This window comes from Leptidea sinapis, chromosome 4, assembly GCF_905404315.1.
Source record: "Leptidea sinapis chromosome 4, ilLepSina1.1, whole genome shotgun sequence".
Taxonomy (NCBI): Eukaryota; Metazoa; Arthropoda; class Insecta; order Lepidoptera; family Pieridae; genus Leptidea; species Leptidea sinapis.
Window position 1 is genome coordinate 4,532,594 of NC_066268.1, and position 72,089 is coordinate 4,604,682.

At 34.6% G+C, this 72,089-nt stretch overlaps 2 protein-coding genes across 5 annotated transcripts; one reads left to right on the plus strand and one right to left on the minus strand.

Moving 5' to 3' along the window:
* The first annotated feature begins 2,794 nt into the window (after positions 1–2,794).
* Positions 2,795–33,454, plus strand: LOC126979740 (serine/threonine-protein kinase pelle). 4 transcript variants are annotated; one of them, XM_050829245.1, is made up of 10 exons: positions 2,795–2,999; positions 8,274–8,499; positions 13,037–13,119; positions 15,229–15,306; positions 16,472–16,631; positions 21,852–21,989; positions 22,234–22,360; positions 23,920–24,084; positions 25,165–25,358; positions 28,970–33,454. In XM_050829245.1, exons 1-10 carry the CDS (start codon positions 2,880–2,882, stop codon positions 29,143–29,145), a joined length of 1,467 nt encoding a protein of 488 aa, XP_050685202.1. In that variant the 5' UTR covers positions 2,795–2,879; the 3' UTR covers positions 29,146–33,454. The 4 variants fall into 4 exon arrangements, with proteins under 4 accessions (XP_050685202.1, XP_050685203.1, XP_050685205.1 ...); XM_050829246.1 differs by having other exon boundaries at positions 13,040–13,119; XM_050829247.1 differs by lacking the exon at positions 8,274–8,499 and having other exon boundaries at positions 2,907–2,999; positions 13,040–13,119.
* A 2,158-nt stretch (positions 33,455–35,612) lies between these two features.
* Positions 35,613–54,631, minus strand: LOC126979743 (myrosinase 1-like). Its single transcript, XM_050829252.1, has 7 exons — positions 54,504–54,631; positions 44,515–44,609; positions 41,500–42,072; positions 39,774–40,016; positions 38,658–38,815; positions 37,097–37,338; positions 35,613–35,875 (listed from the first exon to the last, which is right to left on the minus strand). The coding sequence occupies exons 2-7, from the start codon at positions 44,597–44,599 to the stop codon at positions 35,728–35,730; spliced, it is 1,449 nt and encodes a 482-aa protein (XP_050685209.1). The 5' UTR covers positions 44,600–44,609; positions 54,504–54,631; the 3' UTR covers positions 35,613–35,727.
* Positions 54,632–72,089: the final 17,458 nt, after the last annotated feature.

Here is a 72,089-nt window from a genome sequence, read left to right on the forward strand (position 1 = left end):
ATAGAGCTATAGAAACTGCATCTTCAAATGTAGAAGGTTTTTGAGATTTTAATAAAATGTGTAATTGTGGTAATAAGCCACTGATAAAAATATTTAAAGATTGGCTCTTTAATAACTCTACGTTTGCCTCTCGAGCTTCCATAGTTAACTTAGGATTTAAAGATTTAATTAATTTTATATAACAATTTTCAACTCTACTTGAATATTTTAATACAGGTTCATTGTGATTTTGTTTACAAGAATTTAACTCTAATTGCCATTGCGCAAAAGTTCTTTTTTCTGAGTAATTTTCTAACAGATGTTCCTTTAAAGATTCCCATGACGCGAAAGACCGATTTAATAAAGTTGACCTTATATTTCCTTCTATTTTTGATAATACTACTGACACAAATGCTAATTTATAAATGGGGTTTAAAAGTACAAACGCGTTATTGCAATTATCGATGAACACATGTTAATTAGATTTATCACCATCGTATTTATTTATCATTCTTTCTGCAAGATTAATATCAATAAACCCGCCAGAAACCATACTATCCTCTGATTTTGACATTTTTTCTGAGATATAAATTATTCTATAATGTTTCTTTAACTAATAAATTGTCTGTTACATACACGTGAGCGAGAAGAAAAAAAAATTATACACAGTAAAACAACAATTATACGACTCACTTGGACGTAATTGAATTACTGCGGAGTTCCTCTTGTCAACTGCCTCGCTGCTTAACTCGTCGAACGCCACCGGAGAATTGACTCGGCGATTGTGGCTGCCTTCCTTATTCTTGAATCGTCACACGTCGGCTTCGTAATGCGAACACTACCGAAGATCAACCGTCTTCTATCTGGGTACTAGCGAATGCGAAATCGCCAGTGAATGACCACGGTCGCCCAGCACCTTGGTGAACTTGATTACTTGCTGTCAGACTCCCTCCAGAGTATCCCAGTACGAATTAATCGTTAAGAACTGGAGATCTTACCCGTCCAAAAACTTATCAGGAACGTTGTCAAGGTCTATAATATTTCAATAGTCTTTTTGACAGAGAATCCCACTTCTGACACCAAAAATGTAATGTTCGGGTGGTCAGAGGGATCTTGAAATGACAACAGCAGAGTTACGACGGAATAAAGAGTTTATTAAATAAGATTAAAATGCACTTACACTAACTCTCAATAACTTATTGAATTAACTTCAGTTATCAGAGCGTATCAAGCGCTACTCGAGGAACCATGAGCTATGGAGGACTGAGAGGAACTGACGATACGGCCGGGCGGAGGACCTTATATCTCAAAATAATCTAAACATGATTTAGCTGGAATGTTAATCTAAATAAACCATAACTTATAACTTAATATAAACATCATTTAGCTATAAGAGTAATCTAAATAAACCATAACTTATAATTTAATATAAACATTATTTAGCTATGAGAGTAATCGAAATAAATATTAACATGGACTTCGCTTTGGTGACCAATTTACTAGGAATGTCAATCTAAACAATGATTTCCCATAGTCGTCATCAAATGGCTCTATGGTGAATATATTTCAATATCAAAAGTTAATAATATGCAAATATTACATATTTACCAAGTTTCAACAGTATAGTTCTTATAGTTTCGGAAAAAAGTGATGTGGCTATGGAACCCTAAAACGCACGATTTTTTTCTTTTATCTAAAACTTACATAATAGATACCTAATACCACAGGGTAGGAATGAATACTTACGTTTTCTATTACGAAATGATCCACCCCTACTCTGTTCTAAAACTCTTATTTCATAGGCCTTTCAGCCAGGGACCACATAGGTAATGAATGAACGAAATAGTATGTGTATCAAGGTGAGAGAAAGAGAAGAAAAAAAACCTTATTCTGGGTTTCTTTTGCTGTACTTTGTTTGTAGCTAAAGCTTGAGATACTGTTATTGAAGTACTTACTTCATTCTCGTACTCTTAATATTTCACAATAGGTAATTAGCTTCATAAGCTACTTCATTACCTATTACATTATAAACGATTGGCAATACGGTTTTCGTCCTAGTCTTGCTATTATTCAGGTTCAGTCTCTCTATGTCAACGTAAGCTATTTGAATTTCCTTTTTTTTTCGAATTTTTGTTTTATGTTATACATGTTTTATATACTGCTGAGAAAATTATGTCATTGCCATTTTGAAAGATATAGTTTTTGAACAGAAAACATATATTATGCTGACATAATCTGATGGATAAAAATTTTACTTTTCTCGTACAATTCGTTTAGTCCCACTACTTCGAAAATGTTCAATTAAATGCTCTCTCTCCTGTTTTTATATTATTGCTTCGAGTAGCTTATAGTCGATAATCGAATGCTTATCGACCTAGGTAGGTAGGGAGGTCCCTGTAAAAATATTCTTTGTTAGATACCCAATAATATAATATTACAAAGAGGATCGAATGTATATTAAGACTATTCTAAGCTATTTATTTTATTCAAGTTCAGTATTCACTATTCTTTGATTTGTTTGTTATATTTATTTAGAGCATTGATAACAAGAAATTCAGCTCCATCCAAAATACAATAAAAGGAATATAATATAAATCATATTTCAATATTCTCTAATCATATTAAATCTTTATGTACCTGTTAGATCTCCATTTTATCACTATTATTCATTGATCATTCATTAGACAACATTGAACATAGAGTAAATCTCGAGTAAATAGTACACACATTACACAATATTCTTTGACTTTGAAGTTTGTATTCATTGAATTTGGAGTTTGATTCGATAATTGATTCAGTCAGTCAAAGAGTATAAGTCACTAAGTCAGTCATCAATAAGTGTTCAGTGAGTGGTGTGTTATTTATGTTTTAGGGCAAAAGAAATTTAATGAAATCGCAAAATGTATATTTACGAATTACCTTTTGATATAAACAATGAATTGTGCAGATTATTGGATAATGACGATGATTGGAAGGAGTTAGCAGGAGTACACATGAAGTACTCTGCTTTTGATGTTATTGTAAGTAGCCACATAATATTATTTTAATAAGATATAGGTTTTCCCAAGTATATTGTAGTATTTACTGGTTTTTCCGCCAACCGTGAGCACTTCGTGGGTTTTTAATTCCACTTTTAGTGATTAATTCAGATTAAGGTTTGTCCATAAATAGTTATATTGATATTTATACATAAAGTTTATAATTATTAGACAATAGTTTATTTTTATCAATGCTTTAACTTAGTCCAAAATAATTTATTATTTACAATTTAGTCCACTATATGTGACTAATTATGATAACATTCTCATTAGGAAGTCTTTAATAATTATTCATTTATTTAAGACTTCTCTCAATGGATTTAGTGTAAAAAACCAAAATTATAAATAAATAAAAAACAACACATTCGGCCTTGTCATTCAAAGAATAATTTCTAGAATAATAATAATCTGAAAAAATAACCCATTAGAGAAACAAGATAAATCCGTCTTTACACAAGAACCTTAAAGCAAGTCTTTCAGGCTTTTTTCCGATTCTGTTGCAAAACTTTGAATATTACTGAGAGGCACACACATAATGATATTGTTTAAAGAAGATAGCTTCGATGACCCTTATACAATGGAGTTTGAAGAAGTAGCAATTTATGTGTGGATACTTGTACATTTAGCCTACTTAAACTGGAAAAAGGGGGGCAGAGAAAAAACATAAATATTGTGATAAGTGTTAAGCATTTAAGACTAAATATCTATTGGCTAGTCAATAATAAGCTCTGTAATTGATACTAAAGATCAAAAACTTTGAAATAATTTATGGTAAACACTATTAATACACATTCCAAGTCTGGTCTAAGTCTGGGTGCCTATATTGTTTTTGTGCATGCTATTTATAAGTTTTTTTGTGTATGATGCTCACAAACTAAAAGTTCCAGTGATTTTAATATTTGAGGAGCAGAGCAAAACAGCCTATTAATATCCATTGATAGGCTGTTTTGTAAGGAAAATAATAAAAAGAATAAGAATAATTTATTTAAATCGATCTTTTTACAAATACATTGTCATTAAATTACATTAAGTTTAAATATTTAACAAGCTTATATATAAGTATGACTAAATTATGATTGCCATTGAATCGCCACACTAGTCGGAGACTGTATTGTGGGATCAAATAGAGGTATGATTAACAGAAAACTATTATCTTGGTAGTCATCATTGGCATTACTATTACAAATTTTGAAGACTATTTAAAAAACTACAAATTTATCCATAAGTACTAAATTTAAAAGAAAGTAAAATAAAATTAAAGTAACAACATGTGTGTGTGTGTTTGTGTGTATGTGTGTGTTTGTTAAATTTATTCCTACTGAGCGTGACCTCTGATCTGTGTCTAGATATAATTGGGTCATTCCATCATTTCGGGTGTTACATGTGAACTCAATAAAATATGTTTTATTAGAAGTAGTATTAGCAACTAGATTTTATAACTATGGAATCACACACTTGTTGGGTAAAATTTTCTTTTCCTAAAATTGCTTTTTTAAAATATTTAAGCATTAAAGAGAAAATTACAAATAAGTCGCTGTTTCGGGTGTTACACGAAATTGCCTCTGCCTTCTGACCATCTGGCTTAATATGCATAATTCAGCGAATTTTCCCAGTAATCTCCATTTTAATATATAACAAGTCAAACTATATACATTAGCCCATCTAAACACGTAAAAAAGTTAGTTATCAATTTTCCATTAATTTTTATTAATAAAATTACCTGTTTCGGGTGTTACAGATGCTTCGTTTCGGGTGTTACGTGTACGATATGAATATACATATAAGGAATTTATGGGATTTATTGATGAAATATTATGCTTTCTTTTAAAATCATAACAAAAATTAATAAACAATAATTGTAGATTTATTATAAAACACTAATAAAGATTAACATTTAATAATGAAAACACCAATTTTTCATAGACATCAATTTCTTCTTGGAATTTGTAGTTCATACGATCACCTTTAGTTTAAAATTAGGAGTAGGCAACACGCGTATTATATTCTCGTATCGCAAATCATAGATATCTTCATCACGTCTAAATGTGGTTGCTTTATCTCCAACTACTTTCAAAAACGTGAAAATTTCTGGCTGAAATCTGACAAGAACGAATGTGCCAAGTTTAATTTTGTGCAGTGATCCCGGTTCATCCTCTTCTGAATTAGTGTAAACATCACTGTACTTAAGCTGTTTTTACTGTTTGGTCAGCCTGCAGTTTACCTGAGGTACCTAGTTGTACAGGTCCCAAGTAAGGATTGAAGTCACTTCTAACTTCTGCTTTTTAAAATGTATGTAAGCACTTCAAGATCCTACGGGGATATACGGGAAGTGAATGCAAAATACCACCCGTATTACGTTGACGTCTGGCAATCCACAACCGCGCGTTTTTCAAGAAACTTCTTGCCCCCCACTGCCACTTTGTGCAATCAATTACCGGCTGCTGTTTTCCGGAACCGAAACGACGTAGGTACCTTCGAGAAAAGAGCATACTCCCACCTAAAGGGCCGGCAACATATCATATGGGATAATAACAAAAAACTTAATTTTTTTCTTTGCCCTATGCGCTCTTACTTTGTGCACCCTTAAACGTTGTTCCAATTTAAGACGTTATGGACATTTTTCAATCTTCTCTTTCGTTCTCATAACGCCCCTTTCCCTCTCTTTGCACAAATGTTCAGCATACTTCTCAGGATCTTTCTTCCTGTTTTCTCTCAGCTTAGCTATTCGTTCTTTATTTATTGATGGCATGATAATATACCGAAAGGAAATACCAACACCAATTTAACACACCATACATTAATAATTAGACGCTGCGGCGAAGAGCAAGTACGTAAAAGCAGTATAAAATTGTCTTTGAAATTGTGTAACACCCGAAACGTTTCGGGTGTTACTTGGGAAAACCTATATATTGGGAAACGTTTCGGGTGTTACACAATTTCAAACGGTGAAGAAACGATTAAAACACATGCTTGCGCATTCATTGTTAGATATTCGATTAGATTAACGACATAACAATACTTTTGCAAAACGTGTTAGTTTAAAGATATTTAGGCGAGAAATTAAACAAAATATTATCTCTTTTTCGTTTCGGGTGTTACACTGCTACCACAGTTTAGAAAACTCTTCTTAAAAACAGTAAATACAATATTTTTATTATTTTTTAGCACGAATCAAATAAGTTCAAATAGTTGACAGCTTCATTCTTTTTTTTAGTGTTTCCAAATATTGTCATATAAATAAAATGTATGACCCGACCTCTCTAACATTACTTTCAAGTAGGTAAAATATGATAAATATTGTGAATTTTGAAAAAAAAAATACTAGACATGAAGGTTAGGAATGTTTTCTATGAATAAAGGTTATAGCTGACTTCTTACGCCGATTTTTTTTCTGAGGACTTGGTAACGTTTATTATGGAATGACCCAATTGTATTAATTGTATGTGAGAAAATTTCTACTGACCTTGAGACATCCATAGTATCATACACTGCCGTCCAGTCAGTATTTTGTAGATCGCGCGTGACTGCGTCATAGTCAGTTTCTGTCACAGTTCTACAGTGTTTGTGACCAACCGGGTATGTAGTTTTTAAACACGTAATCGTCATATCGTGATCAGTTAGATCCGCGCTGCAAATGAAACCCTCTGCTGACATGTTGTTCTTTATGAAAGTGTGGTCCAAACAAGTTTTGCCGTGAGTTGGTTTTAAAAATACAGGCAACAAACTAAACGCGGCCATCAGGCACAGGTATTCGTGACATCATGGGTCCACACTTGTAGAACATATATATATATATTCACGTCACCAGTAATTATTAGTGAGCTTTTTGATAATTCCTTCGTTAGGAGGCTTTCCAGGCCTTCTAAAAAATTCGTGGTGTCCTTTACTGATGGGGATCTGTAAATAGCTATGATTTTTGGACCTTTGTAAATATCAATTTGTAAACAAATTGCGTCATTCAGTTCAGGCTCACATACAGACACTGAAATTCCGTTTAGGACATAAACGACAACACCACTACACTGGTTTATAGCTACGAAACATATCCATCTAACTGCATGACTATTGAATAATCATCAAGCCAACATTCCGTCAGAATAATCACATCGTAAGTTATAACAAAACGTTGCAGATTTGCTCTGAATAGGTCAAAGTTTTTGTTTAAACTTCGAATATTAAATGTTAAAATTTTATAATTATACTTGCCCAACTGAAGCAGAGCGTTACACGATTCTATGTCTTCAACCTTATGGCACGTTATATTCAAGATGTCATCAATTTCACTTATCATGTTACTAGCCATTTGAGTTGTGGTAAATATAATATATTCTTTGGTATTTTGGGGTTGTTGGTTGAAGACAAGAGACAATTATATTTATTAAATTGCTGAAGTGATTCCAGGAGATACATAAGTTGTCGGACAACGAATAATTACGGGTTCTTTTAATTACGGTTTGAAATTTATAAGAGCTGTGTTGGATAGTGAATGATTGTGAATATGGGATGGAATGATACTGTCACACTGATGAAATAACATGAAAATAAATGTTCAGGCGCTTATCCACTACTTTGCAGTAGCTACACCGAATCCATTCAAATCAACATCTCTGATTCCTGTATCATCACTTACGGTGCTCAACTGCGTTGGATTGTGCCACAGGTAGACTGTGTAATCCATTGCGCCTTCTACAAACCCTATAAAGCCGAGAGATTTTAGCCATTGCTGATAGAGAAGACTAGCTGTGCTACGACTAATGCCCCCTGATGCTCCACAGCGTAGCACATTGCTTTTATGTATTAGTACTATGACGAGATAACTCTATGTGTATATCCCTATACATATTTTGCCCTGTGCTTCCCCGAGGAATAGCGACGTCCCCAGCCCAAGGGCGTCGTAAGAGGTGACTGAGCGCACTAACCAGTGGAGGCTCCTTTGCTCAGGATGCCGGCTAGGTTATGGTTACCACAACGGCGCCTATTTCTACCGTGAAGTAGTAATATGTAAGCTTTTTTGTGATTCGGTCTGAAGGGCGCCATAGCTAGTGAAATTACTGGGCAAATGTGACGAGCGCCAGTTTTTTAAGAATCAAAGGCACTGCATTGTAATGGGCAGGGCGTATAAATTACCATCAGCTGAACGTCCTGCTCGTCTCGTCCCTTCCTACATACTTGCTACACAATGGACACCCGCACGGTGAATATTTGGAATGATATATTCACCTCTCTTAACTAAAAACTTTGGTTAAACTTTTTCAGGAAATAGAACAGACCGCAAAGAGACACGCGTCATCTCCAACCAATCAACTTTTCATCAAATGGGGCCAACTGAACCACAGAGTAGAAGAGTTATTTATATTACTGTACAGAATGAAACACATACCAGCTTTAAGGTGCTTGGTTCCAGTAGTTGATAGCAGATTTCATAAGCTACTTCAAAAACACGACAGCAAGAGTCTTAGAGCAAAAACCAACTCAATTGATGGTGAGTGTTTTAAAAAAAAATATTCAAATGCTCCCATGTGCTCCAGTGCACAAGTGAACACGGCAAGCAAATGAGACTTAACATCTTATGTCTCAAGGTGACGAGGGCAGTTGTAGTGCCACTCAGAATTTTTGGGGGTTTTCAAGAATCCCGAGCGGCACTGCATTGTAATGGGCAGGGAGTAGCTGTCAATAAACTGCCAACATCTACTTATCCCTAGACAAAAACACCAGAGATAATTTTTTACCTGGTGTCCAAGAGCCATAAAACAAAACGCAACGCTTTTGAAGACAAAATATATTAGTATTTTTTTGGCTTTAGCTGGCGTTGGCCAGTTTGGTTGAGCATATAACGGGAACATAATTTTGTGCATTTTTTTATGAAAAAAAATTTTTTTAAAGAAATCATAGGATCATATAACGTGTCCACTATACTAAAAATAATACAAAGAAATCAATTGCAATAATTTTAAATTGAGGCGTTTAGCAAAATAGTCAATTTCTCGTAAGAGCGGCGTCATTCACAGCACGAATCTTTCATAAATCACGTTTTTTGTTTACAATAACCAAGATTGTTAATCAAGCAACCTGTCAGATAAACCGCATAATGGTGCCTCGAGTATTATATACACAAGTGGGTATTACGTTTCAAGTGGAACTTGTTGGCATATCGGAGGTTAAGACCATAAAGAGTTCAAGGTAAATCTTTCCAAATGTAACTTATAGGGGAGAAAGTGTCTTGGCGAATATAACGTAAGTATTTTTCTAGAAAAAAATGTCGTAAAATGTGCACGAGTCTCCGTGGACTGAATTATAATAAGTCTTTTCTTGATTTTTTGTTTAATATTCATTATTTAATTTTATAGCTGTGATTTTAAATTACTGTAATATTCACAAATACTACTCATTGCTAGTTTAAACATATAAATAAAATTGGAGTGTCTGTTTGTAATGTAGAAATAACCGTTTTTTAATACATATAAATGAATATATTTACGGTACACCAAAATGAATTTTTTTACAATTTTTGTCTGTCTGTCTGTTTGTTCCGGCTAATCTCTGAAATGGCTGAACCGATTTTGACGGGACTTTTACTGGCAGGTATCTGATGTAATAGGGAGTAACTTAGGCTACGTTTATTTTAGAAAAAAAACTTTTATTTTTGAAAAATAAAGTAATGTTGCAATATCCAAGAGTCGGTCTAACTTTAAAACTAATTTATATGGCAAAACAACGTTTCCCGGGTCAGCTAGTCTTCAATAAAACTAATAGAACAAGTTGTATGTTCGTCAGTTTCGTATTCACATTGTAAAAGTTAAACGCAGTAATGACGCAGTAACTATGATGACGTCACTTATTCTCTCCGAAGATCTGGGAATACTGAATAGAGTTTATTGCTCTCACAATAGAATAAACAGTTATTTTCCTCATACAAAATGGAATTTGGTTGAGGAAAATGTATCGAAAACTATTCATAATATTTTATTTTAATCAATGAATTGTTTTTCTGAGAAATGTTTATTGGGTTTATTTATTCATGAGTACACTATGGCTCTGCCTTGCGGTTTCCCCTACTAATAATAGCGAAAATGCAAAAAAATAATTTCAAAACACAATTTATAAACGATGCGGGACTCGAACCAGCGACCTTTCACGTTTCGTGCGAGTGCTCTTCCACTGAATCAACCGTTCTGTGACGTCTTTTTTCAACTCTAAGGTTGTGGCTTCATCTATTCTGCTCAACCCCAGTATTTGCATATTAAGAAATTGACTTGAGATGTCGCTCTATCTAATGAAAACAATTTTTTATGTTTTAAAGTGACAATTCTCACTTCTGGGATCAACTACACAAATTACAATAATATTTATATCACATATAAATTAAGTACCCCGCTCATCTAAGTTACGTTACGTTAAAAATGTTTTTTTTTTTAATGAAAATAAGGGACGAGACGAGCAGGACGTTCAGCTGATGGTAATTGATAAGACCTGCCCATTACAATGCAGTGCCGCTCAAGATTCTTGAAAAATTGAAAAATTCTGAGCAGCACTACAACTGCGCTCGTCACCTTGATACATAAGATATCAAGTATCATTTGCCCAGTAATTTCACTAACTACGGCGCCCTTCAGACGGCAACACAATAATGTTTACACATTACTGCTTCACGGCAGAAATAGGCGCCGTTGTGGTACCCATAATCAAGCCGGCATCCTGTGTAAAAGAGCCTCCCCACTGGTGAAATGAAACATGTGTAAAGGTTTTTCTAACACATTCAAAAATATTATACAAAAACCTTCGCCAAAACACGCTGCATCTGATGGTAGTAGTTTACACAGCTATTAACGAATAAACACATCTGCATTTATAAATGTATAATTACTTACAATTTACATCGCTATTCCTGTAATATTAAAAAAAACTCCATCAAAGTAACTCTTGCCTATGAAATTGTTAAAAAGCGGCCAAGTGCGAGTCGTACTCGTCCATGAAGGGTTCCGTAGCAGCAAGTAACGTAATATAAAAGTTCTTGTAGTTATTGTAACGATTTATGACGTATTAAAAAAAACTACTTACTAGATCTCGTTCAAACCAATTTTAAGTGAAAGTTTGCATGGTATCATATATTTTTATTATTTTCTTATTTTAGAAGTTACATGGGGACACATTTTACCACTTTGGAAGTGCCTCTCGCGCAAACTATACAGTTTAGAAAAAAATGAAGACCTATCCATAAATAAGTATGGGGAAAATGTTAATGCGGTTCACAGAATACATCTAATTACCAAGTTTCAACAGTATAGTTCTAATAGTTTCGGAAAAAAGTGGGCAGACATGACAAATCTATAAGGGTTCCGTTTCTCGCTATTTGTCTGCAGAACCCTAAAAACAGCCGACGAGGACACCTTTAAGGCCTTCTTTTTGGACGCACTTTGATGTACTGTGATGTCATTATTTATACAACATTGAGATCGATAAGTGGAGATTTTCGATTGATAATAAGGTGGTAATGAGGTAATACATATTTACCTCACATACGTTGTAACAAATGGTATGGCTTTCCAAACATTCGAATATCCGAGAACTTTCAAATGATAACACTAGAAATAAGGGATTGCTTGTATCTAATAGGCTTCATAAGATACATAATAGTTTTAAAGGTAGGTAAATGTACACATTTATAATAAAGTCCCAGCCACTGTTCAAGAACCATCTATACATAAATTTAAATGTAATGAAACATCTATAAATAAATTTAAATGTTTTATTAAAAATCGGTGATCGGACAGTCTGGGGCTAGATTATGATTATTTTTATAACCGACTTCAAAGAAGGAGGAGGTTCTCAATTTGTCGGTTTTTTTTTAATGTTTGTTACCTCTAAACTTTCGACTAGGTGAACCGATTTTGATAATTCTTTTTTTATTTGAAAGCTGGTGTTTCTCGAGTGGTCCCATTGTAATTTGGTCCAGATCTGACAGTGGAATCCATGAGAAAACCATAAAAGTCTTAAATTTTGCTATACATACGTATAGCAAAGTGAATGATAAATTTACGAATAATTTAATACTGTACCAACCGATGATTATTTTTTAATTGGAAAGGATATACTTCAAAGATAGTTCGGTGAGTTTGGTTAGGTTCTGATTACGGAATCCATGACAAAGTAACGGAACACTGTCTGTAATCAAATTGCAAAGTTAAGTACCTACTTTGCAATTCGTTCACTGCGGCATTGAAAAATTTTGTATATTTACACATATTTAGACAAATAGTTTATTTCAAATTGACTAAAAATAAATTAACAGAAAAACAACCGCCTCCAAAAACACCATTCCAAAACAATAGCTATATAATATGCACTAAAAGTATAAAAATAATTGCGTATTTTTATACAATCTAATAATTAATCTATTTCTAGTTACGATTATTGTAATTTTTGGTGTCGGTGTCAGCCAAGATAGGTTTGTAACTACATACATAGTTATAGGTGAGATGTGCTTGAGTCGTGAGGTGGCGAGAGGCGAGAGCGGGTTGCGGCGTAAGGACACCGATTCCATAAGTAACAATAATCGTAACCAGAATTGGATTAATTAATTAGATTGTATAAAAATACGCAATTATTTTGTACTTTTTAGTGCACATTATATCTATTGTTTTGGAATAGTGTTTTTGAAGGTGGTTATTTTTTAGCAATAACAATGACAGTACAATATTGTATATTTTATTAAAAAGAGTGCAAAAAAAGAATGTTGGGAGAGTTTCTTGCGCCGCATCTTCTCTCTCAGAGCGCCATTTTTTCGAAGCGGTAGTAGTATCTAGTATTTTAGAAATTATATCAAAAAGAATTCTAAAGAATGTTTAGCTTTTCCAAGAATTCTGAGCGGCACTGCATTGTAATGGGCAAGGCATATTACTTGAATATAATAATACAATATTTGATTTTTTTTCTTTTAAAAGGGCATTTATTTCCAGGTATTCCAGCGTCATCTAACTTCGTTAATTTTTTTTACTTTTAAGTCGGTTTGTGTGTTTCAGTAGATGCCAAAAAGCAGTTGATGACTCAGAAACTAGACAGCAGCGAGTCGTCATTACCGCTTCCCGTCATGCTCATGGAAAAGGTAATTTTTGAAGTGAAACTTCTTTAGAATCATAATGTTTTGAAACTTGATGAAACAAAAAAGCGAGACGATAGAGACATAAACAGGTAAATGTATAGGAATTAGCCGGCGAGAGAACGAAAAAGACACATAAATTCATAAGATTTAACGTGGGAGTAATTTGAGATAGGAAGCATTATACAGTGTTTTGGTACCAGGCGATCATAGTTTATGAAGAGAGTAGCTTATGTATGACGCGAGTATACCTTTATATATTCTGACGTTATGCGCACGACGTATTACTATACACCAGGAGAATATATATATATATATTACTGGTGATAAGTAATTTCTTTCATAGCGGTTGAAATCATGTGTCATCCTAACAACATGTACCAGGACTTCATATGCAGTTTAGAGGTTGACAGAGGATCTTAAAATTTTGATACAAATGCTGATCCGTTGTTGTTATTGGTTGTCTTTGTACTGTGCTTCGTCCCCCCTCCACTCTTGTTTACCAAGGCAAACTCCCACAGTTTGGTTGGGCCTCGGCGTCGTACTTGTGTTAATACGTGCGCGCATGTGTAGTACAAAGCTTGAGATTTTTTTATGTAGGTACAACATTTTTCCCCATATTTTAAATAACATTAATCTAAAATTATGTCTACATCAGTATTTCTGAAAGTTTGTTATTTACAAAGTGATATCCCTCACTTCTGGGATAATGTATGAACGATGCGGGATTCGAACCCTTGACCTCTTGGGTCCCGTCCGAGCGCTCTAAACCGTGCTAAATTGATAGAATGTTTTAATCTTATCAGCGTAAGTTAATGTGTTAATGTATACGTAATTATACAACACCGCACGGACATTTTTTGACGACTTTTAATAGTCTATTGGGTATATATTTGTTTATAGTACATCAATGCTTTAACAGTGACGTTAGCCATAGATAAGTATGATAATGCCGTTTTCTAGAAGTAGCTCCAGAGAATTAATAACAAGCTTATTCCTGTATTTTCGTCTGTTATTATAAATCATTGTATTTGTTTGATGCGATTACTAATTGTGACAGTAATCACGACCATCATGTTCACGAAGCATCCTTACACAAACAATGAATTCAAGCTCTAAAGATTGATGCATCCAATATACGATATTATATTTATATAGTTAATTCTTTATTACTTATTATGAAATAATTTATATTAAACACGACTCATATATTGAATGCAGCACCTTACAAACTAGTTAGTTTGTAAGGTGCTGTACATATCCAGTTGGATATGTATATTACAGTCATTGTAAAATTTTATTTGATAGAAAAGAGTTGCCGTTTAGTTGAGTGCCTTCTTATTTTTTCTCTCTTTCATAACTCGTTTTTCTTCTGCACACAATAAAGAAATAATGACTAAATCTTCGTCACTATCGCTCAACTTGTAACGTTGCTCGCACGCAAACTGCTATAGAAATGACGCGAGCTGCCGCTTACTGCACTTGTAATGTGATGGGTACCGTCGAGCGACGTGAAGCGACCGACCTTTACACTCGCGATTTGTATGTCACTTTGAGTTGGTGTGCGTGCATTGATCAAAATAGAGGTTAACTGTAAACCTCAGTCTATCTATACCACTGACGTCTACTATTGACCACTGGAATGGCGGCTGTCAAAGTGCTTTTGTGCCTGTTTGATATTCGCCATATAGCGAGAGTCTAGGGTACTAACACTAATGATGACAACCTCAGCAAACATCGATAGATGGTGTGAAACTATTTACAAAAAAGAATGTGTACTTTATTACATTGATTCTTGAAGTATAAATAACACGGAAAGCGAACGAAATTAATTCAAAATGCAAAAATACTTCAGAGTATTATACGTTCCTTCGCAGCCATTTGTATTGGACGTCAAAATTAATACTCTGGACGCTCGCGAATGGAGCACCATTCGCGTGTTTGACAGCTATTTTTTGTGCCTATTTGTGCTTCAAATAGGCACAATAATTTGCTGTCAAACATATCGGAACAGCCTGTCCTGTGGTATTTATACAGGTCAGTGATCTAGACGCATAAATAAAATAATGATCTGAGTATAATATATTTTCTTTTATAATAATTGTCATATTACAGGGTGTGCAGCTACCGACTCCGAGTCAAATAGTAGACGTACATACACCTACCGATAACTCATACACTGATTCAACTAAGGTATGTTGTCACATTGTAATTATTAATATTTTTTTTATTAATTTATTAATAAAATTTTATTTTTAAATAATGGCCTCAAAGCAATAAAAATCACCGAGGTGGTATTATTGCTACATTAGCTTACAGACTAACGACAACAAAAGAATAAATAGTTCATAATTTATTTAATCTAGTCATATCTAAACTAGCAATGCCCCGCGGTTTCATTCGCGTACATATACGGATCTCGTAGTAGTGTTAAGTCTACTAAGTCGGACCATAGATTTATTTTTGTTAACATAAAATCTTTTGAATGGAGTGTTACAATTCCCGACATATATACTGCTTAAACACACTTTTTATGTCATACATTAAATTTTAATTACCTTTGTCGCTAAATATATATCGTCTGGGGCTTTAATTAAAAATTGCTTTATGTTTTCGCCAGTAAAAAATTTCGATTTCTTGCTTTTGAATCCGGTCGTATTTCCAGTTAATGCTGTTTTAACATGAACTGTACATTTGAGCGTGGAATAAATTTTTCCAACTCATAAAATTTTCATATACTTTCATGTATTTTTCTTTTGACTTCGCTGGAAGCAGGTTTCCCATGGCCAATTTGGCTTCTGATCTTAAATCTGGTGTAGTACAATCAATCTCCATTTAACTCTGAACCGCTGGAACACATTTTAATTATTATTATATTTATATTTATTAAGTAGGTATGTCAATAACAAATCAAGACGAATTTTCAGTTTTGCCGCCAAATTTTTTTATCATCTGATTCTGGCAAATCTGTGGTATATCTTCCACAGAAGCCACAGTAGGAAGAATAGAATAGAATAGAACTTAAAAAATTACTTCGTAAAATATGGACCCTGCTGCCGTAATGAAATTGTTTCACAGCAGAACTGTCAAACCGTGCGTCAATAAATTCTCTCATAGAAATTATGTATGGACACATCAAAGGAAAAACAAATTTGTTGTTTTTATTTAATTTAGCAGCATTTTCCTATTTATTCACCTTTTAAACCTTCCCAGGAATTCCATAAATAATTCAAGACCAAAATTAGCCACATCGGTCCAGCCGTTCTCGAGTTTAGCGAGACTAACGAACAGCAATTCATTTTTATATAAATAGATTACTATAATTGATTTATATTTGAATGCCATCTCGTTTCTTCAGAACAGTACATCAGGCAGTGTGAACCGGGGAGGACTTGATGTTCTACCGAAGGCCGTGTCGACCATACCCATGATACCTTATCACGACCTGAGGGTGGCCACCGATAACTGGAGTGAGAGAAACTTACTGGGAAAGGGAGGCTTCGGACAAGTGTTCAAAGGCAAGAGAATAATTACAGAATATTATAGTACCTACAAATAAAATTTGTAAACAAAATTTATGAACGACCTTACGGACGAAAGGAGACAGTGTTTTTTGTTCGACGATTGGGCCCACCTCGAAATGTGATGTATAGTATTGAAACATATATTAATTTATTCCTTATAATCTCTAGATTACAACGGTACATTTAGTTAGAAATGGTTTAACCGCAATACCTACTGAGAAATACGACAAAAATGTGAACGTCGAGATAACCTAAAAATCATAAACAAATGAGCTATTACGTAATATCTTGAGAAAACAGCAACGGCCATAATTAAGTAGGAGTAGTGCTGTCTGATAACAAAATAAACAGATTATGTAGGAAGAGTAAGGAAAAAGCTGATAAAAGATGGGTTACAATGATGTACAGAACAAAAATGTTCATCACACAAGTATATTAATAGTCCCAGGCGTGTGTACACCGCAATACTTCAATCAGGGCGCTAACCATAATCACTAAACCAGAAAACTTGCCAAAAATACTTAACAACGATCATTATAATTTCAAAGTCATGTCTTAATAAAATAAGTATTTCATATAAATACTATTGAGGTAAGTTTTAGTACACTGTTTATCATAGGAATAAAAACACATTGCTTATATAGTATAAATATGTTTTATTAATCATCATCATTTTCAAAATCATCTTTTATAATTAGAATCTCATCCAGGAACGATGCAGGTGGCTCAATCTCATCTTGATGCCCTGCCTTAAATACCACACAACAGACATTTCATGTGCACAGCACCAACAGAATGTCTACCCACCAAACCATTGCAACAGTATCCGGCAAGAGCAGCTCTACTATTAGAAATCGATGAGTCCACCATTATATAAGGTTTTCTTCTTAGTAAGGCACATAGCCTTGATCCTACCCCGTAGTAGATATTTATTTTGACCAAACTCATGGATTGCTGGAATTCTTCAATTTTGTAAATCTCCGGAGGCCCAGTTCAAGCCTCCAGATATCTCAGACACTAATTAATGTATTCGCACATTACGATGAAATCGTACAATTTACACAACGACTCTGGAGTATAATATGAGAGTAGATGCGATATTAAAGTCTATGAAATAAACCAAATAATTATAATAATGCAAAATAAATTTTTATCTACACCCATACTTTAAATTCTCTATTAAAGATTCTGAAACAGTTAGCTTATTACCAACATTAAAACACCCAATGTCCTAATAACCATTACATCATACAAACGAGTGTTGTAGTGTTGTACTGAATTTCATAACAACACTCCTTTGTTTTTTTTTTCGAACCTTCATGCGCAAAGAGTTTCAACATACAGCCACATTCATATTGCTCGATGCGTGGTATCTGTATGAATTTCAAAAAAAGAACATTTTCGTTTACGCGCGTTCCACACTACCAGAACCTGGCGCGCCCTAAAAACAAGTAGGTTATTCGAAACCCCGCCATTCTATTCTATTCTTTCTAGTGGCTTCTGTGGAAGGGGCACCACCACTCGCCAATGTCACGTTTCAGTAGACCAACAAGCTTAGAGTGTGTCATTTGATCGGTGTAAACGAATTTATAAGTGATTATAGTAATGACCGGTGCCCAGAATCAAAACAGATTTATTTTCTTATTATACCTGAAACAAATATACATGCTGTTAGATTATAATAGACAAACACTGATAATATTACTTATATAAAACATTTATTGTGTTAGTTATAACTTAATATTATTCTGTTTAATATATTTACATAAAGTATTTACAAAAGGAGTGAAAACAAAGGTGAGGAGGCATTTCATGGAGGTGGGGCGGGGGATTTCAGGAGGTATAAAGTTGTACAAGGAAGACTTCATTAAAGGGCAATTAAAGAATAAATGGTCTACATTTCCCTCATCAAGTCCACAGTCACATAGAGAATGGTCTCTAATTCTTCATTTGGCTAGGAATACTGGAGTGCAAGAGTGGTTTAAGCGTAACCGGCAAACTGTTGATATTATTGATTTATTGGGGAATCTAAATTTCGAGAACCACGGTTTTAAAGGGATTACAGGTTGTATATCACCATAAAAGACGCCTTTAGCAGTTTTTGAAACCTGCCAGATGTTTGACCACCTCTCAAACATATTTATTTTCAAAGTGGAGCACAAGTCATGAGAGAAGATTTGAGAATGTTGTTGGGAGCCTGTATGAGCAGCTGACCTGGCACAAGCATCAGCATTTTCATTGCCGATTATACCTGCATGGCCTGGTATCCATGCTAGAACTATGTTGATGTTGAGATCATAGCACTCTTTCAAGTTTTCTCTTATCTTAAGTATAATTGGAAACCTACTTTTTGAGCGAAATGGATTTGAGAGGATGGATTGAAGGCAGCTTTTGGAGTCTGATAATATAATAGAATTGTTTAGGCCATGGGACTTAATAAATAAAATAGCTTCAAGTATAGCAATTGCGTTTTTTATAGAAAAAATGAGCGATTCAAGTTTTGACAGCACACCGCCGGATATTTAAAACGCTGCAAAAGAATATAATATTCAAGTGAATTTTAATAATTGCACTATACAAAATGTTAATTACTACTAAAATAAATAATTCTTGAGTTTATTTGTATATAATCAGTAATGGATGATATTAGGTTACTACTAAGACGCCTGGCTGTTTTAATGTTAGCAGTAAGCAACCTGTTTCAGAATCTTTTAAAGGATTCATATTCTGGGTGTAGATAAAGTCTTGTATGCAACTGTTGCTAATTAGGTATTAAAACACTCATGTGATACTATTATCAACAAACCCACATTCGTGTCTTAATACCCCTTATTACACAACAGTTGCATAAATAAATATCACGCAACTCTAAAGAAACGGAAAATACAGAATACTGTGTTGACAACATAAAAATCAAAATGACAGATACACAGTGCACATTCATTGTCTATTTTACTTAATTCTATTGCGCGGTAATATTAAACTATGTACTTTTTGCTAAATAAGTTTAACCACTAAAACAATAATTGAAATGAGGTTCATGAATCCATTAGATATTTGTTACTTTTCAAAAGCCGATAATCACTGTTACCACCATGTTTTGCAGTAATGTTATTATTTTCTCTCATGAATGTTACAAATGTTTCATTATACGCATTTTTTTGCCATGGTGACTATAACTGTATATAGGGAGTATATTATCAACTGTTTGCCTTTTTATAATAATTTAATGAACCCAGTTAGATTTTACAATGAAATATGGCCTGTTGACAATAATAAATTAGTTATAATTTTACTAGCATAATACGATTGATAAACATCACCATATCCAGTGGGCCCAAAAAAAATGTCTCCTTTACGAACTTACCAATAACCAATCAACTGAGCCAACTGTTCGAGTGACGTATCGTTGAATAGTCTTGTATGCTTTGTTCAACTCTCAGGTTGCTTCATAAATTTTTCTTAAAAAAATTAAAAATGTCCATAAAAGGCGCTGTCTCCGCGCGACACCACCACCAGCCTAGCGAAACTCTCTAAGAAAAAAGCGATTCACTCGATTGTATGAAACGTGTAGTCATTGATAGATTGACAGATGTCGGCTATATAATAATCTTATAACAAACGAAGATAGCCGATATCCACTACGTCTTAAGCAACTGTTCGCTTTCAAACTTAGCCGGATTATACTTCGTCGCCAATCGCCATACTGTAATAACTACTATTTCAAACTTATATCAAATCACTGCACGTTTCATAGTAAACTAAATTTAAATTTGTACTTAGTCAGTCCCTCCTCTTATTACGTAGTATTAGATCCACTTTGCACTTCCGCTACAACCGTTGACGAGTTAGGGCGTTACTCTGTCCGATTGCTGTTTGAATATTACTTATTGTGTCATAATTCATAATTTATTCTTAGAAGCTTAGAGTTTGTTTCTTCTTAAGTTTTGTAACATATTTTAGATAACTAGCAGATAGCAGATTTTTTCCTACTTCTTTCTCTCTCTAGTCGTTCCCTGATGACTGAGGATCGTGGTCATCAACATGTGGTCCTCACTTGGAGTGAACTATTTGTTTCCATCGCAGCCCTGACGACGGAGCTAAACCTCCGGGACCTGGAGACTTTTATTTGGTCGGTCCATCTGGAGATCGGCCACGGGCTCGCTTGCCATTTGTGTTCCCAACTACGATCAATGTCTCCAGGCTCTCATTATATAGCCAATATACGAAAGAATTCGTTGGTGGCATATCGTGGACAGACGGGTTTTTATCTTTAGCTTGAGAGGATTGAAACTTTGTTCGCTTGACTCTCCAAGGTACGCCTCCAGCACCACGTCTCCAAGGCATCAATTATCTGCCTCTCTCGAGCCCGTATCGTCCACGACTCCACGCCATACAGAAAAATGGGGAATATCAAGGCAACTAACCGAGTCTTGGTGTTAATAGTGATTCGCCTCTTTTTCCATATTTTGTTCAGGCGGGTCATAGTATCCTTGGTCATACCAATACGTATTTTTATCTCCGGCACACAACTGCCGTCATTGTTAACCTGTTGTTCTGCCTTACTTGACACTTATAGGCATATTTTGGATAATTCACACGATATCTTTATAAATTGTAGCCTATGTGTTATTCTGATGTGTAAGCTATATTATTGTAAACTTTCATTGAAACCCATTCATTAGTTTTTATGTGAAAGAGTAACAAACATACATTCTTACAAACGCGTTTATAATATTAGTAGGATTATTTAAATGTTAGCTTATTTGTGAATTCTGAGTAGGTGGTATTAAAATTTGTTATAAAAAATTGTGTGTGTACTTATGTATGCACGCAAGAAGTTAAACTACTTTGGCCTAACGAAGCAAAAATCATTAAAATGATTTCATATTCTACGTTTTTAGAAAGAACAATTTTGTAAAAATCTTGCAAAGATGGCTTTGACAATTAATTATTAAATAATGAATACGCCTGTATGGGCTTGAACACTTTGCCTGTCTTAATAATGGACGAAGAAAAAATAAATAACGAATGACGCAAATGTCAGAAAATTTTAATAACCAACTTCACCCTGTTACTTTTGTGTTACAGTGATGCGTGTGCATCTTTAATTTCACTCTCATAATTTTTTTTTATAACGCGCCTACAGAAGTATAGCTTCAAAAATCCCTTTTTAATATCCTAGAGTAAATAAACAGTTTTTTTATGCCTTAGGTAATTGGAAGTTTCTTTCGGTCGCTGTGAAGAGGCTGAGAGATAACGACGGCAAGAATAAGGAACTGATTCAGGAGATGTGTCTGGACCAGTACAGATACGACAATATACTGCCGCTCTATGGATACAGTCTGGGGGGTGAGATATATTTATTTAATTAAATCGGTTTACACCAATAACATTAGTTACAGATTATTCATTATTAATTCGGCAGAAATAAGTGCCGTTGTGGTTATCCATAAACTAGCCGGCATCCTGTGCAAAGGAGCCTCCCACTGGTAATAGTATGATAACATAGCAATATAACACCGACCAAATATAATCACGCCTTCTGAAGTGAGTGTTAGTTTATTGAACCACAAGTAGTCCGCTCATATCACAGGACCGGAGGCGTGCCTGGTGTACCAACTGATGGTTGGAGGCTCTCTGGAGCAGCGGCTGAGAGGGAAGACGCACTACCCGCCGCTGTCGTGGGCGCAGCGGTATAGAATAGCGCACGGGGTTGCAAGGTACATAAAAAAATGGCAGCTGTAGAGACTGCCGATAGGAGTAAAATCTTAGAACTTTAAGTATTAAAATTTGAAATATCAGAATGCTTTAAAACAGTTAAATTATTATTTTCAATTTATTTTTAAAACTTATTTTATTAATCAAACTCATTGTATATACACACTGAACTTTTCACTAAATCCATTCTATTTCACTTATAAGATATACACAGCACTAATTTTAAACAATACGTCAGCTGTATAGCTACAGGTATACTGCTACGAGCATTTCGATGACGCGAACTCATGAGATTCATCCATCCAAAAAGTGTTAACTGGATATAATTTTTTTTTAATTATTTATTTATTTATCGCGTGCACCAGTCATGAGCATGTCGGTGACTCGAATCCATAAGATTTTCCCCTACCAACCTACTGTCCTTTTTTGGCGACATTAAAGTACGGTAAACAATGCTTTTTTAGGCCATAGAGTATAGACTTTTTCATGGACCCAATAAAGTATGTACTTAAATTAGTGTACGTGGCTGTATAAATGACAGATCACAATAGAGGAATAAAAAATGTATATTTAGGTTTACATGCTGAAATAACTGGCATCTTGTAAAACCCCTCCACTTAGTAAAATATTTGTTGGAGAAGCCATATCATAGAGTCAGAATTGTGGTTACAATGCATATCGTAGAGTTTGAATTGTAGGTACAATACATATCTTAGAGTTTGAATTGTGGGTACAATACATATCTTAGAGTTAGAATTGTGGGTACAATACATATCGTAGAGTTATAATTGTGGGTACAATACATATCGTAGAGTTTGAATTGTGGGTACAATACATATCTTAGAGTTGAATTGTGGGTACAATACATATCTTAGAGTTTGAATTGTGGGTACAATACATATCTTAGAGTTGAATTGTGGGTACAATACATATCTTAGAGTTGAATTGTGGGTACAATACATATCGTAGAGTTTGAATTGTGGGTACAATACATATCTTAGAGTTGAATTGTGGGTACAATACATATCTTAGAGTTTGAATTGTGGGTACAATACATATCTTAGAGTTTGAATTGTGGGTACAATACATATCTTAGAGTTTGAATTGTAGGTACAATACATATCTTAGAGTTTGAATTGTAGGTACAATACATATCTTAGAGTTTGAATTGTAGGTACAATACATATCTTAGAGTTTGAATTGTAGGTACAATACATATCTTAGAGTTTGAATTGTGGGTACAATACATATCTTAGAGTTAGAATTGTGGGTACAATACATATCTTAGAGTTTGAATTGTGGGTACAATACATATCTTAGAGTTTGAATTGTGGGTACAATACATATCTTAGAGTTAGAATTGTGGGTACAATACATATCTTAGAGTTAGAATTGTGGGTACAATACATATCGTAGAGTTATAATTGTGGGTACAATACATATCTTAGAGATAGAATCTTGGGTACTTTGCGATACAATTGGACAAGGTGATCATTTTGCAGCAAGTATACACTTTTCTTGTATAGAGACCGCTTCTCATAAAAAAATTTAAACTTTCCAGAGGCCTTCAATATTTACACACAAAATCTGACACGCCACTGATCCACGGTGACATAAAACCAGCCAACATACTATTGGACCAGTGCACGATGCCCAAGATTGGAGACTTTGGCCTGGCGAGGAAAGGTCCGTACGGCGAAGACAGGACCCACATGAAGGTTTCTAAGTAAGTTTAATCGAATGCAATAATCAAAATGACAAGGATTTTAAAGTAATTTCTTGTTAGAAATTTCAACGAATATTGACAAAAAATGATTTTTGTTTATATTGAAAAAAAAAACGTGAGGAATCTTTGTACAGAATGCCTTTATCTGCCTTGAAGCAGTAATGTGTAAGCATTACTGTGTTTCGGTCTGAAGGGCGCCGTAGTTAGTGAAATAACCGGGCAAATGAGACTTGATTATGTCTCGAGGTGATTGCATTTTTCAAGAATCCTGAGCGGCACTGCATTGTAATGGGCAAGGCGTATCAATTTCCATCACCTGATCGTATATTTTATTTTAGTAGTAATTAATAAAATATCAGATAATTTAGAATAATAGTAAACAACGTCGCATCGCATTAATTTATCTATAATCTTAGAACTGTCTCACTCCCCGTGTAGGTATCCAAATCGTAAGTAAGTGCGGCTACCTCTACACAGTAGGCCAGCCAGTAGGGACTCGCGAGCGAGCAGTGACGCACACGCAAGCTTGTTCGTCATCTACTTCACACAATATGGAGAAACATAAATTCCCAATCTGTCGTGTCATTAATAAAGTCATTTATGCTATAGTAACCTTTACCACACAAACGTTTTTTAACAATTCTATTGAATTTCATAATAAATATTTTGTTTTGAACATTATCTCGGATCTTGTTGTAAAAGCATAAACAACGCCCCACAAAAGACTTACTAATTCGACTTAGCCGAGTTGTAGGCATTATAAGTTTATGTCTGCTCCTGGTGTTAATATTATGGTTTTGACAGTTTCTAGCAAATTCAGTGACTATGTACATACATAATATTATCAAGAATATATTGAGAGGCAACAGTCAAGATGTTAATTTCTTTAAATTTTGCTCTCAATAATTCTTTAGGACGCGTAGGTTATAAATAGCAGTTTGTTTTTGATTCGTATTTGACTGCCCATAAGCTTAGATGAGAGACCTGGATTGAAGTGTATTATGGACGATAGCCCAGTGAACCTACCTTACTATCGTAGCTATATTTGTATTTTAAGTATTTCGTAATTTATTTGTTCAGAGTGCACGGAACGCGGCCTTACCTCCCTGATGAGTATCTCCGCTCGCGACTCCTTTCACCGTCCGTAGATGTGTTCAGCTTCGGAGTGGTGATGGTGGAGATAGCCACCGCCCTGCCGGCCATGGACAGGAGCCGGGCCGTGCCCTTACTGGCGGAGTACGCCCAGCAGGTGTTGACAGACACGAACGACTTTGGTTAGTGATACAGATCGATGAAAAATAATGCATTATACAACGTGAACTAGAAAGGGTATAACATCCCTTCAATGGTACGTTATTTGGGTCATATGCAATAGTATGGTGATGTTTAAGTTTTAATAAATAAATAAAAAAAAAAGAAAAAGACTTCCCTACGAAATAAAAATATTATTTTTCAATTTATTTTCTTAGACAACCCTAAATTTGAAGAGACTGCCAGTTTTAGGCCTGGCCTTTGTTTATAAACAGAATGAGGTCACCTACCTATGGACTTAAACATAAACAATAATCTATGATTATGAAATGTGGCTTGTGTCTATGTTATTATTCATTCATTTTTTACTTCCTGTTATTGAAACAAATAAAAAAAATAAGAAATTACATAACATTACACAGTTTCACGTCTGTATTCCTGAAGGGTTAGAGGTGTATTTTTTCCACCCACGTTTCACTATGTTTAATTCCCACGTAATAGGGGGCGCGCATCTACATTTCTGAACTATGGGCTGCTAGTGAGAAATTTCCTACGAAAAACTCAATAAATGCCCCATTCCATACCCAGGCCGGGTACAAACCCGGTCCGGGAATGGAGTACATATTATTAATACGAGAATGGTCAAAGATATCCATATTTGACAAAAAAAAATCCGTGAAGAACAATTTCTTAATAGGAGTCTATTAGAATTATATTTATTGGGTAAAACATTTTTGAATTAAAATGTCAAGACTCATTTGCCCAGTAATAAGAACAGCTACAGTGCCATTCAGACCAAACTATAATAATGCTTACACATTTTTGCTTCACGGCAGAAAAAGGTGCCGTTGTGGTACCCATAATCTACAATTACAAATTTGGCATTATTTTCAATGTAACTTGAAGAAAACTTCAAATAATTCTACATTGAAGTGCTTACGTAATAACTTATCAAAAATGTGAACTCATTTAATTTCGAACATAATAAACAAATCTTGAATTAAAAATGGTGCAGTGTGTAGCCTTTAGAATATACATTTACACACACACACAGAGCAGTAAATATCGTGTTTCAAAGCACAATTCAAAGAGTATTAATGCAGACAGGCCGATCTTTTCAACCTAACATATTTAAAAAAAAAAACACTAAATGTAAAAACACAGTTACAATTACACTAGTTTTTATCTTTTAAACGTGTTTTATTTAAATTTGTAACACTCGCGGAAATCAGAGTAAATACTAACATAACATAGTTTCATAATAAGATTAGGATTAAAAAAATCTTTATTGGGTAATACATAAGTAATTACAAGTAAATACAGTAAATACAAATTTAGAAGTATTTTCAATGTCAGCTAAAGCAAATGCACATACAAAATAACTTTGTTTTCATGGCAAAATGAGAACACAAATTGCTTCACAGCTGCAATGAATCGTAGGCATTGTACTATTATCTGATATTATGTCACATCTACGTTTTTCATCTGTTTAAGGTCAAAGAGAGTTCAAAAAAACAGCTGAGTAGGGTTGAGGGAATCATAGTTTTTGCGAAAACTTAGCACTTTAAATATTGTATTAAATTATAATCCTAATTCATTTCTGACTTCACATAGTCATTACAGATGACCTAAGGAATGTCTGGTTCAAAGCATAGTATACCCATTTAGTTTCACCTTGTATAGTAAGGCCAACGAGAGGATATAAAGAATATAAACAAAGTTCCAGGGGTTCGAAACAATTTTTTCACTTTCGAAAAATATAATTATTAAGTATTTATTGCACCAACAAACTTTACACTAATACATACAAAATAATATAGACAAAATACAAGTTGAGTACTACTTCAGTTATAGTTACAAATAAGTACATTAAAGAGTAAAATTTATATGTTTAAAAAATTTAATCGCGATTATATCATAAATTAAAAATTAACTCACAATTTAATTGAATTAAATTACAATACATACATAATTATTATTTCGTATTTTTATATATATTTAAAAGAATTGCAAAACTAATATTATTAAACTTTATATTATTTAAACACCACTCATATATTGGATGCGCAGCACTTTACAAACTAATTTGTCATGTATATTACAGCCATTGTAAAATACTCGTATTTGATTGAATAGAGTGGCCGTTGAGTTTCTTGTATGTTCTTCTCACGAGCTCAACTATATAAGAACATATGGTAAATTCAGTCATTTAACGGAAGTATTTGCAGTATCGATTGAAATGCGCTTAGTTTAAGCCTAACTGAATAAAGTTTATTTGACTTTGACGGACCAAATGTTGACAGCTGCTGTACTAACTGCTTTAGCTGTTCTCGACCAACTGACGCCATTACTGCGTACGAGTGATAGGGACAGTGGCAACAGTTGTTCACTACCGCAATGTAACTCAGTAGCGGTCCGTTTGTTTACATTATTTATCTTGTCTCGTTGGCCTTAGTATAGTAACCCTTAAAACTGTTACAATATAAACATCTGTTATGCAAATTAATCCTTACTGCACTAACGTAAGGTTCAATAGAAAAGCTATGTAAAGAATCGACGGGAAAAGTGTTCATTTTAGGGTATGTTCCGATATGCACTGCGACCACTGTACAGTGTGACGCCAATTTAGTATACTGTGAAGCCGTTCCTTTATAGCCAGTTATATTGGTTACTATTTTAAACGTATACTGTCAGCCGCATTTTTTGAAGCAGCATTCAAATGAGTGTGTTAAAGTGTTCTAGTTCATTAAAAAAACTTTTGTTTTGAGTACTGTCAAATTAAAAATATTTTAATTAATATTTTAGGCACTCGAGTGATTTTGGCTGATCACGTGATCAAAGTACTTACTGCGAGTACCTTACCTCGAAAACGCCAGTGCTCACAGTAGAATATGGCGGCGATTTATGACGTCATATATTTCCCTAGGGTACTGCGGCAGTATACTGGCAGTCCATAACGGAACGAATTTTTCTACAGTGATAGCACTGTGCAGTGCTCGCAGTGCATATCGGAACATACCCTTAATGAGATGAATGGATTTATTGATAATATTTTTAAAGATTCAAAATTTTGTTAATTTTAATTTATTTCAAAGCCATTTTATTGCAAATTTAGCAATCAAAAGAAATGAATAATTATATTTCCACATACTTAAAAAAATGTTTCTTGTTTGATAACACGTTTCCATGTATAACTGTCTGTATATATGTATGTATATGTAATATATATTATAACCTTTCTAAATACATAAATACACAAATGAAATTTGTAACCAAAATTTATGAAAGATGCGATACTCGAACCCGCGACCTCTCGGGTTCCGTCCGAGCGCTCTTACCAACTGACGCCAAAAGCCGTTCGAGTGACACATGCTTCGTTAATCTTGTTATGTCTTGTTCAACTCTCAGGTTGTGGCTTCATCTACATTACGTATCCCCGACAGAACGTTTATTACACAAATTAAATTTGAAGACAATATTTATGAACGATGCGGGACTCGAACCTGCGACCTCTCGGGAGAGGTCACGGGTAAGAGTCCCGCATTGTTAATAAATTTAATTTCAGATAATTATCTCTTAAATGTGTTAATAAACTTGAATCTTTAGAACTGTAAAACATTTTTTATGGTTGCAGCGTTGTTGGAAGACCCTATACTTCGAGGAACACCGAATTCTAACCCACATTTATGTCGGGAATTCATCACGATTGGAATTCATTGCACCAAATACCTGAAGAAAGAGAGACCTACCATGTTAGAGGTGTTTAAACGGTTGGACGCGCTCGAGTTTCCTGCCAAATATTTCAGTTAAGATTTATTATTGACTCAATGACATCTGGGAACAGAAATATAAATAAAGTTGGGGATAGTATCCCTGTGCTTCCCCGGGGCATGAAACTAATAGGGAAGTTCGAGGCCCATAGGTGTCGTAAGAGTCTTCTTTGCACAGGATGCCGGCTGGATTATGGGGTTCGCACAACGGCGCCTATTACTGGCGTGATGAAATAATGTTAAAACATTACTAGTGGTAGCTGGTGAAATTACTGGGCAAATGAGACTTAACATCTTATGTCTCAAGGTGACGAGCGCAGTTGTAGTGCCGTTCAGAATTTTTGGGGTTTTCAAGAATCCTGAGCGGCACTGCAAGTAAATGTTGACGACAGCCCCTCGCGCACTCCTCACGTTCCAGGAGTCTTTTACTAAGAAACTAAAGATAGGCGACTTTTCTCAAGGGATCAGAAAATTATATTTGTGTTCTGCGCCCGCCTCTGTTGCCATCCCCGAGATCTGTCTTAAAGTCTTAATGAAATATCCCAGGATTATACAAATTAAATTTGTAACCAAAATTTATGAACTATGCGGGATTCCACAGGGTTCCATTCGAGTGCTCTTATCAACTGAGCGGACCGTTCGAGTGACGCATGGTTTGCAAATCTACCATGTCTGGCACCACAATTTAGCCAGTGTGTCATTAAATAGACTAAACTTAGAGATTTGTTTTCTAATTTTTAGTATGTAGTGATTGGTACTGAAATTGAACCATGTTTTATTTTTTATCTGAAATAAATATACATGCTGTTAGACTATTAAGGGCGTATACAAATGTAATTACGTAAATTATTAATTAATATAAGTACTTAGTGATATTAACACTTTATTCTTATACTTTTCAAATTTTTTGATACAAAATATTTACAATTTTTAACAAGTCTTCAACTCTCCGTCGGACTCAGGCGGGAGGCAACAAACAACGAAAACTGTGTTATTAGATACTTAATTCATTATTATATCTACTTGCTTAGCGTCATTTACTACATTATACAAAACATAAGGTCTTGTAAGAGCATATCCAAACTAGATGTTACCTATTGGCCTGATAATATTGTATATACATATAATGTAAAAAATACATTACAAAGTAGCGTAGCGTGGAATCTATCGCTCACATAGTTAATGGTACACGGACACTATCATTTAATCAAAGGAGTTGTTTCAAAATGCCTGTCTTTGTTACCTTCATTTATTTTCTATTTTGTGAAAAATTTGAACGCAGAAACTATATATATGTCGGAGAATTAGAATATAAAAGTAATATGGCCTGTATGATTATATTGTACTCTGTGTATTGGGCTGAACTGATGGCGAACGTCATCTTTCAAATTGTGTTTGACGTTGTCACTGTGTACGTCACTGTCGGTGACGTGATTGAAGTTAGCGATTACTGTCCATCAGTAGAGCGCTCATTGAGAAGTCGCAGTCGTCTTCAAGCTAGCGCCCGCGCCGGTTGTGCGCACTGATCGACTTAAAACAACATGGTGGATACCAACACCGTGACGCCCGATTTTATATCCAAATAAATCTCCAAGATATATATGTATATAATTATATTAGGGGTTAAAGTATGAAATTGCCGATTTGTACTGAAAAATTGATATTCGTTTTTTTAATGTAACAAGTTTAATCAAAATATTTACCATTTCTACCTATACATTGCTGCCACCTAGTACAATCCAAGGTCATATATGCCTTTGCGATAAACTGTGGTGTTCTAGATTCGACAAACTGTGTGAAAGCATTTTGTACTGCCTTCTGAGAAGAATACTTTTTATCACCTAGAAAATTGTCCAAATGACGAAAAAAATGGTAGTCCGTTGGAGCAAGGTTTGTCTAATACAGAAGGTGACGAATGGTTTCTAATTGCAGTTCCTGTAGAGTTAAATCGGTTTCTCGTGCTGTATGAGGTCTCGCGTTACCATGGAGCAATAATGGGAAGATCGATTCTGTCTGGACTGTTTCACTGATAGTTTTGCTATCATTGTTCGGAGTTCGGCACAGTTGACATCTGCCGTTATTGCTTGACCAGATCGGAGAAAGCTATAGTGAATAACACCATGCTGAGACCACCACACAGTTACCGCATCAACCGCATCGTAAAGAGACCACTTTTCATCACACTTCACAATTCGATCCAATATTCCTTCATTTCTGTACTGATTCAACAAGGCAACACGCGTTTCTTTCTACAGATAATGTATGTAACCTACTAAATTTGCACGTATAAAATGAACACACAAATGTGACCAGCTGTGACGAGAACGTGGGAGGGGTCACAAATTATGAATTGTTTTCTTTTGGAACTATTTTCTGAATTGTGACTCTTTGGAACTGAGGTATTGAGGTGTATTTTAGTTAAATTTAGTTTCATTTATATTCAAGTCCAAGTTGATCTTTCTAAAGACTTTTTTAATGACAATAATGATTAATAATTAATGTTGCCTGGATATTTTTTAAATATTAAGATTAAGAGAATTCAGTTGTTTTTAATAGTTGTTATTCTTGTTCAATACTTAAGAACTAGCATAATTTATTACTCCTCAGTAGAGTAGCGCTATTAGTAAATATTTATCTTAGATCATTTATACGTCTAACAAAATTGAGGTTGACTGTTAACCTCTATTTTGAGCAGTGCACGCACATTAACACAAAGTGACATACAAATAGCGAGTGTAACACGTAGCTTGTCACACTTAAATGATATTCATGGCTTGTTTTTATCGGTTGTCTTACAGCAAGAGACTATCTAGACGTATAAATTATCTAAGACATTTATATATTCTGTATTTATGTGTAGATAAGACAATGGACTTACAATATACTAGTATATATACTAACAAAGCGTGAGTGAGAGAAGTTGATGTCTAATGGAGATACAAACATAAGTGAATCTTTTGTTAGTGTAACCGATTTTGGTTGTCAAGTCGTAAACAGTCAGCCAAGCTTGACATTAGCTCCTTAGTATTTTCAATATTAAATCAAAATATGTAACATATTACCGGGCTGTCGGGTTGTATATACAATAGGTTATTCTAATTTATATGTTTTTTGACACTTGTTGGCGTTCACCGAAGAGGATGTAAATACTACGTAATCAGGAGGCGAGACTGCCTCAGTAAATATTGAAATTTAGTTTAGTATGAAACGTGCAGAGATTTGACATAAGTTTGAAATAGTAGTAATTACAGTATGGCGATTGGGGACGACTTATAATCCGGCCAAGTTTGAAAGCGCAAAAGTTTTTTAAACAATTTAGATTGTTTAGATTTACAATGCATAAAAGGCAATTATTTTGATGACTGCACGTTTCATACAATCGAGTGAATCGCTTTTTTCTTAGAGTTTCGTTAGGCTGACGGTCAGTTGTATATTGTAAGGCAATGGGATAAGACCTGATAAAAATCGCTTAAGAGATTTTTATAAATATACTAGTGGACCCAACAGACGTTGTCCTGTACACACGTCTTAATTTTGAAAAATCTGTCCAGCCGTTAGGAGGAGTTCACTAACATACACATGAGCAGGAGAATTATATTATATGGACGTAATTGAGAATCTTAACCAATCTCAAATTCACTGAAACAAACAAAAAGTCATCAAAATCTGTCCAGCCGTTTAGGAGGTAGTTTAATTGGGAATCTAAACCATTCTTGAATCCACCCGAAGACACACATCAATCTCAAATTCACTGGAACACACAAAAATCTCATCAAAATCGGTCCAGCCGTTCAGGAGGTAGTTCAATTGTGAATCTAAACCATTCTCGAATCCACCTGAAGACACACAGAAAGTTTCAATAAAATCGGTCCAGCCGTCTAGGAGGAGTTCAGTGACATACACACGCACACAAGAATTATATATATAAAGATTATTATAAGAAATATTTATGAAGTTCTATTATTATTATTATTAGTGAAAATAAGAGATGAACATTAACTATTTATTGGTGCTGTTTTCATTGTTATGTTTTTTTATTCAATTTAATCATATTTTAATATTAATATTTAATTTCTAGATTAAGCAGTTTCGTGTCAACATTAATTTATGGCTTTTTAAAAAGTAGATACGTTCTTAATTTATCTAAGAATAGGTAAATAATAAAATATGTTATTGTGTAAATTAATTTATTAATAATTAACATAGATTAAGTATGTAATTAATACTTTTTCTCAAATAAAATTTAAGCAAGCAATTGGAACTTTCGATTAACTTTTACAAGTAAATATATTTATAAAAACCACTAATGACTGTTTTCACTATTTTATATCGACTGAAGATATTTTTGTAAAAAAATAAAATACATTTTTATACCTTAAATCTATTGTTTTATTGGGGTAACCATCATCAACCGGAAGACGTGCACTGCTGGACAAAGGTCTCCCCCAAAGATTTCTACGACGATCAGTCCTTCACTGCATGTGTTCCGGTGATCTTGACCAGATCGTATCGACCAGATTATAGCATTCCCATAAGGCTCATAGTTAGCGACCACATATTAGGAAATATCCTGACAATATTTTGTTACGTGCCAGGACTAAGAGGTTACGAAAACACCAAAATGATTTCGCAAATTATACATCGCTGCCAGTAATATACGTGCCCCACATTAATTTCATCATTAATTTAAACAAAATAGAACCTGATATTATAAACAGCTTACTTACTGTAATTATTAAGGTTGTCTGGCCATGCGTATCTTTCCACTTATGTTGTTTTACTCTAGACGAAGCTATCCCGCTCAACGTCACGCGTGGGCCGTGGCCAGTGTAGGTACCTACTATTACATTTGGCTTGGCTCCGACTTCAAAGCTAGGAATATGTAGCACATACAAATACTTAATAGTATTTTATTAATATTAAAGGTAAAGGTTTGCATAAGAGGTGTATTAAATAAAATTTTTAGTTATTTGATACTTTTCAGTTTTTGAAATGCTTTTTTAAACGTAATTTTTTTATAGATTTGCAAGAGCGACATCTCAAGTCAATTCCCTAATATGCAAATATTGGGGTTGAGCAGGTTATCAACTGTAAAGTAGATCCTGTAGATAAAGCCACAACCTGAAAGTTAAACAAAGCATACAAGTTTTTATGACGATACGGTTGGCTCCGTTGGAACAGCGCTCGCACGGAACGTGATAGGTCGCGGGTTCGAGTCCCGCATCGTTACCAAAATTTTGTTTTGAGTTTTATTTGAGTGTTAGTGTATTGAATATTTTCACTAACCACACTATTATCAGCCAGAGTGCATTAGTCTTTTCCTAAAAGCCTTCCACAGAATCCATAGTAGGAAGAATACAATAGTAATAGGTGCATTTTAGCGGAATTTGAGCATTTATATTCCAAGCTGATCTTTACGCAGGAGTACAAGTTCGGGATCCACGTTGCATAGTATTCAGGAACAACTCAAGTTTCACCACTGTGGTGCACTGAGGCCCACTTTTTCCTTGGTGACCAATATCACTTGTATCAACAATATCTTTAGTGTTCATTCCACTTAGTGGGTACCTATTGGTACATTGGCACTCGTTCCAGAGTTGGGTGAATCCAAACACGTGTCGGATTGGTTTCGTGTTTATAGGTGACCCGGTCCTGCAGCTAACAGTTGAGCGAGTGCTGATTGTTCGGTGGAGGACGTATTTAACCTGTGAGTTACCGTGTGTTTGATGCATTTTGGTATACATCAGCAAAACTTTACTTAATATACGCTAAATTAATTAACTCATTTAAATAATTATCGAAATATAGATGCCGCAAAATAACTCTCAATTCAATAAATATTATATTTATTAAACATTAAATAATTCACAAAAATTTTCAGTCTGACAACAATATTTCGACGACCCATATAGCCGAATGGTTAGTGACCCTGACTACTAAGCTAGAGGTCCCGGTAGGTGCAATTATTGATTCATGGATGTTTATATGTATGTTGAAGTAAGTATATTGTATTAAATATATCGTTGTCTTGTACCCATAGTACAGGCTATGCCTAGTTTGGGGCAAAAAAAATTGGAAAAAAATATCTACCTGATGCACGCAAAAAGTTATACTTCTTTGGCCTAACAAAGCAAAAATCCTTAAATTTACTCGTGCTATTCCACGTTTGTAGAAAGAAAAATTGTATTGTAAAAATTGGCCTATCTAATTAATTATTAATGAACGAATATGGGTGTACGGGCTTGAACCCCTAAGCCTATCCTAATAATGAACGAAGAAACCAAAACAAAAAATAACGAATGTCGTAAACGTCAGGAAAAATTAGGAACCAACCTAACCCTGTTACTTTTATGTTACAGTGATGCGCGCATATCTTAAAATTTCACTCTCATAACGCGCCTAAAGAAGTATAACTTGAAAAAAAAAATTAGCAACATTGTTATCTCCTGAGTTCATTACTGACTGAAGGAATAGCATCCATAGTCATGAAATAAATAAAAAAACTGATTTCATGTAATTCTTTGGCGCCATTTTTATTTTTCTAACACAATTTCCTTGTACACATAAATATTAATTACAGAAAAATAGATTGTCTTTGCTAAACAAAAGATTCAAAAATCGTTTAAAAACAGATTTCTCTAAATTCTGGTAGATAGTGATGCTGTAATGCTCTGGTCTCGATGAGATGTTTGTACCACAGCACTGACCATCTTGCAGTGCGTTTGCGATTTTCATCTTCGTAGTCAACTTCAAACAAGCCGAATTTTATGCTGAAATATAAACATATCTTGTCTACATTTCGTTACTTTTAAATTCAAAGTCCAATAAACTTTATTAAACCAAAAAAGATCGATTTTTAAATGGATTCGAATCGTAAGCACATGAATCGATTCACAAAATAATCAAACTCCATAAGATCGTTTTTAAAAAATCTATGTTTTCCAAGTGTGCATTTATAATGTAAAATATTTACATCGATTTTTATAAAAAAACAAGGAACAAATGATCTCTTATCGGTAAAATCAGTTTTTTTAGTCCAGAGTAGTCGACGATAACAATTATTTTTATAACCAAATCAAAGTCAGATCAGGTATGAAGGAAGATGTTTATTTTCAAAATGTATTTATTTCATGAACAAGTTAAACTTCCCAATGCTTATCTTTACTTATCAAAAATAACAGTTTGTCCAGTCTTTTCGGATCAAATCGGTTCGGCTCATCCCTTGCAATGTTGCCGGCAATTGAAAAAGGCGCTCACAAGGAACAGCTGATGATACATGATACTCATATACCTACATCATTGCTATTGAGTGAACCTTCACTCAACTAACTAGTGTGAACTACTTAGTTATAAATATAGTTGTTATGCTCGTGCCAGTACAATATACGTACGTAAATGTAACTTTTTATTAAATGGAGTCGAAGGAAAGCATCAGCCATCGCAAGTTTTTAGACAATCGTGAACGCCGTAATGTTACGGATATATACAACTAATTGCAAATATTTTTTTGGGTTTTGCCAATTCAAAACAACCAAATGGCAATTCAAAGCAAAAAATTCTGAAAAAAATCTATCGTTTCGACCTAAAAAATCGATTCTTCGATTAATCGATCTCAGATCGCCATCCCTACCTTGAGTATTAAAAACGGGCATTCATTTAAGGATATAGTGGTAACGCATTCTTGTCTAATCTTACAAACATATATATTATAGTTTACCTTGTTGTATATATTATAAACATAGATATACCTATACAACAAGGTAAACTTAAAATGTTCTATTAAAAATTGCTCGGTACATCAGGTGAAATTTAATATACAGAGATAATTACGCACACTCACGTATATAGACATGGAAGCTATTCTTAAAGGGTTAGCATTCCCATCATATTAATACTTGAATAAATATATACATATTATAATAAATACACATATAAAGCATTCTTTGACCTTTCGCTTCTTCATTGGTAACTAAAATAAATAAAATACCTACCTGATTCCATAATTCCATTCAAAATTATCCATCAAACTCCAAGCAGTATAAGCCACAACGTTACAACCGTCAATTTCTATTGCGTCTAGAACGGCATCAATATATCTCTGGTAGTACGATATTCTGTCCAAATCCTTTATACCACCAAATGTGTTGAATCCGTTCTCCATTATCATAATTTTTGGATTACCACAGGTTTTCTTTACCCAGTTTAAGCACTTTCTGATTCCTTCTGGAATTATCTAAAATAGTTACATATTGTTAAAACAGAAATATTTTTAATGGGAAATTATCTACCAGAAAAAATAAAAGGAGAGAGGAAGGAAAAGAAGACAATATAAGGTAAAGTATCACAAAAGGTCACGATAAAGCACATAAGAAACTCACGAGTTTTTACTTTTTTAGTAGTTGTTAGTCTCCACTCATGATATTGCAACGCCAGAGGAATCATAAGTATCGATCCAAATTTGCGCTGTTCAAGGAAAAAAGTTACTCGAGACGAACGTAGCATATCCAGGTGATGACGGTATCTAATGAAGATTGTGGCGTTAGTGCGATGTTGCAACTAGGCTGCAGGAATAAGGTCTAACAGCTATTCGGAAGAATCCGTGATAACTGCAGTAGAAAATGTAAATTGACGCGTCACTATGGTTTGGACTGTCTAAAAATTTCATATCATTTCTGCTCTACGAGACCGTTGTGAGCAGACCTTGCATCCCAGGAAAAGGCACATTGCAAACAAAAGCAAATTGGCACGCCGAAGACGGCAATATACGATCAACTGCAAGGTGGGGAGAGAGAATTGGGAATAAAAATAGAATTTCTTTTTTTTTGAGAAAATTGACGAGAAAAGCAAGATGTTCAGCTGATGATAAGTGCCTAACATTGCTGTGCCGTTTAGAATTCATGGTGGACCCAATATTCTGAGCGGCTTTACGCTAGTCACTTTGAGACATAAAATGTGTCCTTTGCCCAGTAAAATTCACTAGCTACGGCGCCCTTCAGACCGAAACACAATAATTTTTGCACATTACTGCTTCACCGCAGCAAAACGCGCAGTCATCTCGCAGAAATCCTGTGCAACAAAGCCTCCCACTGGTCTTAAGTTTGATCCAAACATTTGGCTTATAGGATACTGTTACCACGTCAGTATATCTAACAGAAACTCAGGAAAGCGGGATCAGATACCTCAACTATTCATACTATTTTGTATTAAAATATAACAAAGCTGATATATAAATATAAAATATATCAAACACATATCAGATGGCGCTTCATTGTGTGTCTTCTACCGCATTTATCAAGGGAGTCTTCCGAAGAGCTGTTTCACTTGATTCTTGCCGCCGAGTTCCACCTTCGCACGACACGCCACAAATATCGTTATCATCTCCAACATATGGATTCGTAGCGTTTCTCCTTCTTTTCTTGTGCGGTGTTTCCAGTGCGAAATGAGCGAACACCTTTCTAAAAGGCCGCTCCTGTGATTCCTCTGATGCTGCAGGAGAATATGGACGTATTTCTTTGTACTCCTCTTCCAGAAAAAAATAAAAAAAATCCATACAAAAGAATAATCCAGGGCTCCTCTATCGTAGTCTTTAACTATCTCCACAGCTCCAAGGTCGTCATCGAAGGAAGGAACCGGGAAACGTCCTGTCTTAAAGTTTTCTCTTGTAACGAAGCTTGTGGAGTAATGATTAAATCCGTAGAAATCACTTGTGCCTGTAACAAATTTAATATAGAAAAAAAATTTGAAAACAAAATCTTATGAAAGATACGGGACTCGAACCCACGACTTCTCGCGTTCCGTGAGCTCCGTGTCCTCTTCCAACTGAGCTAACCGTTCGAGTGACGTAATGTCATAAAATCTTGAATGCTTTGTTCAACTCTCAGGTTGTGCCTTCATCTACAGGATCTACTTTTCAGTTGATAACCTGCTCTACCCCAGTAATTGCATATTAGGAAATTGACTTGAGATGTCCCTCTTGCAAATCTAAACAATTGTAGGATTAAATAAATATAAAATAAATAAATTTTGAAAACAAAATTTTAAATTTCAAACATAACGAATTATTAAAGATACTTGTTAAGAGTTTTCAAAGACGATAGGATATGGGAAGGCAGTTTTTATCGAAACTTACTTCAGAACGAATAAAAACATGGTCGATCTATCGATAGCCTAGTCGATATACAACAAGAACATGCAAACAATTTGTCCTGCAGAATAAAGAGGGATAAACAGGGAGTAACTATCCTTAGAACTGCTCGATCTTTAATCATTTAGATCACTTATTAAGATCAGAGATCTGCATGGTACTTCACAGAACTTTTTCCCGATAGAAAGTTTGGAATTTTTTACATTTTTTTAATGGAAATAAGGGACGAGCCGAGCAAGTAGCTGATGATATTTTATATGTCCTGCCTATTACAATGCGGTGCCGCTCTCAATTCTTGAAAAACCCCAAAAATTCTGAGCGGCACTACACTACTCACCTTGAGACATAAGATGTTAAGTCTCATTTGCCTCTCAGTAATTTCACTAGCTACGGCGCCCTTCAGACTGAAACACAATAATGCTTACACATTACTGCTTCTCGGCAGAAAAAGGCGCCGTTGTTGTTCCTAAAATCTTGCCGACATCCTGTGCAAAGTAGCCTCCCACTGGATAAAACTTATCTACCTTTGCAATACTCTATTTCTTCTGGTGTAAATTCTGGAAGTCTGCTTCTAGGATAGCCTTGCTCAGCACTCCTTGCTGCAACACGCCTTTTCACGCTTTCGGGAAACCCGCCCTGCGATGAGAAGATCGGGTGGCTATAGAGACCCACAGAGAAGTCCATCGCATCCAGCCCTGCTTCTATATCTTCTGGGGAGTCTGTAGCTCCTTCCACAAACTCACATGCAAGCACTATACCGCAAATGCCTAAAATAAGATCAATGTTGTAAATTCTGCTAAGACTTGTCTTACTCAATTCGACACGTGTTTTGCCTCTTCACGAGGCATCCTCAGAAGTTGTTGAGTCGCCAAATACTCGCACGAGAGTGTTAAACACGTGTCGAATTGATGAAAGAAGTGAGAAAAGAACTCACAGCATGTGGATAATTATGGACTTCCGCCAAAAAACTTCATTATTAAATTTTAAAGGCCGGCAATGTTCCGTGATTCCTCTGGTGTTGCAAGAGAATGTGGACGGCGGTGATCACTTAACACCAGGTGACCCGTATGCTCGTTTGTCCTCCTATTCCATAAAAAAATTTAATAAAGTTCAATTTAAATACCTCAATGAGTAATTTACATTTTATTACCATAAAGTAATTAAAATTTGAAGACTTTTGAACCGTTTCATAATTTAAATACGTGCATAAAATATGCTTACGTATAATATTGTATGGTATTGAACCTGAGCGGCACTGCATTGTAATGGGCAAGGCGTATCAATTACTATCAGCTGAACGTCCTGCTCGTCTTGCCCCTAATTTTCATAAAAAAAAGAAAAAGTTGTCTCCCAAATAGAAATTTTCAAATTTAGGAAATAAAAACGGAAATGAAACCGTGCTTATCGGTTTCGAGTTATCCATTACTAGTTTTTCGAAAAGAGAAAAAAAAACTTGTTATCGTGCAGCTATTTTCTGGTTACAACAAAAGAGAAGTCAATTCTGCCTTATTTAGTGTTTTTTTTTATGGAACTGGAGGACAAATGGGCGTACGGGTCACCTGGTTAGGTGATCACCGCAGCACACATTTCCTTGCAAAACCAAACGCGCTTTTTTGAAGGCACCCATGTCGTATCGTCCCGGAAACACCGCACAAGGAAGCTCATTCCACAGCTTCGTAGTATGTGGAAGAAAGTTCCTTAAAACCGCACTGTGGAGGAACGCCACACATCCAGATTGTGGGGATGAAATCCTAATTCCTTTTTTTTATGAAATTAAGGGACGAGACGAGCAGGACATTCAGTTGATGGTATTTGATACGCCCTGCCCATTACAATGGAGTACCGCTCAGGATTCTTGATAAACACAAAAATTCTGAGCGGCAATACAATATTGGTCGTCACCTTGAGACATAAGATGTTGAGTCTCTTTTGCCCAGTAATTTCACTAGTAACGGTGCCCTTCAGACTGAAACACAGTAATGCTCACACATTACTGCTTCAAGGCAGAAATATGCGCCGTTGTGGTACCCTAATTTAGCCGGTATCCTGTGCAAAGGAGCCTTCCACTGGTTAGTGGGAGGTTCCACTACTTAGTGTCGTTTGGTTTCGAGACACTTGTCTCTCTTTCTCTCTCTCTACGCGCCTAGAGCTACTGGCAACTCAGTGCTAGCAGTTATTTTGGCGTAATAGTATTAAATATTGTAAATATAGTTACATTAAGAAGTGTTGGGTACAAATTAAATTAATTACCGTTCTGTATTTTTCTAAATTCATCATTATAAATGTGCCAGGCTCTTGCATGAGCTAACACGACATTCTTTGCTGCTAAATATTCACCAATGCCATGGGCGTTAAGTCTTGGCGCCAGATACAGCATGCCATAGCCAAACACACCAATCTGCTTCGGTTCATTGATCGTTATCCAGGTCTTCACTCTATCACCAAACATCTTGTACAGAGCTCGGGCATAATCTCCAAACCAGTCAACTATCAAAGGGTTTGCCCAACCGCCTAAGTCTTGTAGACTCTGAGGTAAGTCCCAATGGTATATAGTGATCACTGGTTCAATCTTACTTTCGATCAGTTCATTAATTAGATTATTGTAGTACTTTAACCCAGATTCGCTCGTTTTATTTATGAACCCGTTAGGGAATAGTCTTGTCCAGTTAATGGAGAACCTGTAGAAGTCCACGCCCAAGAACTTGACCATTTGAATGTCACGTTTGTAGAAGTCGTAGGATTTGCAGACGTCATCGCCGGTTGTGTTGTCCAAGATGGCACCAGGAGTACGGCATGTTGTGTCCCATATGTTTTTAGTCTTATCTGGAATCAAAGACATTACATCGTGACACCGTGAATAACCTCAGAATACAGAACAAACAAAAAGGAGTCCTTTATCCAATGGTTCTATCACATTTCCGCGCAGCGCATTGTGTACAAAATATCTCCCTGCCCGCGCCTCACACCCTGCTTAATTCTACCAACGATATATATATTTCTTCCATAGTACATATTTAATAAATTTAATATTAAAAAAACGGCCTGCGTACAAAGTACACATGTCAGAAGTGAAACTTCTTTGGAAAACTAATTTTTAAATCTCGTTTATATTAACTATCCTAATCTGTTCCCTAAACCAAATGTTTTTTGTCAATAATAGTAATTATTAGATGTTCTACTTACTCGCGGCCACGCACTTAACCTGCACGATACAACGCTAGTAGGGAAGGTGTTCAACTTTTTCGCATCCGCGTGCTAAGCCTGCACGATACAACGCTAGGAGGGAGAATGTTCTATTACTTGCGGCCGTCCGCTAGACCTGCACGATACAACGCTAGTAGGGAAGATGTTCTACGTTTTTGCGGCCGCGCGCTGAATTTTATGATATAACTCTAGTAGGGAAGATGTTCTACTTACTTGCGGCCGCGCGCTAAACCTGCATGATACAGCGCTAGTAACGAAGTTGTTCTACTTACTAGCGGTGCCATGTGCTTCATACTACGTTCGCCCTTTCTCACTCTATCTCCATCGGTCTCAATCTCCATCTCCCTCTTCTTGGATAACAACGTCCCACATTTTCGTGACACTTTATTAGCAAATATAGACACTGGATTTAAAAAATTATCCCAAATTCGTTCGTTGCACTCATAATTTTGCGCGGCGGCCATCATGGATTAAAAAAAAAACCTGCACAATACAAAGCTAGTAGGGAAGCCCGAGAGTAAGAAATACTCTTCCTCAATCGGTGTCAATCGCTCTCTCCCTTGAACAAAAACGTCTCAAATTTTCGTGACGCTCTATCGCGATTCATTCGTAAAAATTTTACCCTCATGCGCCCAAAAAAGTTTCACTTCAAAAACAAAATTGAAAATTGCTGATGAAATGTTATCACATTCGATTTGTTCTCATGCCTGGTAACATTTTTGCAAGTAAGAACGACAACCATTTTATTATTCCGACTGAAGGACTAGCATTCATGGTCTAGAAATAAATTATAAAAAAATGAGAATGTCAACAGCGTAGTTATTTAAAAACTGACAACTGCAACTAGTTGTAAACAGTACGCGGGTACGCCGTTTTGGCGAAGTTTACACGGCCTTATTATTGAGAACGTTAACGGTTTCTGACGGTTTGTTCTGTATTCTGAGTAAAAAATATACGAATTTAGTTAAATTAATTACATTCATGTCTCGGCAAAGATATAATACATAATATCTAAGAATATATTTATTTCATATTTTAATATTCTGTCCAACAGGCTAATGTGACACTGATAGTCTGCTGACTGTATGAATCCGGGTCGGGTCGCTAGTTATAATAAATAAGTAATAAAATGAATTTTAATTATAAAGTTCCTTATACATTTTATATCTACAATAATTTTCACAACTAGTTTTAAGTACCCGTATTATAAATTTTATTTAATCAAATTTTCTAATTTTGACTTTAGTTATATTATTTCCATTATATAAAAGATTATCTTATTATACTTATATTACGCTTTCATGCCTAAAACACTGAAACGATTTTGATGAAATGGAGTACAGAGATAGAGTAAAACTTGTAAAAGAACATTGCCTGTGTTCTCCACCTTTTATCGTGTTTTAGTGGTTGGGAGGGGTTGAAATAATAATCAAAGATGACATCGTGAAACTTTGTATTTAGACACAGGAAAAGGGGGACCAAAAAAAACGGAATCCAAACAAAGTGACGCTCTCACGCCTTGCTTTAAATTCCAGTTTTAAATCTGGGTTTATTATAATAGATTGTCATTTTGAAACATTTAGAAGTGTTTTATATCAAAAAGAGTTTAAACGTAGCTGAAGACGACTCGGCGAATCATATATTATATAGATAACACAATCAGAAGGCGCTTTAACTATTAAATTTGGTACAAAGATAAACGCTGAAAAGTTCCATGAGCACTTTCAGAAAAAAATGTTTTTCTATTTGATTTAGCAAAGGATGAAAAACAAAATATTTTTTTTATAAAAATTAGTATTAAATAAGCCATTTATAACTAACCACAGCTGTTTGTATATGTATATTATTTGCAAAATATTCTAAAAAAATGCTGCCCAAAGTAAGATATTCGACGCGGACGAAGTCGCGGTTTAAAGCTAGAATTCTATAAGCGAGACGTACCTATATATAGTATATTTTTCTTACTAGTATTAATTATATTATGATAAAATAAAATGGGTGATCACATTTGATATCTGCGATCCCCTTATCCTTAATAAACTTAAAGAGACAATGTCTCACCATCTTCATTCCAAGCTCCTTCTATCTGATAAGCGGCCGTTGCTACTCCAAACTTGAATCCTTCCGGAAACTTCCTCACTGACATCTTGAATCCTCTGTAATTGAAAAATAAATTTAAACATATTTATCTTATATAAAACACCCTGAAAACGTGCTCTGAAAAGGTTGCGTAACGTCGGTCTAGCTAAAATAATAATAAAAATTTAACTTTTACGCAAAAACAAATGTAGAAACACAGTTACAATGACACGCCTTTTAATCCTTTTAAAAGTGTTTTATTTCAATGTATAACACTTGCGTTAATCAAAGAAAATACTAAAAGTGCCATTCTTTACGATTTTTGAAGAGTCATATGTTCCTATATCGCTATTTGATTGAAAAAAGAAAACATATGGACATAGATATAGCATACCTAGATTTTGCAATCACTGCTCTAGAAGCATTATCCAGGGAGAAATAAGGGGAATACATAGATTCAATTTGAAAACAATATTTAATAAACTAAAGCGACATCTCAAGTCAATTTCCTAATATGCAATTACTGCGGTTGAGCACGTTGTCAACTGTAAGCCACAAACTGAGAGTTGAACAATACTTACAAGATTTATCAACGATACGTCACTTTGTATGGAATTACGCTACTAGCTTGATGATTGAAGCTCAAATTGGTGATAAAAAGAGCGGCCAAGTGCGAGTCGGACTCGCCCATGATGGGTTCCGTAGCAGTTAGTAACATAATATAGAAGTTCTTGTAGTTCGTTGTAACTCGATGTTTTAATTTTTTTTATAAAAGTGTATTTTTTAAATTAAGTTAATTATTACCAGTCGCACCAATTTTCGATGGAAGTTTGCATGGTAATGTACATCATGTATTTATTTTAGTTTTGTCATTCTCTTATTTTAGAAGTTACAGAGGGAGGGGTTTACACATTTTACCTCTTTGGAAGTGTCTCTCGCGCAAATTATTCAGTTTAGAAAAAAATAATATCAAAAACCTCAATATAATGAAGAAAAAAATTTATAGTTTCAGTTCTAATTATGGGGAACCCCCAAAGTTTATTGTTTTTATTGTATGAAAATAAAAGACATTTATTTTTTCAAAATTGATTTCTTTAAAATTCCTTTTGATGTCATTTTTAATATACTAGATACTACTACCGCTTCGGAAACAAATGGAGCTCTGAGAGAAGAAGGGGCGCAAGAAACTCTCCGACTATTCTTTTTTGCGCTCTTTTTAATAAAATATACAATATTGTACTATCATTGCTATTGCTATATAATAATCATAATCTCAGCTGTGGAGTAGTAGTATTTGCGACAAAGTCATTTTTTAATAAAACATTTAAATTTATTTATAGATAATGCCTGAGTTGTGGCTGGGACTTTATTATAAAAGTGTATACATTTACCCTTAAAGCTGTTATGTATCTTATGAAGCCTAGAATTAGTTTCATCATATGGAATATTTATATGGGGAAACTGTAGTGAAATAAAATATTAATATATTATTCAATAGAAAAAATGTATCAGAATTTTAGAAAATATTCAGCAGATGGATTCAGGTTGACCATATTTCAATAAACACAAAATTTTAACTCTTACTTCAATTTACGTCCTAGAAGCATGTAAATTTGTTAAAACATTACTTATATTCAACACTACCAAATAACAAGCGAAATAATAGAAATTTGAACAAATTAAAAATACCATAAACAAGTATGTCATTAGTGTGATCGAGCCCTCACCACATGGCAATAAAAATTTATAATCACATCCCAAACGAAATTAAAAATAAAGAGAAGCTTTCTGTATTTAAAAGACATCTTAAATATTTATTATTTTTAAAATGCTTTTACGATTTACCCGAATTTTTCAATTACATTAAGTGTGAGAATTAGTTATAATATAGAAATAAATAGTTATACTTATAATAATAGTGGTATTGTCTGTATTTTTAATATCATAAGAATTTATAAAGTGTATAACACTTATTTATTTTGTGTAAAACATTGCTGTGCCCTTGCAGGGCGTCAAATTTTGTCTACCTATTTAATGTACCACCCTTTTGTAAAATGTGACTTGCAGTATAATATAGTATAATAATAATAATAATGAAAATCACTATTAAGAGCAAAAAGTTGACAATTTTTGTGAACGTATATTAAATTTTCATAAATGTACTGACAATAAACAGTCATAATATTTATTTCTTTAAATTTTTCTTTGAGAGACTGTCTATAACCAAGCTGATATATAGCATAAACAGCTCTCCTTTGCAGAGCAAACACTATATCAATGTCAGCAGCATGACCCTATAGTAAAATACCGTACGTCATGATGGTGTGAAAATAACTGAAGTACACTTATCTAGCGGTCGCAACATTCGTGTACTCTCTAATCTTTCTAACGGCCGCGGCGCATGCCGCAAAGCTGAGTCTATCTGCTAGTTGGGCAATATGTGGACCCCACTGAAGCTTTTTATCTAACGTGATACCCAAGCAGACCGTAGTGTCCACAAGTTCGAATCTCTGGTCATTTATAAGTACGTTGGTTTGTACCACCGCTGTGTTTAGAGTAATGAACCGTAAACACTTTGTTTTTACTGTTTAAGTGCAGATTATTCGTCTCAAACCAACGCACTATCTTTGAGAGTGTATTGTTTACCTCTTCATCAATATCTACACGTCGCTTCACTTTAAAAATAAGTGTAGTATCATCAGCAAACAATACAATCTCATGGCTATCATCTACCACAAACGGTAGATCGTTAATATATATAACAAACAAGAAAGGAGCGAGAATAGAACCCTGTGGAACACCTATTCCCACAGGTTTACCAGAAGACCGTTTGCTATTTACATCTTAATGCGGTCACAGAATACATCTACTTACCAAGTTTCAACAGTATAGTTCTTATAGTATTGGAAAAAAATGGCTGTGACATACCGACGGACAGACAGACATACATGACGAATCTAAAAGGGTTCCGTTTTTTGCCATTTGGCTACAGAGCCCTAAAAATGGACCCCTATCACTAAGACTCCGTCCGTCTGTCCGTCTGTCTGTCTGTCTGTCACCAGGCCGTATCTCATGAACCGCGATAGTTAGTTGTAATATTCACAGATGATGTATTTCTGTTGCCGCTATATAAAAAACTAAAAAACATTATAAAAATATATGTTTTAACGGGGCTCCAATACAACAACATGATGATATAGACGATGTTTTCATGGTACGGAACCCTTCGTGGACGAGTCCAACTCGCACTTTGCCGGTTTTCAATCGAATAATATGAGTCATCGAGAATATGAGTCATACCTTAGATAATTTTTATGTCTAGAATCTTGACTCTAGATAGAGTCTCTTGCTGTTAGACAACTGATAAAAACAGGCCAGGAATATTAATTTAGTGGGCGTGACAAGCTACGTCGTACACCCGCGATTTGTATGTCACTTTGTATAAGTATGCTCAAAATAGAAGTAAACAGTCAACCTCAATTTTTTTCGACATTTTCAAAGTTGTCACAGTCTATCTAGACGTATCAATGATCTAAGAGTGATACCTACAAGAGTTCTGTTTGTAATCACGAACCGAAGCAAGCACCTTACTAGACATGAGTAAGGGTGCTTGCTCCTGAGTAAGGCCCGGCCTACACCAAATGTCTGTTTTATTTCATTTTTTAAAATATTTTCAATAAAACTTTCATCGTCAAACTCTTGAAATATTGTGACATATTCGCCATGACTGTGACATTTTATATGGTTTCTTATCGAGAATCTATGTTTCCGTCGATAGTTTAAATATTGAACCATTAATTGTGTTTCTTACACTACTAATTCCTCTTCCTCAAGCAAATTCAAATTTTACTTTTGTAACGACATGACGTCTTCCCTTTGTAGATATCAGTTAACTGATTTCGATTTACGTGCTCTCACAGGCCACAGCTCACATCTCCTCCCAGCTACGCATCTCCTTTCCGCTTTGGTGGAAGCAGGGCCTAATACATAAGCTAAGCGTACATAGGTAAATGTGCTAAAACGCGAACTTGACTAGCTCTATGGATCTCAGCCAAATAATACCTTTATTCTAAAATAATACATATATATATATAATATTACACGAGCATGTCAATGAGGCGAACCCATAAGATTTTCCCCCACCAAAAAGTGACCAACGTGGCTATAGAAGTTTCAATTCAAAAATTACATTTGTCACATCAATACAAAGACGATGTTCAAGAAGTTGGAGTATAGAAGAAAAAAGTGTGTGTGAACTTATGTATGCACACAAGAAGTTATACTTCTTTGACCTAACGAAGCAAAACTCATTAAAATGATTTATTCCTAATGCTATTCTACGTTTTTAGAAAGAACAATTTTGTAAAAATCTTGCAAAGATGGCATTGACAATAATTAATTATTAAATAATGAATACGGCTGTATGTAATTTAAAGTAGTTTGTCATGAAGCGAAAACACGTTTCATTGCAGATAAAATTAAAAACAGTAATAATAAAGTAAAAGCGACTTGGAGTGTAATTATCAATGAAACTGGTATCTCGAATTGCCGTAACACCTCTATCTGTTTAAATATTAATAATCGTGTTATAAATTCGGAAATAGAAATTGCAAATGAATTTGATAAATACTTCTCTGAAATCCCGATTGTCACGACCAAAGACCTTAACTCTTCGCCAAAAGCAGCATATGATATGCTTAAATTACACGTACAAGTATCTTCCACTGACTTGAAATTTAAATATATTACAGGTAGCGATATAATAAAAATCTTCAAATTAATTAACCTAAAAAATACAAAAGACCTATGGGGCCATTCGACTAATATTGTAAAATACTTACTTGACATTATAGCACCTGAATTAGCAATAATATTTAATGAATGCATAGATGAGGGTGTGTTCCCTGACCTCATGAAATACCGCAAGGTTATACCTTTGTTTAAATCGGGCAGTTCTTTTGACCCTGCTAATTTCAGACCTATTTCAGTGCTGCCTGTTTTTAGTAAAATTTTTGAAAAACTTTTGCTTCAACAGCTACAAATGCATTTTTGTAAATTAATGAACAAAAATCAGTTTGGTTTCACTAGGGGCTTATCAACAATTAATGCGGGTACTAGACTCATTGAGCACATCTTTGACGCCTGGGAAGAGTCACAGGATGCATTGGGCATTTTTTGTGATTTGTCAAAAGCATTTGACTGCGTCCACCATGAAACTTTACTCCTAAAACTAAAGCATTACGGAGTGAAAAATAGAGCCCTAAATCTGTTAAAATCATATTTAAGCGATAGAGTTCAGATAGTCGATGTAAATGGCAAACGGTCTTCGGGTAAACCTGTGGGAATAGGTGTTCCACAGGGTTCTATTCTCGGTCCTTTCTTGTTTCTTATATATATTTACGATCTACCGTTTGTGGTAGATGATAGCCATGAGATTATATTGTTTGCTGATGATACTACACTTATTTTGAAAGTGAAGCGACGTGCGGATATTGATGACGAGGTAAGCAATGCACTCTCAAAGATAGTGCGTTGGTTTGAGACGAATAATATGCACTTAAACAGTAAAAAAACAAAGTGTTTACGGTTCATTACACCAAACACAGCGGAGGTACAAACCAACGTACTTATAAATGACCAGAGATTTGAACTTGTGGACACTACGGTCTTCTTGGGTATCACGTTAGATAAAAAGCTTCAGTGGGGTCCACATATTACCCATCTAGCAGATAGACACAGCTCTGCGGCATATGCAGTTAGAAAGATTAGAGAGTACACGAATGTTGCGACCGCTAGATTAGTGTACTTTAGTTATTTTCACAGCATCATGACGTACGGTATATTACTATGGGGTCATGCTCCTGACATTGATATAGTGTTTGCACTGCAAAAGAGAGCTGTTCGTGCTATATATACAAGCTACTTGCGCAAAACCAATTTGGTTTTCAGTCAAATCGATCTACTCTGGATGCAGTACTTGAGGTTACTAAATATATCACTAGTACCCTAGATAGTGGCAATAAATGCATAGGCGTTTTCCTAGATCTGCAAAAAGCATTCGATACAGTCTCAATTCCTATCTTACTCAACAGACTTTCCAATTTGGGAATTAGAGAAATAGCTTTGTACTGGTTCAAAAATTATCTTAATGGAAGACAGCAGTGTATTAAGATAGGCGATCTTACTAGTGATCTTATCACCATTGACTATGGAGTTCCCCAGGGAAGTGTTTTGGGCCCTACACTATTCCTAGCTTACATCAACCCTCTTTGTAAGATTTCTCCCACATCAGGACGTATCGTTTGCTTTGCTGATGATACTGTGGTTTTATTTCATGGAAATCAGTGGGATGACGTGAAATCGTTAGCTGAAGAAGGATTGAGCGAAATCACGTCTTGGCTGGAAAATAGTTTACTAACTGTCAATACTTCTAAGACTAAATATATGTGCTTCAATATCTCCAACAGAAATAATCCTGACGGACAATTTACTCTCCCAATACACACGTATCCTTATAACCGGAAAAACAATCGATCTTATTGTAAATGTAACATCCTAGCCAAAGAGGAAACCATAAAATACCTTGGTGTTACGCTAGACGAACACCTTAATTGGACGGCCCACATTTATAACACAAAAAATAAAATAAAACGTCTCATTCTATTATTTAGAAACCTAAGAGACGTGGCACCAGTCGAGACAACTATGATGGTGTATCAATCTCTCTGTGTTCCAATCATGACCTATTGCATTTGTGCGTGGGGTGGAGCTGGCAAAACGTTTATGCTTCAGTTAGAACGAGCGCACAGAACTCTACTAAAAACAATTTTCAATAAGCCGTTTAGGTACCCAACCAACGAATTACATGAAGAGAGTAAACTTCTTAGTGTCCGTCAGCAATATATTTATGGAATAATTTCAAGATTTCATGTAAAAAGTAATATAAATTCTATTGATAATAACAGCATAAACACATTTCGTACCCCAATCACTAAAACAGGCTTTGCTCAGTCATATTATGAATTTAATTCGGCAGACGCTTACAACTACTTCAGTAAATATAATAAAAATATAAGTAAAGTAAATAAATTCTCGTTAACAAAATCTTTAATATCATGGCTAATAGTATTATAATACGAAGATACAGAAAATGTTCTTAAAATTAAAACTTAATATTCAATTACTAGCATTTATTTAATCTTGTGCACAGTTTGACATACTAACAAATACTTAAAAAAAAAAACACACACACACAGCAACACACACGCACACACACACACACACTTACACACACACGCACTCATACACATACACGCACACGCACATACCTCTTTTTAGTGAGTTTGCTAATTATGTTTAATAATGGATAGCCTTTCGGAAGGACCTAGCCTCTGCAACTCAGGGTATCCTATCGCAGAGGGTAGGGCACAAAAACATTTTGTACCACATATTATTAGTTGAATAAAGGATTATTATTATTATTATCAGCTTGGTTATAGACAGTCTCTCAAAGATAAATTTAAATAAATAAATATTATGACTGTTCATTGTCAGAACATTTATATGTTCACAAAAATCGTCACCTTTTTGCTCTTAATAGTAATTTTCATTATTATAACACAAGAAATAAGGGATTGCTTGTAACTAATTCTAGTAGGCTTCATAAGATACATAATAGCTTTAAGGGTAAATGTATACACTTCTACAATAAAGTCCCAGCCACTGTTCAGGCATTATCTATAAATAAATTTAAATGTTTTATAAAAAAATGGCTCTGTCGTAAATCCTATTACTCCACTGCTGAATATCTAAATGATCGGACAGCCTGGGACTAGATTGTGATTATTTTATAGCGATAGAAATGACTGTACAATATTGTATATTTTTATTGAAAAGAGCGCAAAAAAAAGAATGCTGGGAGAGTTTCTTGCGCCGCTTCTTCTCTCTCAGAGCGTCATTTGTTTCCGAAGCGATAGTAGTATCTAGTAGTATAAGAAATGACATCAAAAAGAATTCTAAAGGAATCAATTTTGAGAAAATAAATGCCTTTTTATGCCTTTTATGGACTTCAAGCCTAATAATGAACGAAGAAACCAAAAAAAAATAACGAATGACGCAAACGTCAGAAAATTTTAGGAACCAACTTCACTCTGTTACTTTTGTATTAAAGTGATGCGCGCGCATCTTAAAATTTCACTCTCATCATTTTTCATAACGCGCCTAAAGAAGTATAACTTCAAAAATAGGTTCATTAGCAAACATAATATAGCTGTGTATTTAACATAAAAACTATATATTGTTATGTATTGGTGTCAAAATATGTATATGCTATTTAGTCGTTACGTGTCTTTTGTTTTAACTTTATCTATAACGTAGTTTTAAAGTATTTGATTCTATAATCTATAATCATACTTAGAATGTGCTTAGATTTTACTGACGTAAAACTTAGCTAAGTGTAAGTTTAGCGCAATCTTTGCTTTGGTATTTATAGTCATTTCACAGCTGAGATTATGTTGAGCAAGCTCAGACAGCCCAATGCAAAATTCAAGTTCGCGTTTTATCATACTCAAATAATTTTTACCAGATTTAATCTTTTGCACAGGATGCCGGCTAGATTATGGCTACCACAACGGTGCCTATTTCTGCCGTGAAGCAGTAATGTGTAAACTTTACTGTTTTTCAGTCTGAAGGGCGCCGTAGCTATTGAAATTACTGGACAAATAAGATTTAACATCTTATGTCTCACGGCGACGAGCGCAATTGTAGTGCCACTCAGAATTTTTGGTGTTTTTCAAGATTCCTGAGCGGCATTGCAATGGGCAGGGCAAAAAATTTTATGCAAGTGAAGTCTGAGTGAAGTCGTAGATATCTATAGAGTGTACTTACACTAAACGCTTTTAAATCGTCATTATTTCATTTATATTACTGAATTTATCATATTATGTTCGAAAAAAAAGGGCTCGTTAAAAGAACATAGAAGAAACTGAACGCACACTTCTTAGGGTTTCGTAGCCAAATACCCAAAGGGTTCCGCCCTTATAGATTCGTCATGTCTGTCTGTCTGTCCGTCCGTATGTCACAGCCACTTTATTCTGAAACTATTAGAACTATACTGTTGAAACTTGGTAAGTAGATGAATTCTGTAAGCCGCATTAACATTTTCAAAAGTAGAATAAAAACAATAAATTTTGGGGTTTTCCCATACTTAGAACTGAAGCTGAAAATATTTTTCATCAAACGCATATATACCCCATATGCATAGGCCTTCAAAAACAATGTCGATGTTTTTCAATATAATTTTTTTCTAAATTGAATAGTTTGCGCGAGACACTTCCAAAGTGGTAAAATGTGTGTCTCACCCCCTCCCCCTGTAACTACTAAAATAAGAGAATGATAAAAGTAAAAAAAATATGTGATGTACATTACCATTAAAATTGGTTTGAACGAGATCTAATCAGTAGTTTTATAAAACGTCATAAATCGTAAACCGTAATAAAAATAAACTGTATTAATATATATTATTGCGAAACTGAAGTGGCAGTGGGCAGGGCACATAGTTCGATGGACAGATGGCCGGTGGGCCAGAAAAGTCCTCAAATGGCGACCACGTACCGGCGGAAGACGCAGAGTTGGTAGGCCCCCTACAAGATGGACCGACGATCTGGTCAAGATCGCCTGAATACGTTGGATGAGGGCAGCGCAGGACCGATCATCGTGGAGATCTTTAGGGAAGGCCTTTGTCCAGCATAGGACGTCTTCCGTCTGATGATGATGATGAATATCAATTATTATATACTGGATTCATCAACCTTTTATGTCAGTACTGCCTCGAACTAACTGCATAATATTCACTTCATGTCCAAGAAAATAGACGATTCTAATTTACTAATTACTATATTAAAAACAGCACCAATTTAGTACATATATATTTTTACACACGACTTAAATTAAATATTTAAACTACGTCTCACCTTGTTCCTTATAATCGTTCAAACACAAGTGTATGGTAAACGTTTTCAAGTATAATTGATAAAAACATGTTCACGAATTACGCGGCTTGCGATTAGTCATAATTACAAATAGGACTTTTAAACTTATTTTACGGCAGGGTTTGCTGATAAAAGAAAATTAAACTGATAATATACTCGTAATTAACAATGCTAGTAGTTGCCCAGACGTCAAAATTCGTCCATAATTCATTTTGACAACAATCTGTACAATGTACGTGTAAAGTTTTGCGTAATATAAAAAAACAACATGTTATAACCAAAATATTATTTTTATTGCTTTTCAAAATACTCTCCATTTTAAACATTTTTTCATGTGATCGAACCATTTTTTAAAACAGCAGGACCACAGATCTGAAGCATGTCTTCTACGTGCTGATTGAACGCTATCACTGCCTCTTCGGAATTGGTAAAAGTGAAACCTCTCATCAAATCTTTGATTTTGGGAAAAATACAGAAATCACAGGGTACTGGTCGGGACAATGTACAGAATGAGTAACAAGTTGTACTTTTTCGGAAGCTAAAAGTGACTTAGTTTTCTTGGCCGGGTGTGAAGAAGCGTTGTCATGATATAGGAGAATGAGGCTTTTTGGGCGTCTTTCCCGAACTCCTTTTAACAGCCTGGGTAAACAAATGGTAGAATAACACTCAGGACTAACATTATTATGATTTTCAAGTGGAATTGTGCAGATAGCTGCGAAAAAAAATGTGATCATTATTTTAACAACATTTCTCGCCTGACTCACTTTTGTTGGACTGTTACCATTTACAAACACACACAAGATTGCTGTTTTTTTCGGGTTCAAAACAATAAATCCACGTTTCGTCTCCTGTGAAAATGTCATAAACAGCTTTAGAATGTCCGTGGTCGTACTTCATTAGCATCTGTGAGCATCATTCCACGCGAGCCCGCTTCTGCTCCGCTGTCAGTTCATGAGGGATCCAACGACAACAAAGTTTCCGAACACTCCATTCATCTTGTAAAATTTTCTGAATTTGGCTCATACCAATAGTCCTCGAATTGTATCATTGGTAATCCGCGAGTTTTCTTCAATTAGCCGCTAAACAATAGCCACATTGTTTTCGTTGACGGCAGCTGTGCTTCACCGGTGCGTAAAAAGAATAGGGGAGTCCCAGGCCCAAGGGTGTCGTAAAAGGCGACTAAGGGCTTTTTGGAAGTGGTAGTATCGTGCTGCCATCTTATGACGTCAGCACAATTGGGCCAGACTCTTCCGGGTGTGCTATCTCCGACACCGTTTCTTCTGCATATCAATGATATGTTGGACACCTCCATTGTGCATGTCCTCCATTCCACCCCCAACATACATTGTTATGCAGACGACAGCAGTGATGATGGTGATGGAGGCGCCTAGTATCAGAATACTGGGTCTCGAAATTTCGAGCGATTTCCAATTCATTTGAGCGATTTTCATTAATAGAACACAGGCAATACTTCAAGGCGGCTCACATCGGACATCCGGCCTCATGTGGAGTATTGCTGGCAACTGGGACGATACGACATGACTTTCACAAAAACCGCGTACACCTTCCTTAAGGCCGGCAACGCTCCTGTGATTCCTCTGGTGTAGCAAGAGAATGTGGACCAGGTGACCCGTTCTCTGGTTTGTCCTCCTTTTCCATTAAAAAAAACAATAAACTCCAATTTATATACTTATAAGAATTTTAAAATAAAATAGAAAAATTATCTCTAATTGTATTTAAAAATAACTTAATAATATTTAATTACACATTATAAAACTAAATTATGCGGTATAATAATATTATCATTGTTTGTATTTAATACCTTCTTTATTATAATATTGTTTATTATACTAACGTATAATATAACGAAGATTAATTTTTTTTAAGAATTTTGTTGCATTACGCCAAAAAAGAACCACTTCTTGCGTGAGTTAATTAATGTTAAATTAAACTACTTTAAAATGTTAACTCATATTTAAGTTGGTAGAAACGTTTTTCAATAAAAGTAAAATTCATTTCCTTCACGACATCAAGAATCGCGATTACGATAAATTATATATGCTGGCAGTTAATTGAAAGAGCTAGAACATATGACATCATTTGAGAACTATGTGTTATATTGTTGCAACAAGATATATTTAGATGATTTTATGTTTTGGTAAATAACGATGATAAAATGTTTATTTATACTATGCCCCAAATGAACCCGATAAACGTTATCCTGTACACACGTCTTAAATTTGAAAAATTGGCCGTTAGGAGGAATTCACTAATATACACACGGGCAGGATAATTATATATGGAATGAATTGAGAATCTAAACCAACCTTGAATCCACTTAAACACACACACCACAATCGGTCCAGCCGTTTAGGAGTAGTTCACTGTAGTACATGTACAGAAGAATTATATATATATATATAACGATTTGCATTAGTCACGAAAATTTTGATAATCATTTTAATACATCTGTGTCTCTTTGAAATTACTCACACATTTAACTCACGTCATTTTTATTGCAGCTATCAAACGACGAGGTCGAAATGATAATATATTTAATACTTGCAAATCGTACACTCCAATTGCTTAGACTTTGGTTACGTGGCAATCGTAAACAACTCATCAAAATCAAAACGAAACCCTTATTGATTGATACATCATGTCCGTCTGTCTAGATGTATTCTGTGAACCGCATTAACATTTTCACACCAAGATTGAAAAAAAAAACAATAAATTTTGGAGGTTCCCCATACTTAGAAGTGAAGCTCAAAATTTTTTTTTCATTAAACCCATATGTATCTATGGATAGGTCTTCAAAAATTGAGGTTTCTAATATAATTTTTTTCTAAATTGAATAGTTTGCGCGAGAGACACCTCCAAAGTGGTAAAATATAGCCCCCCGCCCCCCCACTGTAACTTCTTAAATAAGAGAATGATAAAACTATAAAAAATATATGATGTGCATTACCATGCAAACTACCACCGAAAATTGGTTTGGATGAGATCTAGTAAGTAGTGTTTTTAATACGTATAAATGATGAGAGCTCATTTTATTTTTAATTTTTAATTTATCACTTTTCCTTTTAAATAATTTAATATCGTTTTCCTTTCCATATAACTTTTATATAATGTTACTTGCTGCTGCGAAACCCTTCATGGGCGAGTCCGACTCGCATTTGGCCGCTTTTTCAAGGACGGTGAGGACAAACCAGTATACATACCGGTCATCAGATGTTATGTGATTTACATAGCCCATGCACTTGTAACATTAGAGGAATAACAAGTGTGTTGCTGAAAATAATATAAAGAGTTACCGTGCGAGTTGAATGTGGTCGGGGCTTGAGGTAAAGAGCTGGAGCATCTCCCCCCGCTTGCCGCATGCCTCACCTCGCACGCCTTCGTCACTTACCGTGTTATCGCGTTAATATTATTAAAGTTGCAATCTCGTGTTATTTGTTTAGATATTATTAATGACTTATCCGAGTCCATAAGGTTCCGATGCAATAAGAAATGAGTTTTTATTCATTCATTCATTCGAAAAATGTTTTAAAAAAGTGTGTTGAAGAATGGTAGAACAATAATTTGAGATTTAATTATTAGGTTAAAATAGTATACTTGTATCATTATTTAAATTTATCGAAACTTTCATGATTATAGTCAGTCAATTATAATAAGGTCTCATCACTATCGCATTCCTGAACTCTGCATTCAACTCGCGCTTTATCTGTACCAATGTATTCGTAAACCGAAATACGTGTGAAAACGTGTGAAAACGTGTGTGTGAAAATAGGACAATTCCATTACAAGCTGTCATGCAGATTTTAATAGGAGAAGGTATCCAAGATATTCTAAGCCGCGTGATTATAATTATATAATAATAATAATAATAAAACTTTTATTTGGAACAATTTAACAAAGATAATACAAACAAGTAAAAACGATGATAGCTGCAAAAGTATAAACTGCAGCGCAGCAATTATAAATGCTAAAGTACTTATTATACACCAGACGAAGTATTTTTGATCACATTCAAATAGGCTCTGCCAACTACTAACTGATATTTAAATCAAAATCAAATAAATAAAACTTCAATTACTGTAAGACAAATAAATTTGGTTCAAATCAGGATGAAGTACCTACAAAAGTAACTTAAAAAAGTATACAAATGAATATAACATAACATTTAATAACAAAAAATTAACAAACATTGGGCCCAAATATTATTATCATTCAAATAATCTTGTACATTATAATATTATATCGTATACTAGCTGACCCAGCAAACGTTGTATTGCCGATATTAAAATCGCGATACAAAAGTAACTGTTGATCGTAGATCGTCTACAATCCACACCTATTTTTGTATCGCGACTTTAATATCATTCTTTTCCATCCACAGATACGCAATAGATTTGCAAATGCGAATCGAATATATTGATTATTGTAGTACGATAATTTTATTAACGATATATTTGGTGGGTCTGAGAATCGGTCGTCATCTATTTTTTAAACTCCAAAAATTTTAATAATGGAAGTTTTTCAATTACTTTATACGACAATACAACGTTTTCCGGGTAAGCTAGTATCCTTTTAATTTTGAATCCCGTGAGAGTTCGAAATATACGTTTTTGCGGCAAATACGGCCGTATCTTTTTTACGTTAATTTTTAGAAGTATGATTCCTCTATGACAGCTCCACGCGTTCTCGGGCTTTCTTTTTTTCCTTTTAAGGTACAAAACCCTAAATAGGACCACCACCTTCCTAAAAAGTCAGCAACGCTTCTGTGATTCGTCTGGTGTTGCCAGAGAAGACACTCGTATTTCCAATTATTCCATAAAAAATAACCGCCCATTTTCACAACCCTTTCGTTTGTGGTCGCTGGTAGGCGCTATGGTTGTGCGCTATATTTCACCGGGTCACCACGGTGGCGCAACCAGTCGCCGCTACCAACAAAATGTATACTGCTCTATAGAGAGTTGACACCTGGTGTCCGTTTGGTTGCGCAACCAATTTGGTGACGCAACCAGTTCTGACGCGTCATGACTCTGGTGCTAGATGGTGTCTAGTAATATAATTCAATCCACTTTTATAGATTTAGCAGTTTTACGGCGCCTAGTACGACAACAGTATCAGTGTGTGTGAAGTTTTATTAAAATTATTTAGGAAATACCAAGCGGATTTCAACAAAAAGTGCATCCAACCATTTATAAAGGTACTGTGAACCACATACTTTGGAGATTTCTCTAAGTCATCCCGTTTTATTCAGATAATTAGCAAAATATACGAAACATTCTATGAACCATTTGTATAAATACCCTCACAATAATTGATAAATTGTCGCCACAATAATATAAATATCCAAACACGTCAGTCAACGTCACTGTTAAATTGGATATTTGGCATTTGACAAATGAAAGCAGCAGTATTGCCACACCTAGCAGACCAACCGGTCGGATACAAGGATTTTGGCCTAATCTACAATGTACTCTTTGGATTGTTCTTACACTTTGATTGGGATATATAATAATGGACTGCCGTAAATGTTTAAAAAGTATATTTGATGTAGAGAACATTAAATGTACCTCTTGCTTAGCATGGTTGCATTTTTATTGTGCTGAATTGACGGAAACAGACTTTAAAAAAAATTACCTATGAAAAGAATAAAGTGGAAGTGTTCTGCCACCTCGCCCACACCTAACTTAGCCGCATCCTTAAACGTAAACACTGAGGCCTTAACTAGATATATGGATACAAAACTTGCAGACTTGAGGCAGCAGTGGCGTGATGATCTCAATATTGCTATCTTGGAGGTCTCACGAACACTTAGGAACGATATATGTGCCCTAGAAAATCGCATGAGCACATGGGAAGAAAAGTTGGCTCAAGTGGAATCGGCGAATGTCACAAAATGCTGCACTGCGTAAGGAGCTGAAAACCTTACGCAACAAATTCGATGACGTCGATCAAGCCTCAAGAACCTGCAACATTGAGATCCAAAATGTGCCCGAAAGAAAAGGTGAAAATCTAATACAGCTTTCTTATACACTTAACAGGAACTCTTAAACGTTGAACTAAATGACTCTGACATAAAAACTGTTCATCGCGTTGCGCCAGGTGTACCTACAAATCGCCCGAAAAATATTATATTGCAATTAACAACTCGCAGAAAACGTGATGAAATCATCAAAATCAATAAAATTATTGCTGCCGCACGTGTGCGGGGCTCTATGAAAATTGATCAATTGCTCAGTGGGTCTGCAGTTGCTCCTGGTGTTAATGACAGTTATCGATTCTACGCAATGATATTATATAAGTACAATAAAGAGGTAGATATCGCACTAGCGCGCGCAAATTGTTGCAGACAAATTCAGACAATTGTCGTAATTTCATTTAATCGGCTAATAGCAGCGAGCTAATCGGAACGTTTTCGTTGCGTGACAATAATAATCTAAAATGCCAACCTGTGTGTTAAGAAAACAATGATATTTAAAAGTTTATATAGGTTACGTAGACAACATTCGGTGTTTGAAAATGATACACTAACGCACACATGAATAATTTAACATTGCAATAGCACACTATATTACAATTACATGTCAAAGAAGGATAGTAAATGCAATTATCGCAACTGAAAAAGAGATAACTCTTATTTGCTAATTGCTTCGTATTTGTATAGAAAAAATACAGTTATTCATCAGATATGATTTTTTACCGTGATTTGTGCCTAAATTACGATTCATTCATGAGTTCATGTAGTAAAAGCTATGAAGTAGTAAAACTGCATTGAAATTAGGTAGATAATGTGTCATTGATTAAATAAAAAAAATAATAATATTGATTATAATATATAGCCACATTGATGATATTAATTATTTATATATAAAAAAATAAAAAAACATACAGACACCAAAACAAAACCGAAAGGTATCTACAGTAAGGGTCCCATTTTTACAATTTTACTAACAACTGCTCCCAAAAAGTTTTAAGATTACAATTATTATTTTTTGTATCTTATATTATTTATGAATGTCTTTTTGTTGAGGGTTTATTACAATAAGGTAATGGGAGAAGAAGAAAATGATCAATTGATTCTTCTGCAGTTAGCAAGGGATATACTGAAAAAACTCCTACGTTAACAAATAGCACTCACTGTCTACATCCGGTACCTACCCTAAAACTTGTTTTAGTAGTTTGATAGTTCAGCTACCTATATACGCACTTGTTTATTAAAAATTATTACATTCACTGCAACAATGACTTTTTCACATCATTTCCTAAAATATTCTACCTCGATCATCCCGCAACAGACAGCACCAATATTTTGTCATTTCTGTACGTTAATCTATGATCGGCTTGGCAGCGATCGGCGTTGTAATGGCAACATATTTATTTTGTTAGATAAATAATGAAATCAAATAAAATGTTATAATTCATGATTTCTTAACTGTGGTATGTAATTCTATGTAATTAAATATGTAATTTTTTTTTACTTTCGTAATTAGTGCATCTTCCCATAACATAAGACGGCATTTTAATGTTGTACCTACCTGTACTTGTTCCCCTTCCACTCGGATACTCGAGGCAAACGGACGTGTGTTTTGTTAATTTCGATACAATTATTTAGAATTAAGAAAAGATTAACGTAAGCATTAGTGAACCGTCAAATATAAACTTACGTCTACCGTCGCAAGTAATTACTGTGTGCATCGGTCATTCGTGCCTGGTGTGTGTGGAGAACGACCACATAAACTATTGACTGAATCCAATTTAGTTTTTTTTTGTTTTTTCTCTTTAACTTGTCTAAACCACTGTCGCCGGAGAAATCTAATTCTGTGCCCAACCTATCATCAATGTCACAAAATGAACCAAATTTTGAGACTCACATAACTGCCAGGAAGGCAAAAAAAAAGAAACTAGAAACTGCTGGTACAGATGAATTTTCAGAATTTAAAGAAGAGATGAGGGAGTTGGTGCGCTCCATGGTAAATCAAAGTGAACATCAAATGAGTAAGCTGTTCCCGATTCTAAATGAGATTCAGGCAGCAAATTCGAAAATAGAGGCATCCGTATTCTCTCTAAGTGAAAAAAATGACGAGTTCATGAAGAAAATTCAGCATCTAGAACTTGAAATAAAGATAAAAGACGAGCGAATTGCTGTTCTAGAAGAGAAACTTGAAGAAACAACAAGAGTAGTGAAAAAGAAAAGTAAAGAAATCAAAAATGTATCCAATATTGGGCCCAGGGTAACCAAAGAAGGATTGGTGTTGGAAAAACAGAAATGACAAACTTGGTAACAAACACCTTGGCTCAAAAAAGCAACCCGACGAACCTATATTTATAACAGAACACTCAACTGCAAAGGCTTCACGTTTGTATTTTTTGGCAAGGGACCTCAAAAAATCTAAAGGATATAAGTATTGTTGGACATCGTTTGGTCGTGTCTACTTGAAAAGAGAAGACAACTCAAAAACTATTTGGATAAAGGCCGACGCTCAATTACATCCACTGTGAAATGAATGACTATTTCTGGATTTTCCTAACTATACTTATAATCTTTTAATGTATTTGTATCACTACTGTTATATTTATTATATTTTAATTATATTTATTCATCTTGTACTTTACAGCATACAAAAGTCTAATACTTTATATAAGAGTACCAAACATACTAAAATTAATAAAATACTATACTTAATTAAGCCAGTAACTAAAATAAACCAAAGTATAAATCACTACAGAAATAATAGTATCATGCATAATATACAATTTAAGATTTACACCTATTGTAACAAAAACACAAAAACTCTGTTGGAAGATTTAGATAGCCTGACAAATAACATCACAGCTCAACAATGTTCTATTGAGTATTTTAATAAAAACACTCCTAGGGAAGATTTATTCCTCTCCGTCGTAACCCAAAATATAAGAAGCGTTTATAACACATCGAACTTAGATGACTTAGATATCCATGTAAGTATGCTAAAAAGTAATACTGACGTAATAGTTTTAAGTGAATGCAGAATAGATGCACATAGGTATAAATAGGTATAAATTTAATACCAGAAAAAATAGTTGTTTAGACCATATAATAATTGACCTTGATCCTTCCCAATTTAATACTTTTATAGGAGTTCTAAACACTACAATTACGGACCATAAAATGACTGTTATTTATCTATATCGAAAAAAATAAAAGATTCTACCACACCTAAAACGAAATTTGTTATCAATTATGAAGAAGCACTTAAGACCCTGCAAGAAAAATATAATCCAGATATATTAAAAATAAAAGACCCTAATATATTAACACAAGAATTACACAAATACATACAATATGCACTTAATAAAAATACTAAATTGGTAAGAATTTCAAGTAACAAAAAAATAATAAAACCTTGGATAACACCAGGCATTTTAAAATGCATTAGAACCAGAAATAAATTACAGCAACAGCTAAGAAGTGTGAATCTAATGAAATACTCAGAATAACTTACCGACGATATCGAAACTTTTGCAATAATTTAGTGAAGCAACTAAGACGTAAATACGAAAGCGAAATACTTAATAAATCTAAATCTAACAATAAGTCACTTTGGAATAGTATCAAAACTATAACTAATTTAAATAAACAAAAACAACAAAATATAGAACTTACACAGTTAAAACCTACACCCACTGAATCAGCTTGCTTTTTAAACAATTATTTCGTTAACGTTGGAAAGTCAACAACAAACGCGTGTGTACCGTTTTCGTCGAGAGAGTGACTACGACCAAAGGAACCAATTGACTCAATTTAGGGGATTGATTTTCAGCGCGCTAGTGACATATCTATCTCTTTTAATACTATAATATCATTGTAAGAAAATGTAAAACTATGTTTGCAAGATATATAAGAGTGAAGGTATTTCATACCATACGAAAGTATATAAAAGAACGTCGTATTTGTATTTTATCACGATTTTATTTCTTATTTACAAATAAATCTCAAATTATTAACGTGGTGGTTCGAGCAAGATAGAGATTATGATGTCAACTACAGCTCGACAAGGACAAATAGTATGTGTCATAGATTAATCAACCAGAAGTGAAGTCGTAGGCAGAATACATAGCGTTCGTAACCTCTTGATTGCGGAACTTGAGTTTTCTTGTTAGTTAGTGAGCGTCTTTCTTAAATAATATTATGATGATTATAATAAGTTCTGGCTTTCATAGTCTTATAATAAAGGTGGTATAGAATAAGATTAGTAATAGCAGGCTATTTGATATTTTATTAGTACTTAATCTTGGAATGTATGTAACGTACCAGGAGGTCTACTCGCAATATCGAGAACGACACATTTGGAACGATACGATAATACTCCGAATGTATCGCAACTACCCTGTCTGCTGCGGAATGATCGAGGTAGTATATTTTAGGACAATTTAGGAAATGATGTAAAAAAGGCGTTGTTGCAGTGAATGTAATACGATATTTAATATTTTTTAATAAACAAGTGCGTATAGCTGAACTATCAAACTACAAAAACAAGTTTTAGGGTAGGTAGCGGACGTAGACAGTAAATGCTATCTGCTTGCGTAGGAGTTTTTTCAGTAACACTGCCCTTTCGGTATATCCCTTGCTAACTGCAGAAGAATCAATGGATCATTTTCTGTTTCTCCCATTATCTTATTGTAATAATCCCTCAACAAAAATACATTCATACATAATATACTATACAAGAAATAATAATTGTAAACTTAAAACTTTTTGGGAGACGTCGTTAGTAAAATTGTAAAAATGGAACCCTTATTATTAGTACATTTCGGTTTTGTTTTGATATGTCTGTATGTTTTTTATTATTTTATGTACAAATAATTTAAATCATCAATATGGCTATATATTATAATTAAAATGAAATTATTTTTTTAAAAATCAATAACACCAATTTTACACTTAACCTAAATTAAATGAAGATTTACTACTTTATAACCTTTATTACATGAACTCATGAATGAATCGTATTTTAGGCATAAATCACGGTGTACGGTAAAAAATCATATCTGGTGAATGATTCTGTGTTTTTGCAAACACCGAATGTTGTCTAGGTAACCTGTCTATATTTTTAAATATAGACAGGTTACCTAGGATTAGGATAGCACCTAACTCTGAAAAATAAAATTATCTTCAGTAAAGTCAGGCATCTTGCAAAGGAAAAAGGATATAAGTATGTATGGATAAAAAACTGTAGTATTTATTGTTAGGAAAACTGATGAAGCTTAAGTCATTCAAATGAGATCCAATGATGATTTAGCTAAACTCGTATGACTATATTGCCATATGTTTGTATGTTATATTATAGTCAAATTACCTTTGTTTATTATTGTTATCTTGTTCGACCTTAACAGGCATTTAACTGTTTTTGCTATATCTAATAATCGTCTTTTTTACTTATGTCACATTATTATAATTTTGTATTTATACTCTATTATTGCAGTACGGAGCGCGAAACTGGTTTTATCCATAATTTTTATTTTTTTCTTATTCTTTTTTGACTACGGATAATGGCTCAATATGCCTTATCTATTTACTATCAGTAAACTGTGGAGGCATAAAGAGTATGCTTGATAAATTCAGACAAAGTGTTCTTTCTAGCAACTACGATATTATTGTGCTGGTAGAGACCTGGTTAGCTGATTCTATTTTTGATGGAGAGCTGTATTCGGTGGATTTTGACATATTTCGACATTAGAGAGAAATTAAAGCTATTCGGTTGACTGAGTTTGAAGCCCCGGACTAAATATACATTCATTTGCCATCTCACTCTGGTCTGTTTCTCAATACTTGTTACTTTGCACCTGCCTCTCACTCCTCTGCATACATGAAATTCTTTGATAAATTGCATGACATATAATATGCTAGCTCACGTTTATCTAATCATATAATTATGGGCGATTTTAATTTACTCTTTCTCATATGTATCTCATCTGAATTATTGATGCATACCATGTCCTTTATGAATTTAAAACAGATTAATGCTGTTTACAATAACAATGCGAGGATTTTAGACCTAGTCCTGTCAACACTTCCCGGAAAAGTTGATTTCTCTATTGATCCGTTATTAACTTAATCCCGTTCCTCAACACCCTACTTAAGATTTTCTATGTTCTTTTGATAAGACAACTATCATGTCATCCGCTATTGTCAATCGAAGAAATTTCTTTACTGCAGATTACGAGTTAATAAATAATGCTATCGACAAGGTAGATTGGGTGACACTACTGCCCTCGTCTTCTACATAAGATGCTGTTGCCATGTTTTACTTAAAAATAAATGAGATTATTGCTGTTTATGCACCATTCTGTAAACCTAAATCCCGAAAGTATCCACTTTGGTTCAGCATTGGCTTGATAAGAACTCTAAATCGTAAGCAAAAACTCTGGTGTCGTTGGAAGACCTACAAAAACTTGTGCGAGTACCAGGAGTTTTCTTTAATAGATAATCGATACATAGAAGGGATTGAATTTTCGCTGAAAACAAATATCAAAAAATTATGGAAATACTCGTCGACAATTAAACATACCAACTCAGGATACCCTAAGCTTATGAAATATGGCACTATTACATCTGACGACCCTAAACAAATAGCAGACATGTTTTCTAAATATTTTCAGTCAGGTTTTGAATCTCAAACTGGCTCAAGTCGAGACACTGGTAACACGGTTGATGAGGGCCATTCCAGTGACTCGCATATCCTTATTAATAATTTATGTTTTTGTAAAGAGGAAATTAGTAAAGAATTGTATATGCTTGACTCTAATAAAGGCCCTGGCCTAGATCAAATTAGGCCAGTTTTTCTCAAGCGCACATATCCCTCTACAGATTTTATTCAATAAGCGGTGGTGATTTTCCTCATTGCTGGAAATTATCTTATATAACGCCTATCTTTAAGTCAGGGTCTAAGCGTTATGTTAAAAATTACCGCCCAATCTCAATCCTTTCCGCAATCCTCGAAAGATTAGTGCACCGAGACATTTATTCCTGCCTAAAGCATTTTGTTATAGACCAACAGCATGGATTTGCAAGGCAAATCTACTCTATCTAATCTTGTTTTTACTAATTATGTATTTAGCGGTTTGGATAGTAAACATCAGATAGACACAATCTATACAGATTTTCAGAAGCCATTTGACAAAGTTGACCATATAATGCTTTTACAAAAGTTGTCTTTTAATGGTATTAAAGGAAATCTTTTGCGATGGTATACAGCTTACCTACATAATCGTGTTCAATCGGTGATTATAAATGGGTTTACTTCATCTCAAGTATTAGGGACATCCGGCGTCACCCAGAGCTCAATACTTGGGCCGTTGCTTTTCTCCTTATTTATCAACGACTTATCGAAGTGATTTCTACACTGCAATTATTTACTCTATGCAGACGATCTAAAGTTATATAAAAAGATACTTACACCTTCTGATGTGTCGACGACTATAGCAAAAGAAACAAATTATTTCTAAATTATAATAACTGTCAGCAGTCATCTTTACTAGAAACACCCATAATATAATCACGTCCAACCTCACCCTTGGAGACCATGCCCTTGAATCTATTCACTCTGTCAGGGACCTTGAGGTCCTTCTTGGCCCTAAACTAACCTTGGACAAGCATGTGGGCATAATTATTAATAAAGCTTACCGAATGTTAGGTTTCATAACCCGTGCCACCAGACCTTTCAAAGATATAGCCACATATATTTACCTATATAAAACGCTTGTGCAGTGTCAGTTGGAATATGCCAATCTGGAATCCCCATTATGCTATATATCTTACACAACTGGAGGCTGTACAAAAGAAATTCTTACGCATTGTAAGCTATCGTATGAATTATTGTAGGGCTAACTACAATGAACTTTTAAAAACATACAATTTAATTTCACTTAGCCAAAGACGTCTATGATAGACTGTGTCACCTTAAGAAAAATATGTGTGAATGATCAAGCTTGTCCTGAACTTCTCGAGCTTTTGCCATTCAATGTTCCTGCCAGGTCTTTACGCACGCACAGAACTTTCAACCTACCGACTCCTAGAATATATATATTTATATAATACTGTGTATTCGCCTAAATATTCTATTGTTTACTTATCTTATCGTTCTGTTGTCATGTCTGTAAAATTGTTTTCTTTTGTGTTCTCAGTGAAACTGTTCTAGGATATATCCAATATTGTAATTTGTATATTTATTTAAGTTAATTTTGTACTATAGTGATGTATCTGTTTGTTTCCTTAATGAATAAATAAATCAATTGTAAAAAAAAATTGCGGAATTAAAGTCGGCCAGAGGCTATCAACAGCTTCATAGCAGACTAACTTTTTTTTGTAGAAAAGGAGGACAAACGAGCATACGGGCCACCACGCCCACATTCTCTTGCAACACCAGAAGAATCACAGGAGTGTTGCCGGCCCTTAAGGAAGGTGTACTCGCTTTTTTTATGGTACCCATGCCGTTTCGTCCCGAAAAAACCGCACAAGGAAAAAGGTGGATGTTAAGAATATCTCTCAAGGTCTCTTGATAGTTAATAACAATGTTTTTCCCGCTCGATCTCACATGGTAATACAGTAACTTATGATTAATTGACATAGAGCAAAGTAAACTAGTCTGATCATTTGTTTATCTGCTATATAGCGTAACGTTTTAAAGGTGTAAATGAACTTACGAATTATATTTCACAAAGTTTCGATGTGATATTTTACGTAAGAGTTTCATCTAATACGATACCCAGATATTTAATTTTTACAATATTAATAGCGGAACACATGCATTATTTACCAATGGGAGCGCTACAATAATGGTCATCCATTATTGGGTTAGTTTGGGTTGATGATAGATTGCGCATCGAAAAAATTTCATACAATTTGCCTTATTATTGAGTGTAAGTAAATTAAGCCGAACCCATTTATTAACGAATCTGTTTTCAGCTTAGGCCGAAAAGAGAAGAACAGTGTCATCAGCGTATGAAATAATTATGCCAAGATCATGATTTATATTACAGACATCATTAATGTAAATCAAAAACAGGGTAGGGCTCAAAATACTTCCTTGAGGAACTCCGAAGTAGGAATTCTTTTGATCCTCTCTGATAACGTCGCCTATATATGTATTGTCGCATTGGGTACCCTCTCCTAGATAGCTTGTAAATAGTTTTATCTACCACTTATACCTAAAGTTTCAAGGACATAGGGACAGAAACTGAATCAAATTTTACTACCAGTTTTATAAACAGGCACGTTTACAGATTTTTTCAGACATATAGGAAAATGTCCTATGCGTAAGCATCTGGTGAAAATATGTGTTAATGGACCACTATTTAATACTAATTAAAATGTGCCTGAGTTGCTTTAATAATTGTATTTGATATACTATTCCATCCAACAACGCAGTCGTTTTCAAACTCATGATTATTCTTTCCACCTCGGTCTCGTCAGTATCTAGATACTGCTAGTTGCTAGCAACACGATGGTTGTAAGGGTTGTGTTATGAAGAAAGGTTGTGCTTGTTTGGAATTGTGGTGTATCCTCGACTTTTTCTGCCAGACATTTGCCAAAATTAACAAAAATACTAATAGCGAAAATCGCAACTATATTGAGTGAGTTTGTAATTAGACTCATTATGTTTTCATATATATGTGACGTTTTTAATATATTTCCAAATTTTATTACTATTCGTACCAGCCTATTCTAATCTTATTTTATCAAACTTTCCTTAATAGATTATACTATGGCCTCTTGCCGTTAAGCAACACATGACAACTGGCCAGGTTTATTACTTTAGTTAGTACACTTTGTTTTAGTATGATTGCGTTGCTGAAAATGGAGGGTAACAGTTCGCCGCAAGTTTTTTCGACGTGTTCACAGCTGTCACAGTCTATCTCTTTAGATACCTTACCTTTGTAAGGGTCTTGATGATAATGACTTATTGAAGGTTTGAAACTTTCTTTTTATATTTTTTTAAAAATTGGAGTTAGTTATCTCATATTAATGAAAAAAAAACTCATTATATCTCTGATAAAGTATATGTGACCTACAGAAACTACAAGAACCCTTCTATAAACCTATTGCCCTCGATAGCAAAAAATGGCCGAAATTGGTCAGCTGTTTCGTATTCGAAGCCAGTAAGTGAGCCTTAATAATCATTGAGAGCAAAATTTAAAAAAATAAACATCTTGAGTGTTGCTTCTCACACACTCACTTGACTGTGGCACATAAGTGAATTTGATAGAAACTGTCATAATCATAATGTTAACACATAAACACATAAAATGCCTACTACACGGCTAAGTCGAGTTAGTAAGTCTTTTGTGGGGCATTGTATATGCTTTTACAACAAGATCCCAGATAATGTTCAAAGCAAATGTATTATGGAATTCAAAAGAATTGTTAAAAAACGTTTGTGTGGTAAAGGTTACTATAGCATAAATGACTTTCATAACGATGCCACAAATTGGGAATGGAGCGACCGTGCGAGCGCTCTTAGCAAATGAACTAACTGTTCGAGTGACGTATCGTTCATAAATCTAGTACGTCTTGTTCAACTCTCAGGTTGTGGCTTCATCTATAGGATCTACTTTACAGTTGATAACCTGCTCAACCCGAATATTTGCATATTAGGAAATTGACTTGAGATGTCGCTCTTGCAAATCTAAACAATTTGTTATGTTTTTAAAGTGATAACCCTCACTTCTGAGATTAATAAGACAAATTTTATTTGTGTGAACTATACACATGTTATTGTTAAAGTTAAATTGATGAAGGCCAACCTAAGATTCAAATGCTTTGAACTTAATAGACTTAAAATTGAAAAATGTAACGCCTTCCTTTTTTTAATAGCAAAGTTTTGCAAGCTAACGAACATTCTTTACGATGTAAGCGTAACTTTACGTTTTGCAATGGACATAGGGGTTTCAATTTTTTTTTGGTGACACCTTATAAGGCATTCAGGTAATACAAGAGCTGGCACATGAGAACGAGTGTATCTAAGTACTTGTGTACACTTTTATAAATAATCAATTTTAATGTGGAAAATAAGGAAAGAATATTTAAACTTTTAGTCATAGATTTAGGATTGGTCTCCGCTGCGCTACAACTAGATACTGCAGGAGTAGTCGTAAAGTGCGGCAGCTAACACAAGTGGGCGTACTCGCGCCAGACTATGTGTGCTTTACCAGTCCAGGCTCCATTGCACAGGATGCCGGCTAGATTACGCTCCAAGGGTTGTTTTTTGATGGTCTACTTGGAAAGCTCATGGAAAGCACATAGGAAAGAACATTCTTATTTATTTACAATTAATTACAATAACTAATTCTGCACAAACAGTGGTAATATCAGTTAGTAACGAGCAAATAGGTCACGTTCAGGAATATATATACTAAAGGCAGGTAATACCTAATGAAGAATGCATCGAGATTTTGTGGGACCATTATTTTTTGTTAGTCATTGTAATGTCAAAGCTGTAATAAATAAATAAATAATAAAAAAATATAACAGTCTCAATAGATTCGCTGACATTTTCTATCTTATTGTATCTCCGTTAG

Coding starts and splice junctions, on each gene's coding strand:
- LOC126979740 (XM_050829245.1), top strand. CDS start 2,880: ATGTATATTTACGAATTACCTTTTGATATAAACAATGAATTGTGCAGA. Junction 8,500..13,036: donor AAAAACCAACTCAATTGATG/GTGAGTGTTTTA, acceptor TGTGTGTTTCAG/TAGATGCCAAAAAGCAGTTG. Junction 24,085..25,164: donor ACCCACATGAAGGTTTCTAA/GTAAGTTTAATC, acceptor TTATTTGTTCAG/AGTGCACGGAACGCGGCCTT.
- LOC126979743 (XM_050829252.1), bottom strand. CDS start 44,599: ATGTCAGTGAGGAAGTTTCCGGAAGGATTCAAGTTTGGAGTAGCAACG. Junction 40,017..41,499: donor ATTTAGAAAAATACAGAACG/GTAATTAATTTA, acceptor ATCTTATTTTAG/GCATTTGCGGTATAGTGCTT. Junction 37,339..38,657: donor GAGCCCTGGATTATTCTTTT/GTATGGATTTTT, acceptor TAACTATTTTAG/ATAATTCCAGAAGGAATCAG.